We start from the raw sequence: 72,089 nt of genomic DNA, 5'->3' as shown, positions 1-72,089 counted from the left end.
CGCACTGGGGCTGTGAGCCAATCTGTGCCACTTGGTCTCAAACGTGAAACTGTCCTTGGCTTGTTTTACATACTAATATAGGTTTATCCTAAGGATAGCCAGGGACTGGCTTTGCAAATACAGCTTGTTTCCCCAGCTGCATCCTTTGTTCGGACACATCCAGAAGGAGTGATATGCCAGAGGCTCTCCATAGGAGAAACTGGCCTGGAGCAAGTTGTTTCGCTGATGCCTTGTGCTAAAAGTGGCCCACCACGATGGTAGCAGTGTATCTCCAGCTAGTCACCCTGAATGTTAAACTTCACAAATCTAAGCAAGTCTGTCACTGAACAGCCCCTGCCACCTATATGTGGGGTTGCAATTAGGCCTACCAGAGAACAACTTTGCAAGAGACATAGAAATCGCAATATTCAAATCGCAATGATGCTTATCTAGGGACAAGATGACAGTTATTGGTGGGGACTTAATTTATGTGTGGGGATATTCACTGTTGCCTTACCTTTACTTGTGCCTGAAAAGAGAGCTGATCTCCCACTGATGACCCTCAAACTCAGTCTTATTTTTGCTCCAGTAAGGACTACCTGAAAAAGCAGAATGGGTTGCCAAGGAGCATTTACTACATTTTAAGAGAGCATCTATTTACCCTAATAAAATATCTGTTATTAGTAGTCAAATGCACACACAAAAATGCGGATTTTGAAGTTTTCCCTTTCAGCCTCCACTTAAGCTCCAGCATTTCATCGTTATCACTCTCTCTAATGTGTCCTTATTTTATCAAATTGCTCATTGTTTTTATGAATTTTCACAGATGAAATGCAGTTGCCTGCTTCTCATTATTCTCCCTAAAGTCTCAAACACAAAGACAAAAGTCACCAGTTTAATTTGGATGAACATCCTTTTTATAGTTTCAAAGCTCATTTATATTGTTCCCAAAAGCACTAGTATTGTACCTATTGGTATAAGAAACACCAGTAGATGGCTCTGTAATTCCTGAATTATAAGCAAGGAAATAAGGGAGGCTTTGATAGCTTTGACTTTTGTAAGCAGATTTGATTTGGTGACACCAATGACAGGAATGAACTTCATGCCGACTTGCTGAAATGGGACACTTCCATTTGTTATGTCACGCCATTTCAAAATGACCAGTCTGTCCTCGACCCACGTCGACCTTGAGGACTTCCAATGGAGCATCGGGAATGCTGTTGTCCTGTACAGGCAACGGCTCCAAATAAATTGGCAGCAGGATGACACCCAGCTTATGGGAGAGGGCAGAATTACTAAGCATTGTCATGCCCTGCTCGCTGCAGAGCAATAAGAATGAAGATGTGGAGGCTGCTACAGATGCCTGAACCCAGGGGTACCGTACCCTGGGAAATGGGAATAAATCTGAGCGTAGCAGAACTGTGCTGAACATATGCCTTCACTGAAATTAACTACCAAACACTCAGAAAAGGTTGTTTCTCTTTTGCTTAAAAAATAAATCTCTCTGAGAATGGGATAGATAAAAGCAGGAAGGAAATGCACTGTAAGGAAACTGGCTTTTATTAATCAAGGAGTTTAATCATTTGTTACAGGCAATTTAGATGAAGTAGTAGGATTTCCTCTCTGCACAACCCCCATTCCTTAGCACAGGACCAGGGTGTGCTTGCCAAGAGGATTTTAAGCATGCTTGAGTGCTTTGGGTGAGGTCCGCTGGGCCCCCTTCATGTATTTTTCCACAAGCTAAACTCCTTTGAATATGTGTAAACATTACTGTAGAAAAAGGGAATTTTGAAAATTTTTATGTGGGACTCTGCACCCAATATAAATTTTGATAAATATATACATTTTTAAATGAGGCATCTAAGTTAAACTGAGGCATCTAAGTTAAAATCTTAGTAAACTGAGGCATCAAAGTTAAATTAAACTGTAAACGGAGGCTTCTAAGTTAAAAGCATGGGTGTAGTGGGAATCATCCTAGAATCTGAAATAGAGCAGAGGGCAATTCAATATCTAACGAAGCAAATATGTTTCACCTGTACCAGCTGAGATGATTATTTGTATGTTTTAAGTAAATTGAAAACCATATCAAAACAACATAGAAAATGTTAAACTCAACTTTATAACTGCTTTTTTTTCCCCCTGAAGTAGATATTCTACATGACAAATATTTCATTTCATACTTCATAATGAAAAATATTATTAGTACCCCCCCCCGAAAATTGTCCTAACTGTACTCCCAAAGGAAATTTATTTTATAGACATTTTCCAGCTAGTCCTAGTGTGTGTTTCAGTGGCACATAAATACTGTCTCTGCTATTGTTTATCTGCTTTAAAAACAGATACAGGCTGTTTTAAAAAGAAAGCATCATCCAGTTCATACAAATAGCAAATATATATGAGGATGTTGAAATTTAAACATCAACATTTAACTTTAAGTGTTTATGTCAATAACTCACACATAACCAAAATAATGATGTTATGCTTTTTTATAAAAACAAGATATTCTCTAACCCCCTTACTAGCTTCCCTTGCCATTGGCAATGGTTTTCAGAGTAGGGTAACCAAGATCACAATGGAGGAAATTCATATAACATTATTTTTTATTTTGCTGCAGAGAAGCTGCATATGGAGAGATCATTCCATTTATATAATGCAGTAAATTTCTGTGACCTTTCATTTACTTAGAAAAGGCTGAAGTACCTTGCAGCATTCAGTATTCAGCACTGGTATTATCTCAGGAAACAATGCTCTTTAATCTGAGGCACAAATATTATTATGCTTATAAAGTACAAAACCAGTTGTATCTATCTGGCTAAAAGACAAACCTGAGTTTAAGGCAACCTGTACTTTCTCTAAATTTTTATAGCCCAAGATATATTTTAAATTTACCTTGTTAATGACAATTAAATAAGTTTTTTTTCTATCAAGAATAATATTATCAGAGTGAAATACCTTGAATTACATTACATTCACTACCTAAGTTCAGGCAATCCTAATGGAATAGCTGATGTGTGGCAAAATACTCCCCCAATAGCTATTGTCAACTTCTGCCCTATGGCAAGTCTGAGATAATTAGATTGCAGTATTTGAATCCAACATGATTCACAGATTCAAATACCTAAAGATGGGATGGAGAGAAATACCCTCAGGTTCAAGAAAATACAGGCTATGTACCTGCTTAGCTACATACGGTGGTAATAGGCACCTATGACATATCACATTATTTGGCAATACTGGTTTATTAGCAACATTTGACTCTTCATCCTCACTTTGTCACGTGACAGATGGGTATATGAAACCAGGTTAATTCTGAATCTTCTGGCTTTCCCCAGCATCATAGAACTGACAGAGGCTGATGGAGAGATACTTTTTCATTCATTTCTGTATTACAGAACTATCCTTATCCCCATTCCTGTCCTGGATCAGGAGTATGTTTGACCACTACAGTCGTATTATATTTCAAAATTAGAATTCAGAGTTTTATGGTCTGTAAAAACCAGTCCCAGAAAGTTACAGAGAGAGAACAGATTAAATAATTGCCATATATAGTACAGAAAAATCTTTTTAATATTAACACTATATTTACTAGCTCTAGATATTTTTCTGGGTTTCTTAGTCCACCTACTGCAGGGGAGTACCTGTATATACAATTTTTTTTTTATTCTAACCACTAGCACATTACCATTATGTGAATAGTGTAATTCATATTAGCCGAGATAAAGCAGTAATTTTAGTAAAGAGTTAAGAGAAAGGCAACATACTGAATTTCCAGTAATTTTAAGTTAAATGCTAGAAAATAACATCTGTTCTTCTTTGCAATATGCAATATTAAGACCAGATTTTTTCAAGATTCTGAATAATTACATTTGATGCCACTTATCCATATTGGTATAATAACTGCTGGAGAATTCAAAGCACAAATAGTTTCCTTCCCAGTTATGCTATAACTTGTATATCGTACACACTTCATATAAAAACTGTATAGTATGTATGCATTCAAACTCACGCATGATGGAAAAGGGAAAAAAAAGAAAATTAAATTGAAGACAGAAAAAAAGAAATCTTTCAATGGAGACTTTCCAAATGTTTTGGAAGTGTTTATGGATGCAAAAAAGACCATTGGTGAGTATCATTATCATATCAAAACCAAAACCAAACCCATATGCATAGTCACACTCCTGCACACATACACACACTTACAAACTGACTGCTACACCATGATATGATTGTTTGCCTTGACTGTTCTGGGGCTTTGGTGTGAATTGGTTTTTTTGTTTGTTTGTTTTTGTTTTTTGTTGTTGTTTTGGTTTTGGGGTTTTTTTGTTTGTTTGTTTGTTTTGTGGTTTTTTTTGTTTTGTTTTTAAACAGTGTCCTGGTTTGAGATAGAACAGAACAAATTTTCTTGTCAGGAATCTTAATTTTCAGCTAAGTCTGTTCTAACTGAATGCACTCTCTGACATTAATCGCATATTCTTCAGACAGTGTCTGCAGTGACAAGTTTGATGTTTACAGTTAATGCCAAGGGATGGTTTGCAAATAAGCTCTTGCTTATATGTATTGTTTTAACACCCAAAGGTAGCTCACTTTGCTGCATGCCCTGTTGGAGGGTCAGACGCAGAAGAGTATGGAGGGGTCTCACCTGCGTGGAGGAGTGGACAGGAGAGGTGACCCAAAACTGATCAGTGGGGTACTCCATCCCATCTGCATCATGCTCAGTATAGAAGCCAAGGGATCAAAGACGTTAGGCTCTTTCCTCAACAGCCAGTGTTCAAGGAGGACTCTGTCCATTCTTTAGCGTTTGATTCCAATCTGTGTGTTCCTGAATCCAGTTCCTGTCTCTGCTGACTTCAGTTCCTGCTAGTGATGTGATTATCCTGGGACCGCAATATTGGTTTTGTATATATTTGTATCTACTCAATTACTGTCTTTTTAATATTATTATATTTTCTTTTTATTGTTAATATGTAGCTGTTTTATATTTTTTTTTCCAACCTATAAGTCTTGTCTTTCACACCCCCACTTTCCCTTTATCTCTCTCTCTCTCTTCCTCTTCCCCTTCTGGGAAGGGAGAGGGCTTAATAGAGAGCATCTGTCGTTCATTTAGTGGCCAGCCCAGCCTAAACCTTGACAAACAGAAAAGGATTGGGATTTGAAGATTTCTTGCTTCCTAAACTGGCTGTATCCTTATTACTGGCTTATATCCTTATCAAGTAAGATTGGAGAGAACTCAAAGCAGATGGTATAAAGTAACCAGAGTGAGAGATGAAGCAAATACTTCAGAAAGAATTGCAAGAAAACCTTCCTATCGTCTGCATCATGCCAGGACACTTCTCAGCCCACATCCACACTATAATTAGGTATCACATGGGATCCATGGCTAGTATTGCTTTCACACAACAAGCTCAGAATGATTTAGTACAAAATTTAGAAAATGTACAGATGGACATCTTTACTTCTTGGCACATTAGGGTGTCTTTATTTGAAAAATGTTTTGATATATATATTTTAATGCTTTTAAATGTATACACATAAAATAGCATAAAATCATAAATATCTAGTCATTTGCCTTAAAGTGTATCTATTTTTCACTGCCTTGTATATGTGCTCTGCTTTATATAAAAGCAAGTTCATGCATCTTTTAAGGTCATTCTTGACGGCAATATTGGGTGAGAACGCAGCCTTTCCCCGTAAAAGCTCTCTGTAGATGCTCTTTAAGGAACACTCCTATTTGTGTAAATGAAAATTATGTTTCTCTAGGGGACTGATTGTACCATTGACTGAATGAAGAAAACCACAGACTCCACAACCCCTGCTAGGAATGAGTGGCTAATGACAACATATACCGTATAAGGAATTATATATCCTATCCAGACCTCTCCAACAAGGATTATTTTATTGATTTCAGGGAGCTGAGTGAATTGAATGACACAAATAAATACATTATTAACATGCAATGGCCTCAAAAAATATAGGTTTATATCAGGTCTCCAATATTTGCTCATCTGAAGGATGCATTGACACCTTACCAACAGCCCAGAGGTTGCATATAATTTACATAAAGTAGATCAGATTTCCTCCCTTCTCATCTGTTTGAAGGTAGGATGAGATTCACATATTCATTTGGTGGTTAGACAAATATATGCAAGGAAGTCCTTGGGTGATTGATAACGGACTGTTCTTATAGGTCAAAATAATGTGACCTTGAAATACAGGAATTTCCTTTGTTGCAAACCGGTATCTGAACAGTGACAAGGTATATTGTGTTCATTTTGTTTCCTGTTCATTGCTGAAAATATTGTTCTATTTCTTTCTGTATGAAAAAAAAGTTAATTAATCTAGAACTACTGAATTAGGAATACCCCCCCCCACCCCGTACATTAATTAAACACTCCAGTTCTCTAATGACCACCATTACTAGAGACTATCTTCATCTTGTCCACCTGGGCTTTGGTAGAGAGGCGTGATTATGAAGAGTATCAATCCATTTGACAGTAACAAGCATATTGAGACACACCATAAACTGTCACCAGTATGAATTAAGGGAAAATGTAAGAACAGCAAAACCAAATTGCAACCTTCAGGAAAAAAAATTCACAGTATAAGCATAGTTCTTTAAAGGAATAAATAGAGTTTATATATGAGGTTTTAATGAATAAATACTGTTTTGGAAGTCTAAATGATACCAAAATGACTATTCATTATTAAAAAAGATCTGAAGAGAAGTGATATACAGAAAGATGTTCTTTTAAATTCTATAGGTTGATCATTCCTAACTCCTAAATTAAACAACACAGTTAGTTGAAAATACATGATTTCATATTTATTCATAGAGTAAATGCTCAAAATGTAAGAATGATAGATTGCATTTCTTGTACAAAGCTAAATGGTTGAATCATTGTTTTAAGTAAACTGTGGAACACAACCTTAATTATTAATTAGGAATCAGCTGAACCTAAGATTAATTATAGAGCAGCTGCTGCTGCAGACCCACAATCAAGTGCTCTTGAGTGAGCAAGGGTACTTGCTGTGGAAATTTAGGGTGATAAATTCTACCATGCTACTGAGCTGAATTGTTTGCAGATCTGCCCAGAAAATACTTCAGAAAGTGTCAAATGACAGTTCTAGTAAGAAGCTATTGCTGGTAACAAAGATTTAATAAAGAGATTGAGCAGCAGATGAGGAGTTGGTATAACAGTAAAAGCAGGCATCTTCGCGATGATTGAAATAGCCCTTGAGTACTGTAGTGCAATATATCCAGCCACGCTGAAAGAGATAAGAAATGCTTTTTGGTAGCAGACAACAGTTATTTGAAGTAATTGCATGTCCAGAACAACTTCTATCCAAAACCACAGGAGCACTATGGGGTTATTTTCCGTCTTAAGGTTTACCAAAGCGGTGTCCAATAACAGACCACAATTCAGTACAGGAGAATGCCAACAGCTTGCAAAGCTCAACAGGAGAAGCTACTCATGGACTTTGCTATCCTATCTTAAAAGCAGCAGAGACAGCACTTAGAAATAAATGCTGAGTCTGAAGAAACAAAATGATGGAACTCTACTTCTGGTAAACACTGTACCATTATGAGTGCTCAAAATTCCTGTAGCTGGAGATCTTATTAAGATTTTCTTTCCTCAAATCTAATTTGTTTCCCTTCTTGACTATGTTTTTAATGAGGAGATGAAAAGCCCAATGTAGTAAAGCTCATGGTGCATTTCTTAAATGGAAATAATTGGAAAAAGAGGATCACGGCAGTCTCAGAGGATCGTGGTTGTATCTGAAACTCACAAAATACATATCTGCATGTATTTTACCCTCAGGAGAAGGGGGGAAACCTGGAACAGTTGAAAACTGAATGTAATTGAGAATTGTTTTCTTACTGTAGAATTGAAACTTTTTCAATTTTGGCTGTTACAGAATGATTTGGGAGCAAACCAGCAACAAAAATAGATTTGGCCAGTGTATGGGATTTAATTTACCTTTCAAAGAAATAACAGTACAAAAGGCTACTACACAACTGGCAACCGAAATAAAGTAAGACGAGTGCAAAGTGACTGCAAATGCAATGCAGGTGGGATAGTATGTAGTTAAATTGGGTGGGAGAAGGTTAGTCAAAATACCTTCCAAGATGGGCCAAAATGAATTCTAAGCTCCTCCTTATATGTTTACAACATCCCAGGTTTTTTGCTTTCTATTTTTGCAGAAATATATAAAACTTAACATCTTAGTGCTCTTCATATTAAATACTAAGCCTTAAAATTCAAGGCAAGGTTTAATGCACTGACAATCTACGCATAAAACAAGGTCAATTTTGGATTAAGTGATAATAGCCACTACTGTCTGTGTAGTTGCTCCCTGTTACAGTTAGATCTGGTTTTAAGAGCAGATCAAAGCATTTCAACTACATTTAGTGTTTCTCTTGGGAAGGAAGAAGAATTTTGATGGTTGGAGAACTAGTAAAGAAATCAGATATGCAAATTCTACTTGAAACTCTGCACAGGAACACACAGACTGCTAACCCAAAATTGGAAAAGTTCATGAAAAAATATTCTTCTCTGCATAGTAGAATCCCTTTATAGGCTTATTTGTTTCCTTGTCACGGTAGGTACTATACAATACTTCGTAAGATCATGTCTGTTGTGTGATTTCACGTCATGTATGATAGCTTACTTTAATCAGTACTGGGATTAGTCCTGTATATCTAAAGGAGAATTTCTTTTCTGAGCCCTGTGGGCTTAAACATTTCTTCCTCAAAGGCTCTTCTAGTGCCTATCTGAAGAATCACTTGAACAGAACTGAAGTGATGAATAGATGAGCTTTCACAGCTCTGGGACCCAGATCCTCTGCTGCTATGTGGTGTCATAGCTCTATGGGGCGTTTCCCACTTGAATTCAGAGGGGTCAAGGTTTCAGTCATGGACACCTTTGAATTACAGTCCCAATGGAAAATGATGTTGCTTGACACTTTCCAGTGCATTTTAGCATTTTGCTATGATTGTAATCCAGATTGCTAACGTAATTTATAGGTTTAGATTCTTCAGTATAGCAAATATTTTGGTGTTATGCAGTACATTTGTCACTGCATTTATTTCTGTGTGTTTTATTTCCCTCTCATATGTTCAGCGTATTGTGTCAATTATTTGAAAAAGTATAATACATACATATTTGAAGAGAGAGAGAGTGCACATGAAAGTTTGCACTAAAAAGTGTGAATTTATACAAGGTATCTGTGATCATTTTGGACTGTAAAATCAAATATGATTGGATGAAAAAGATGAGATTATTTCAATTTTGAAACTGTCACTGCCTCCAAACACTCAACTGACTTATCTTTCAGTAATTTGCATATCTCTGTCTAACTTTGGCAAAGAAAACACTTCCTTAAGATAAACTTGTTTGAGATATACAAATAGAAAAGCTCCAAGCAGTGACAAAATAAAGTCTAATTTGCTGTGATTTCAAAGTAAGAAGGAATGTGGTAAAAATAATGATAATAATTCATAATATCAATAGTAACAGTAACAGTAATTATAATGCTAATAATAATAAGTATGGTGATCAAAAGTATTTGCATTTCAGGGAAACACATCTTTTCGAATGAGAACTCATGATGTGCTGAATTGGACAGTACTTGAAGACAACATGGAAATATTTGAACACAATAGGACCAGATTCAATTTTCACAAGTATGCAAAGTCAAGATCAACCAAAAGCTAGGCAGTTGAATATAATAGGGCTGAGATGGCATTTAAGGATCAGAGTCTTCTCCCTTACTTTCTACCTATTGCTGGAGGAGTCTAAGTTCCCTATGGCCACTAAGTTTATAACCAGGAAGCCTAAGAGCGACCTACTTTTACTTCCATATTCAGAAGCACACCAATTGTGGCAGCACTGAGTCACACTTTGTAGCTCATACTTTAAAACAGAAAGTAGACAAGCATTTGCCTTCTGAGCAACTTGATGTCATAGATACTTTCTAACCACATTTCTGATGTACATGTCAAAAAATCTCTGAAAGGATTAACCTGAAAATTGAGTTAGCAGCTTTTCTTTTAAAGTGGTGGTGGCTCTGCTTGTCACATCTTTCTAAGAAGTGATTCCAGGAATTTGCATAGGCTCTGGGGTAGTAGAGTTCAGTTATCTCATCAAGATTTAGAAGACTGAAAGCTACATTTCTCCAGCTTCCACAACAGTGTCGTAAAACAACAAAAACAATAACAAACTGATTAGTTATCTTACTTTGGCATTAATATACTAAAAATTGTTCTTTTGAAGCTACTCCAGCATAGCCCTCTTCCCCCAAAAAAACCTGGAACTGGAAATAAAGAGAGAATAAAATGTTACATGTTTTCTTTTTAGCGCACACACCAAGGACATGGATAATCTGGATTCTCTTCTCTGTGCTGAGGATTTTTTATGAATTTTCAAGGAAAACATGTATTTGGCAAAATACATAAGTGTCCTGAGCTGGGAGAAGAACACAGGTCTCTGCTTCCAAGTATCCCCATTAAGGTGGAGCAATATGGTCTCAAGTGATTATTCTGCTTTTTATACTCAGCTCTAAAATCTTGATTTAATTTCCTCACTGTGAAACACCTTTTACCGAAATGGAGGATAACTTGATTGTGGTCACCGACCCAGCGATGAAAGCACACACATGCTATTGCTCTTTATATCCACAGCCTTCCTAAATTGATATAAGCAGCTGAATCTCTGGCTTCCAGATCTCTTGAAAAGGCTTTAAACCTCGAATGACTGTGGTAGGAATTGGGTCCCTGAATTACAGGTCCCTCTAAGAACTAAATATTATTTCTAATTTCTAATTTTTTCTAATTAGAATTTCTAATTCAGGGACGGGCACGCAAAGTTTTAAAACTGCACTATGAAATATGCTTTCTCTCCCTTCGGTGCAGTAATTTAGTAAAAGGAAACAGAGATCATTGTTCTGAATTAATAAAGTGGGCAGATAAAAAATAAGTAGGCATGGGATTTGGATTAAAGTGGAAAATTAAAAATTTATTTCTGAATCAGTAACATTTTGTTTTATTTTTACTTTCAGTTTCGGGTTCATCTGGCTGGAAAAACTGAACATTTTGGATTCCCTCTGTAAGTGAATAGACCACTGCTGAGTTCTTGAGGAGCTGTGGCTTCTGGAAGGGTATAAGTCAGGTAAACCAGCTGCCAGAAAACAGTCTCAATGAAGGTGAGCTGGCAAATAATCAGACAAATTTTGAGAACTTAATCAAAAGTGACTTATCTTTGTGAAGCTCCTTTAATTTGATGAATAAACAACGTCCGGTGACAACAAAACCCAGTCACTTGCTTTGTCAACAGCACTTTGCATGTACAAGTGATTTAGTGACGAGTAGTTGTTGAGAGCACAACATAAAAGAGAAAATCAGACCATTGCATGTGCTTGCCAGGTATGTGAGAAAGCATGTTCTTCGGCTGCATGTGGGATACGGAAAGAGAAATTCTCTCAACCTCCTGGCCAGAATCAGGCTCTAACCACAGCTTTCACAACTAGGACCGCACACTTTCATTGCTTGGTGTGAATGTGTCAAGAAAAAAAGGAACGTTAAGTCTCTCAGACAGCCAGTACATCTGGCTTTTATCCTTCTCACTGCCTCACTCAGGAAGGAATATGGTTATTTTTAAATCTAAGGTCCATGTGTGGAGCCAAATAAACATAATTCTCGAGCTGGTTCAAAAATGATAAGAAAAGATTTTAAATGCTCTCATTTGTATAGGCTTATTTATCATCTGCAAAATCCTCTCCCCAAAAGAATCAAAGATATCATGTGTTCTTTAAGCACTTGTTACAGCTTTGGTCACCCTATCAGAGCCTCAAAAAAAACCCACCCCAAAACATGTAATTTAATGTACCAGAATACAAATAGCAAATTTCAAATATTCTTCACATCCAGCTCATGAACACTTTATGATACTTAATATATTAATTAATTGGGACTTTTCAAGGAGCTGTAACATTCAAACAGTTGACTAGAATTCCCACCATGATGGTGTAGCTAAATTATGGCCAGTAAGGGGGAACTAAAACTGCTGTTGACTAGTTGTTCAGCTCTTCCCATGACCATAGTTTCTTTTGCTATTCGTCTCTTCAACTCCAATATTTGGGCTGTGTTGGTGTTTGTTTTTTTTAACTATGGTTACTACTGAAAATAATCTCTTAAACACTGTTTGGGAAAAACATGTTTTCCACGTGGCCATGGTGTAACCTCAATTACCAGGACTTTTTGAAGGTGTTAGCAATCAAATCACTCATATCCTCTGGTCCTACAACTCCTACAGAATTACAGGTTGTGTGATTCACTTGGATATATGTTTACATACTATTTAGTGAATGACACTAAACAAAAAAATATTTTTTGTTGTATATGTATAATATGTATAGTCTTGTTTAAGTCAAAATATATAGTCTTGTTTAAACAGATAAAAGTTTCCATTTTCTATAAGTATTTTGTACATTTGCAAAATAAGGCTTGGTCTATACTTTGAATGACTGAAACATCTAAAGTTTTGCCTGATTAGTTTAAATATGGACACTTTAGAGGATATTAGTACTTAAGTATAGAAAGCTGTAGTGGTTAAATTATTCCTTCTTATTTCTTGACCATTTTGGTTACTGTTCTGTTTTTCATCTAGTCTCCACGATGTTATTAACTTTAGCAGGTATAACAGAGAGACCTTGTAGCATACTAAGTAAAGATCTTCTTTAAACATCATTTTAGCAAAGTAAACCCAGACAATTATGTTCATATTATTTAAACGGTTGTAACATTTAATATGTTTAACAATTCTTTCTGGATCTGCCCAAATGGGATTTTCAAATAAAAAACAGATGAAAATAAAACGCAACATAAGAATTGAAAGCTCATGGTAAAAATAAGAGTCCAAAGTTCAGAGCTATATTTTTACCTTTTCTTGTAGGCAAAGTATGTTTCTAATAACTTTGCCACTGTTTGAGAATTCCAAATCAGGGATGGTTTCCTTCTTTTTGTTTCTTTTTTCTTTTTTTTTTCCAGTGAAATTGTAATCAGAATCAGAGGCATGTAAATGCTTTATCTTCTGTTAATCTGGATGAGATCTGTGGCAGTTTGCCTGTTCAATGGTATACAGATTTACAGTATATATTGTAAATCCCATTAACTTGTCATTAAATAATTAGCTACATCTGCATCAGACATATCTGATGGTGGTTATCAAAATTTTTTCCTTGTATTCAGCCTTTCCAAAATATTTCTATTCCCCTCTTTACTTTATGCTCTTCATTGACTTATTGATCATGTCGTTGTTAGATTATTCTTTTCATGTAAATTAAAAGACTAGGACTTTTATTTTCATGCTGCATATTATTCTTCTGGTTTTCATCAGTGGTCCCAGTCATTTAAGTGAAAACAGGTGAGATCTTTCTGGGAAAGGAGAGAAAAAACAGTGAGGCTTTGTGACTGCGAGCAAACACCTAAGGATTTTTTTCTTTGTTTGAATATGCTATTCATTTTTGAGATCCTAACAGTCTAATCCTCAGCCCAAGTTAAACCCCTTTCTGCTGCTCTAGTTGTGCGCAGGGTACATGAAGGAGCAAGTGGAGGTTTTTTTTTTCTTCTCAAACAAATCCCTTTCCCATCTGGTATTCATCCAGAACTCCCACCCTCCATCATACTGTGGGAGAGTTTTGGCCCCAGGCCAGGATGAATGAACACCTTTTTGTCCCTTTCCCTGCTGTCACCCCTTACTCCCTCCCCCGTTGTGAGTACAAGCCTGGACTCTCACAGCTTGGTAATGGAAGGGAAATCCTTGTCCTACTGAGAACAAACTGTTTTATCTGTGCACAGGTTTCTCATGTAAAATCATACATGAGATTTCTTCACACACAGAGTTGTGATCACCTACCTTGTTCTCACGCCGTCACAAGAGAAAGACTTTCACAGAGGACATCTAGGTGAGCACCAAAAATAAATTTGAAAAAGCCCCAAAACCAGCAATGTGCAAAAGGATGATCTCCTTGAGTTGCTTCTGAGCCTGTGAATGCTGCAGGGCAAATCCACAAGGGGTTCATATACGGAAGTTTTCGGAGTTTGTCAGGCCTGATTTTAAGTGGGAAATAAGATAGATATTATATGGAGATTGTAGTCTCCATAGATGAGCCACCTGCTTTAGTTAATGTGATTATTCTTATGCATCAACAAAACAGTAACCAGTATATTAAAAAGCTTTGTAAAAGTCCTGATATAGTCTAAGTGAAAGAGACTACTTTTTAAAAGAATACTAATTTAGTGTTATCAAACACTGTTAATCCTATGGATCACTGAAAACTCTCATTGCAAGGAAATCCCAAACTCTAGCCCAGAGATAACCAGATTCTTCTCCAGATTTCTGTCAGGAAAGAGAAATATTTCTATGGCAAGTCGATTTTTCAGTGAAAATCTGCTTGATGTTGCTCAGAGATTTGGAATGTGCAAGAAAGTGTTGGAGGGAGAGGTTTTTTATCAGAATCTGCATGAACTGCTCAGAAAGTTGTAGTGCAATTCATCGCGTGGATCATTTTGACACGTATATGGTCTGTATTTATACATGAGCATCTATCATACCAGACCTTTTCCAAAGCTCTGCACTCTGTTGTGGATACAGATTTTACACAGATACTTCTTGCGTTCATTGCCCTCTCATGGAGCACAAATACCTAGCTTTTTAAAATATACATATCTCTTTTACAATTGGAATCAATACTGCCGTGTAAATGCCTGGGCTATGTCAAACAAAAAGCTATATTCTGTAATTAAATTAGTATCACTTTCTCCTACTGCCTTCCTCAAACACACATTGTTGTATGGTCAGCAGTAACCCATAAAACATCTTCAGTCTTTCCTTGCTTGTATAGCACGTTTTATATGACATAACAAAAACGAATGCTTAGAGCAGTATTTTCCTGTTACTGCTGAGGCGTGGAATCCCACTCCCAATTCACTGGCAAGGTTCCCATTTGCTTTATGATAGGTCCAGGTTTAACTGAAGAAGGCTGCAATCCTGGAGACTTTGAAAGTAAAATCTGAGCCTCATTCCTCTGCCACCTGGGCAGGCTTTTCCACGCAGCAGCCTACACGGTGATGAAGAGAGTCTTTGTCAAGCCAGCTGGCTCTGCCTGCAAGCCTGCTTGTGCTGCTCAGGGAGAGCTTGTCTGTGTCTCAGAGGGATACCAGTCTTTTCACTTTTAAACTTTTTTTTTTTTTTTCTTCACAGATTTAAGTGTGTTTACATTTCCTTGTCCAACTGCTGATTCTGTATCGTCGCTGGTTTTCTCATCTCTGGCTCGTAGATGCTGTTCGTATTTACAGCTTGTGGACAACAACATCATCAAGCCTCATACTCTGGACATTATTTGGCAGAGCTTTTCTGACAGGTGACTTTTCCATTAAGGGATTTTTTTCAGTTTGGCCCCACTCCTAAGCTCTCCACACAGTCTGTCTGGATGCTGGGAGCGTGCTTCAGACAGACTCCAACAAAATCTCAGGATTTGTGCTCACTTCTTCCCAGTGATATATTCATAATGTTTTCTAATGTAAACTCACAGTAAAGTTCACACATTTCTTTATTGAGACTGAAGGGAAGTGTTAAGTGAAATTTAATGTGGATGTGTATGGGAGATTAGAGAGGAACAAAATCTTGCTGTGAAATTGTGTTTTATATTACAGGAGACTCGAAAAACGGATTCACTTCAGTTCCACAATTTGCCCTTGCTTTGTTTTAAAAAAACACCGACGTGGCAAAATGAAAGATTTGGAGTTCTGGTACCTGTCTGAATTCAAGAATGATCTAAAAGTCATAGAGTCATAGAATCGTCTAGGTTTGAAGAGACCCTTGGGATAATCGAGTCCAACCGTCTACCCTACTCTTTTTGATAGTCTTTTTGATATTTTTTACTGCCTTAGACCATAAGGTTTTGGAGTCTCTTTTACCTAATCAAATGCGCTGTTGAAATCAGTTTTGTCGTAGGATAAGAAACTAATCCTCGGCTAGAGGATTTGCCTCACAAAATACAACTTTAGAAAGTTTTTAGTGTTCTACAGAAATAAACTGAGCTGTAAACAGAATTATTATGCTACTTGGGTACAAAAATGGCATTTTTTGGTTCATTTTGTCCTGGAGGAAGACCAGAAAACTGCTCTAGAGCAATAGTTAGGGCACTTGGTTCGGGGAAACAAATAATTTCTTCTCCCATGTCTTGGGCATCTAGTTCTCATGTTTAGTTTCCACATCCTAACCCTTGGGATAGGCACTACTAAGATGCCAGTCCAAGGATAAAAAGTGATGTCTTTCTACTTTCCTTCTGAAATTGTTTTCTAAACCAATGTTTTTTTTGAAGCTGATGTATTTGAGAAGAGATGAGAATGAGTCTTTGATGCATCACCCGTTTCTGAGAGGAAAAAAGTGAAGGTTTTTTGCAAAATTCCTGACTACTCAATCCTTCAAAAGTCAATAGTAATTACAAAATACTGAAAGAATGTGGTGCTCATAGACTAAGTCGTAAGACAGACAAAAAGGGTGGAATATACTATGAGAACAACTGCATGTTCACTATATGACCTTATATGAAAACAATTCAGTTTCATTAATCTTTCTCAGAATAAATATGTCTGTTCCATGGTAATTTATGAACACAATACATAACCCAGTTATTGAGATATTTGTCATATAAATATATTGGTTAAATTTAATAGGGGGTAAGCAGAATGTGAAGACAAGCCATTACTTTGCAAATGTTTTTGGACTGGAATGAGATGTTGGCTGAGTTATTACTATGAAGGCTTTGCTGCTTGCCTTCAGCCACCTAAAAAGCTTCATTCCCCATTCAGAATCAAGCAGCAGGGAACCAGCAGAGCTGAAGAGCTATAGCATTTACAAAAGAGGATACTTCACAGATATCTAATCAGATGGGTAAAGACCATTTTTGGCATATCAGAAACTGCCAGACCTGCCTGGTGTATGTCTAAGGGATGGTAGATTATAGCTGTTACAGACATGTGTGGAGTATTTGGGTTTTTAAATGACATTAACTAAATCCTGCATTCTTTCATTTAGAGGGAAACTATTTCGTTTTTAAAAAGTTGTCTTGGCAATTAATTCACCTCTGGTTGAAGAATCCTTGAGGGAAGAACTGCCAAATAAAATTGTTTTTGTTGGTGAGCAATAATTATATACAGAGTACTGTGGCTAATAGCCTGTTCTAAAAGTGGGAAAATCGTGTCATTGCTCCCCAGGCAGGACAGGTTAAAGCATTTTTGGATAAGGACCAGAGGAAGGAGAATGATACAATTATCCTTATAATTCTGAGAGAAATGTTACCTCATATTTGGAAAAAAAAAGTACTGCCAGACAGAGCAATTTAAATCAAATAACCCCTGGTCTGCTGAAAATCTGAAGCAAACCTCAATTAAAGTGTCAAAATACTCCAGATATCCTGTTTTCAGAATCTCCAGTCTGACTCAGCTAGAAGTGGGGAAAAAGGTTAATGATTTTTTCCAATCCAGCTCTGTAGAGTCAAAAAGCTTTATTTGCCTCCTTATTCTTAATCAAATGGAAGCCATATTACAACCAATGAAAAGCTCGTTCAAACAGCTGAAACCATTTTAGGCTTCTTCTACTTGTTAACTCAAGTGAAACATGCTGTGCGTCCTACTTTGGAAGAGAAAATTGCACCTTAGCACTTCTCATAGCTACTGCTAATTGTCGCAGGGTTGTTATCTGCTATATAATGCTTTAGGTAGAATTTTCTACTTATACTTCACTTGTAAGCAGTGACTTATACTGTACTGCTGCTTCATAAAAAGCACAGCTATTATTTTCAAAATCATTGTATAGATTCTGCTTCTAATTCATCCAAGTGCAACTGAAGTCACAATTTAGTTATGCTTACATTTGAAGTGGAATTTGACATGGCAGACTAAAGTCCCCCTTCTAAATATTATTTATTTTTAGTAAACTGCTACTCTAGCTCATAAGCTAATTGTTACTGTAATGGTAGGAGTACTGCAGGAATTCTCTGCCAAAGTTCATTTAATTTTCGTTTTCCTATACTAAATCTTCGTTCCGTTAATAGTGCTGATACAGGAGTTTGACAGACAAAAATGTGGGTGTTTTTGTGGATACACTCTGAAATCCACTGTGGCATATAAAAGCAAATGAGAATCCTCTCTTTGGCACCATTATCCAAATGCCTCTCCACTTCTTTTCTGTCTGAGGTGAAGGCTGTGCAGATGGTTTGGCGTAATTCACTCAACAAAATGATTCAGAGGCAGGAAGATAAAACCCATGTTACTTGAAACTTCAACCCTTTCTTTCTGCAGTGTGCTGCAGGAATTTACTGCCTGGAATACTTTATTTCTTAGAATTTTAACAACTTAGTCTAATAATATGCCATATTTTTCCAGCAAGCATATAACTTTGCTTCTTCAAAAGGCCTCTCAGAGAACACTCTGTAACACAGTTATCGCATCTGCATTTTGAAAGAGGGAGCTGCAATACAGGTCTTAAAATGCCATTGGCAGTGTCACATTTGTAAACGCTTGTGTGTGACGGCTTTGTATCAAAGGCATCTAATGAAAGCACAAATGAAAGTAAAGAATTACCAGGAGAAGGCAATAGCTACCTGCATTAGGAGACATGTTTGAACCCTTTGTGAGAGATATAATTTCTAAAGAGCCATAATTGGAGATGAAAATCAATTTGTCACAAAGTCTCTTTTTTCACTCTTTAAGTGCTATCCTTTTATCTGTCTTGACAGAATTTACCCAGCTGTTTTCTTGTGTATCTTAGATAAAATGACCGTATTTTCAAACTGCAGCCACACAGAGCAAATTTCTGATGGCGTTTTTATAGGGTTACAAAGGAGCCTCACAAAACGTATGATGCTGTGCTTTTAAAGTTTACCTCAACCTCCGTATTATCAGCTTATGGTTCAGCAGTGACACATGCGTATCTCTCATGGGAACTGAGGAACTGAGCAGTAGGGGATTATTTTTTTCAGGAACCTGGGATTTTGAATAGGATTCTCATATTTTACAGAAAACTTTGAGATCCACCCTAAGCAAAAGAACAACTTTCATAATGAATCTCTTTTTTTACCAGCCAGGGTTCTGGCACATGTACTGCTTTGAAGTGTCTTACTCTGCAAGTAGTGCCATTAAAAGCAATGAGAGAGACAATCCGAACCTTGAAAAGAGAAGGGAAACTTACTGTAGTCTTTAGGAAATGAAGCTGAGAGTTCAGACAAACAAAGCAGCTGGTTCAGAATCTGCCATCAAACCTCTATGTAATGTATTATTCAGCTCAGCACTTAAAATTTTGTTTAGATTGCACACTTTCCCTCGTTGGTTTTTTTTTTTATTTCCTCACCTCACCTCACCACAGTCTCTGTTTGCTTGTTGATTTTTAGTGTTTCTGTTGCTTCACAAGCAATTGTTTTAAATCAGGCTTACAGATGGAGATCTGAGGCACAGAGAAAGTGTCACGACCTAGAAGAACTATAACTAGTACTGCCATGGGCTGTAAGTAATCTTGCCTAACGTTAGGTGGGTTGATTTTATTATTTTGTTTCCCTCACATGGGCATCCATTGACATTTGAGATGACCTTAGGTATTCCATTTAACCTCCATTTGCCACCTTAAAGGGGTGTAGCTCTCACGTAGGTCCTGTAACTGCCTTATCCAGAAATCCCAAGAATATGTCATAGATACTTCAGATGATCTCAAGTGGCACTGGACACCAAGCTGACACAACTGAATCAAGCCCTAGGTGTCTAACTCTGCTCATGGTATCAAAAATCTCATGATCAATGAATAACTAAATCAGTATCACCAGTGGGGTTTGGGGTTGCAATTCATCTTCCCAGATGTGCAGGTCTACAAATCTACTGTAGGATGAGGTAAATGACAGTGTGTAAACCCTATTGAAATCACTGGCTTGGTCTTCACTGACTGAAATGGAAGGTTGGGCCATGATGGAGGAACAGATGAGATGAGTATTGACTTGAAGTCCCTGACTGCTGATATTTGTTGACTGGTTTGCACTTAGTCGTTTATTTCCTTTATTGTTTTCAGTACTCTTCATAAAAAATATATATAGTCTGCTGAAATCAGTGGAATTCGGTGTTGTTTCCTTTGGTATTTTTAACTCAAAAGCTCTTGGTTTACTCAACTACTTTTCAATGAGACAAAAAGACCAAGGCTGACCATTTCAGGCAGATAGGCTATGACTGAATCGAGCACTGCATGTGATGGTTAATAAGGGCAAGCTGCCCCTCCATTATCTCAGAGAAGAGTCTTTTTTTCAGTTTATATTATCACTGATACATATGTGGCCATGTTTTAGTCAAGAGAGAATATGGACCAGTAGGTAGCTGCATTCTCACCTCTCTCAGCCAAACTGGGAAAGGGAAAAATCAGTATTAGCGAGTTGGTACCATAAGGATAAAAACTGAGAAAGAGAAGGTGTTTAAAAGGGTACATGTGTCTCTAGTGAGTGACCAAGGAAAAGCAGTAGATGATTCTGTTAATCAGAAAAAGAATGAGGAGCCTGAAGGACCAAGTCACTAAGCTGTGCAAGACACGTCTCCTGGTTCCCAAATTCTCTTACCTGACTTGTGTGAGCTTCCCCCAAATGACTGTCTGAATCAATTAGCATCGGTACTTAATGATTAGTGCCTCAAAACTGTGCTATTTATTTCAGGTGAATGTTTGTGCCAGTATCTTCATACATATGACCATGCAAATCTTCATATTCTTGCAAAAAATTGCCTTATGAATAGTCCTGGTAGGGGAGGCAGCAGACATTTTAAGTGAAACTTATCATGACAAGTATGCAAATAATGTAATCAGGCTCAGCCAATACACTGTCAGGTAACAAACCTGATCCAGCTTCTTTGTTGTCACGTGTGATTCAATGCTGCTGGACTTCGTCAGCAAAAAATAAATCTCGGGCCTGAAAAACTTGATGCTATTTCACAGACATGGCAAGGATATATGCACAAAAGAGGCTTCAGATCTGATTTATTAAGACCCCTTTTTGTCTCCAGAGGATAACTGAAACACATGCATTTTTATTTTTTTTTCCACCAAAATGCTCATTTATGGAAGAACATGTTTCAGCCCCTAAATGATTATTCTATGCTTGTCAGTTTTAGATTGCAGCACCAGCTACGTTAATGATTTCTGAGGTGATGCTGATGCCTCTGAGGCTGCCTGGCAGAATTGCTAGCATAAAACTAATGAGTATCCCAGCACGACCCTGCACTGTTAGGAGATGAAGGGGAGGGGGAAATAAATTAGAGACCTGGGTCTGTGGAAAGAATATCTGTGAAGGCTCTTAATGGAGTCTAGAATAGAAAATTAATCACCCATAATGGTTAGGGTTTGTGAGAATATTTGATTTAATTCCATTTATAAATATTTCCCACCCAATGATAAATGAACTCTGGGATAGCTTGTATGCAAAATCTGAATCTGATATAAGCTTTAGAAACGCATAGCTCACAGAGGTATTAGACCACAGTAGCTTTCATCTGCTGTTTTCGTTCTACATCTAACAGGCTTCACATAATCTTTGGGTACAAAATGATGTGGCAACACTGTAAAGTGACTGTTGGAACATACATAACCTGAAAGTGCTTGATATAATCAAAGTGAAAAATGGTAAATTAAACAGCATTAGTCTGAAGCAGCCTATTATTAAACTATTAGGAAGCTAAAGCCATTACATTTTATTGTTTATAATTCCCCAGACTCTAAAGTCTTATTTAGCATTTCACATTTTCCAGGTCAGTAATATGTTGATTTTTTTTCTTCTTAATATGGTCATTAACCCCTAGCTCTTCTTGTGAGGAGAATTTACCATATTTTAAAGCTATGGTAATGTTTGTCTTAAAATTAACTATCAAGCAAACAAAAGGGAGACACTAAAGCTCTAGTTCACTTTGGCTTTTGAGTGCACATGTTAATGAGAAATCATTTTTATAATTTGTTTCACAAAATTCTGAAATTCAGTGTAGTATGTTATGAAACGGGTGAAACTGCATGGTCATACTCATTCTTTCTGGCATTTAAGTCTGTGCATGTGTGAAATGGCTTTAGAAGAAAGATGGTAGCATTGTTCCAAATATGGAAATAAATTCATAATAATACAAATAACATAAATTCAGATGTCCTGGGTAGTACCTCTGAGTTTGACACTTCTCTCTGAGATCAGCAGCTACTGATCTTGTGTAATTTTTCCTCTGAGCTGCAAATCCATACTAAATGAAGTAGAGATTACACATTATTTTATGCTTGTATTTGAGGGCTACAAAGGAAAAAAAGAGAAAATGATAAAATGTGTGGTAAAGTGATATATTATAAAAATATAGAATAGATATTAATCAAATATTTTTTTAAAAAATCAGCAGTTTAAAGCGTACACAATACTGGAGACTTAGTCTCCAGTAACTGAGTAAATGAGGAAGACAAAACATAGAAATAATAGGAGATTCATTTTCCTGGAGGTGGGAGATGGTGGAACAGTAGATTATTTTATTTTCAATTTGGAGTGAAAACAGAAAAAAACCCCAACGTTTTCTACGAAAGACTATAGCAAAAATTATAAGGGTTTTTTTTTGGTTTTGACTTTTAAAATTTATCTTTTTTCTTGCACTTTCATAGGTTTCTTCTAAAAAAAAAAAAAAAAAAAAAAGGATATATCCCTTTCTTTCAATTTGACAGGAAAGTTAATTCCAACCAAACTGATTACATCAAAAGTTCTGCAATTTCATAAATATTAGAAGTTACAGAGTGGAAATAGCCTGAGAAATTTTAAAAATCTATCCCTCATTTAATCAGATAGCTATTTGGTTTGCATAGTCAGATATTTTATATTAAAATTATATTTTCATGGTGTTAAAATACTTATGAAGGTAAGAATAATTTTTTTTAAATCTATGTGTTTTTTTTTTTTTTTTTGCTAGCATTCAATTACTTCAATTTAAACTAAAATGCTTATAGGGTTCTCCTGCTAACATTCACTCCTGTGGCTTTTGGGAATCCTGCATTTGGGTTGAGAGAAAATTACCTAAAGACTGACATCTTTTAAGGTGAGTCTGTATTGAACATTTTAAGAAATATTATTTTTCATTGCACTATTCCTTTCTTGTGTACACCTCAGTGCTTCTTTATTCAAGCACTTAAGTAGAGGTAAATGTAAGTTCATGTGAAATCTTGCTTTTGTGAAAGACAAATGCAATGGGTACATATCTGGGTAGCACTTCATGAGTCAGCAGAGCCTGCCAAATGTTACGTGGAAGAGGGTAGATATTTAAACAACAGAGGGGCAAGGCAAGCACTAGGAAAGGAAAGTGAATGGTTTTTCGTGGGATGGGATCTGAATAAGTAGAAAATTCAAAGGTACTCAGGTGAAATTTGGAGGCAGTTAAAAAAGAAGATCCTGATTCACAGCTTGTAGGCTTTACCTTTGACTTCAGTACGTGCAAGCTTTTGAAAGGCTATTTAATAATCTAAGACATCTGGAAGAGAAGACTTGTAGAAAAGTGACTGGAATCACAGGGAAGGCACGGGGAAAGTCAATTCTGGATCAAAAGACATAAAGGAAGAATCACTAGATCTAAATTTATCCTACTTATGTTTAGCCGGATGGAAGTTCAACATCTGGTACCAAGTAGTTGGACATTTGGCTTTCAACATAATCAACAGAGGTAACATAGTTCATCATAAGTATCTGAATATGTGAGATAATTCTCTCTGAAAGTGCTTTTTAGAAGTTCTCCGCAGACGGAGTTTAAATGACCTGCTGACGATAAAAAACTGGGAGGAGTGACTGAAAAATGCGTGGTGTGCTACTGTCCAAAGGGACCTCAATGAGCTGGAGAAACCCACTGATGTGCATCTCATGAAGCTCAGGAAAGGGAAATGCCAAGTTCTACACCTCCAGAGGAACAACCCATGCACTGGTACATGCTGGTGGCTGACCGGCTAGAAAGCAGCTTGGCAAAAAAGGACCTGCAGGCTCCTGGGGGACACCAAGTTGAACATGAGACAGTATTAGGAAGAATATTTTTAAGAGTGAAAGTTTTTTCAAAATTTTGCCAGTTTTATCTCCAGTACCAAAAGTTCCTGTTATATTAAGTCCCCCTGTTTCCATCAGCTACTGAAGAATTAATTACCAATACACATACATTTAGATATGTGACGATTTACCTGTGATTTTTCACACTCTGCCAACTGATAACTTTACCTTGCAGTCCTTATCCAGTCCTGTCACAGCTGAATGCAGCCATCTATAAGATTATGTGGAGGAAATAGAGTCTTAGCAAAATAAAGAAAGAGAGCTCAAAGATAGTCCTACCTAAAAAGCGATTGGAAAGGTAAAGTTGGTAATGCTCTGAAGGAATAAAGAGAGCTTACCTTGAATTTCAGTTGCTTCAACTCTTCCTTATATAAAGATAAAACACTGTTTATGCTTTGGGTTGGCACCTGAGTGAGAGTGTGTCAGATAGGGCAAACATGTAAAAGTTTTGTGCAACAGAAAAAGTTTGCTGTCTTGCAAGTAGCAGGTTCCTTGGAAATACAATCCTGACAGGAATGTATGTAAGAAATCCTGTACAATGCATATTGTATCTTTGAGTATTCCCTACATGAAAGTTCTATTAAATAAACCCAGTAAGATTCTATAAGCATTTTTTAACACCATGTAAACCAGAAGCTTAAACTTTTTTTAGCCATATTGTTAAATTCAAATAGTGGGGATAGAATTTTTCATTGATTGCCAAATGGTGCTTACAAACTCCTCTAGAAAATAATCAAAATAATAGAACTGCACTGTGAGAGGTGCCTTTGTAGTACCTAGTCTTGTTTTATTGTTTTTCAAGTGTATTTATTTGTTTATTAAGATTCACTAGGATTAATATATTTTTCTTTAAAAAAGTAAAGTAAAAATGTATACATGTATACATAGAACCATTATGGAGTTAGAAAGCATCATTGACATAAATAGCATTTGAGAGCATCGGAGAGGTTAGATGTTAAATAATGTCAAGAACCAAGGATCTGTGTCAGAGAAATTACATTAAAATTATTAACAAATATAACAAAAGAATTCCTGAGAACACTTTACATTGTATAAGTCATTCTGAATCAATAGATGTGTATTAGATATTATGTGGTGAATTAGTTGCATACACTGAATAAATGTAATTATGCTTGGATGTTACAGTTCTTTGTCATGTTCACCTCTCCTCAGTGGTTACTGTGAAATTTCAGTTGTCCTTACAGAGGCTTTTCGTATGTATGTAGACATCTCAGATGATAACTCCAGAAAAGGATTTAATTACATAATGTTTTATGTTATTTGCTTCAGGAGACTGTTCTGGTTTATTTAAAGCACATGCAAAAAATTCTCTGGCTGCTTTATGTGTATGTGTGTATATATGTGTGTGTATATATATATATATACACACACACATACACACACACTCGGGAGAAAACATTTCTGCTGTTTGATGATCCCAGTTTGAGTTGTTGATGTATTTGCACCTGTATGTAAGTAATTGCACTGAATATAGCAGAATACCCACAGGAGCAAAAATTTGCAGAATCTAACTCTAATAAAGGGATATATATTTTTTGATCTCCAGCCTAATTAGGCCCAAATAATTCTGTAGTAGGAATCAAGTCCCAGTCTGGCAAAGAATGTAAATATATCAATAGTTTTAACCATATGGAAATCTCATCAGTTCCATGAGGATATATGTACACTTTAGATTTCTTCTTTCACTTGCATCCTTTCTGGACTACAGTTTATTCAAGTGCGAATCTTGTTATCCTTAATTAAAGATAAATTCATATGCTCTGATTAACACTACTTTGACATCTGTACATCTAAAGCAAGCTTAGATCTATGTTGGCATGGAAACATTCTCATGGGAAACATGGGTTCCACCCTATTCCAACTGAGTCATGTCCTAATTCCCCGGTCATTCCTGTAAGCCAGTGGGAAATCCCAAGTAAGTTGTATCTTCAAAGGTTGGCACCAGCTTGTGAGAAAACGACCCTTTGAACTTTTGCTTAATAGAGGAAGGGGATGCAAAACTGTTTAGAACATTTTTAAAGCTACTGAAAAAGATACATTACTATAAAACTGAAACTTTATGGTAGCTGGATATTACATGGGGTGGACGTGAGAGAAAGTGTATTACTAGTAAATGTGGAATTGGATGGTAATGTTTGAACTGGCTCATGTATTTCTTTTAATTAACAGAGAGTGCAATGGAAGTCATTCTAAACTAATTTTATGCAAAGATATTTATTCAGTTCTTTTAAATGTTTCCTAGCAAGGAGGTGGGCATAGGAATTCCTCTATATTCATACTGCCCTGCAGGCTTGCTAACAAGACTCCTGGTATCTTTGAATTCACCCTGTGGTTTGTGAGCTACCAAATTATTTTCATAATTGTTACCTTGCTGCTACGTATGTTGAGGGATTACCTATACAATAAGATTTTGGAATTCAGATCTGAAGTATACAGTAACTTGAATTTCTGAGATACCCCCTTTTCACACACACTGTTATCTGAATTCTCTGAGAATTAAGTCCTGTGGTTGCAAACGGCAATAACTGTGTGATAACTGAATGGTGGGAGATGAGAGTGGACATGATGAATACTTATACAACTGTTTTCTCTCAATGCAAGAACCAGCAAAATGCAATTCAGTTGAAAGCTTACAAGAAGTATAAACACACGATTGATTGCAAAGATGAACAGTGAAATTTACTTTCGAAATATAATGAAGCCAAGAAGTCACTAAAACTTTAAGAAATAGGACACATTTAAATGACATATAATACCCAGCACTTTATAGGCTAAAAAATAAGGCTGCAAGTTCTTCTTTAACTGTCAGCAAAAGATTCCTTAAGAATCCTCTAAAGCATCTTTACTCAGCTGTGGCCAGAAAATACTAGAGTAAATGGGCCATGTTGCCTATTCTAAGTGCTTCAGTGAAATTATAGTTTGTTATTTGGGATTTCTGGTTTTGGAAATTAGCTAGCACAGCATATTTCTTCTGCAGTTTTCTTCTTTGAAAACTCCATGTAAAAAGGCTATCAACTGTGCTTACAAAACTTAAAATAATGACAGTCAACTTACATTAGGAGTTACAGAAAAAACTATAACAATAATAAAAAAAATACAGTGTCCCATCTCAGATGATTTCAGTATATTTTGCTTAAACAGCAGTCTGATATGCACACAGGTAACCTTTCTGACCTCAGTGAAATATGTTTCCAGACTGGTACCTTTTGGCAAACAACAGACAGAGCCATACATCAGCACTTAAACTTCAGTCTAAAACCTAATAGAATAACTGGAAATATACCTAACGCACCATAAGGATTCAGATCAGCCCCCACATCTCAATTTCCTCCTAATTGAAGCGATGAAATATTTTTCATTAATTCTGCAACATCTCTGAAAATACCTACTAGTAAGAAATAATCTTATGCATTCAGTAACCCAAAGTGTTAGCAGCTTTAGACCTTAATTAGAAAATCAGTATATGTTTTTTAAAAAAGCCTGTTTTAATTAGATAGGTCATGAGTATTCAGATTGAGTAGTGTATTCTTCTACAGTCCTTGTCTGGGTCGAGTCAGAGGTTTGTGCTATGTATATAAAATAATGTTTCATAAAGCTATAGAAGACAAAGAAATTAGTTGCTGGATCACCAGCTCAGCTACCTGCCCTGAAAAATCTCTGATTACCCACTCTGCCTTGTCTCATTTGCATTATCAGGGCCCCAGACAGCATTATCCCTTAGAATTTCTTTAAGGTAGAATGGAATTGTCCACAGAAGAGTCCCTGAGGTGTGCTCAGCTGTGAACAAACAGGAGTGGGGAAAGGCTCACCCTTACAATTATGCATTGCTCCTCTTAAATTTGAACCTGCAATGACTGACTTTTCATTTATCTGTACAGAATAGCTGATGTTTTAGAGCATGCACCTAGAAATGCCTAGAGCACTCTCTCTGATCTCATAGTTATAAGCAAATCTATAGAGGAATATAGCATGGATGAAAGAATTGCTTCTTCCATAGCCAGTTGCAAACCTTTCAGTGACTTTCAGACTCACAATTTCATTCATGATGGTCAGTTCATGCAAACACGTGTGGACACATATTAATGTGCACACACAAAACTCTATACCTTTCATTCTGACTAACTCTTAACATGTAACTTGCTGTACACTGTGTTAAGGAGTTGAAGAAAGAGGAGAGGAGGGTGAGTCTCACTCAAGTGGTAGCTGCTGCCCATGAGAACTCTCTGTATAACACTGTCGGGGTTTGTAAATGTAAGGCAACAATATGAGAAAAACAGCACGAGAACAGCAAAGAAAAATTACAGCCACAGAGTCTCTGGAAAAACACTGCCTCAGTGGCCCAAGTGAAAGGGTTACAGCGCTGTTAAATAGCAAGTCCTTAGCATTGCTAAAGCTGAGGCACTGAAGCACCGAGGGCAACGTGAAACAACTTCCATGTATAAAGTAAAAACAAGCACTCTGCTCCACCGTTATTGGAACCTCATAGCAATCGCATTATCAGGGATAGTAAGGAATTAAATTGTTCAATCTTATTGGCTCCATTTCAGACAAACCTCCCAGACCCCAGAGACCTACAGAAGGTCTGCAGCTTTTCCACTCACATCAAAAGATTCATGGAACGTCAAAAAATGGCCCGCAAGCCGACAAAGAACATGTGTTTCTCTCTACCGAGGGAGCTTGTTTTCTCACTGAAATTCCGGATAATCAATTCTTGTATGTCCCAGAGGAGAGAAAGCTCTTATTGCTAGAATCACAACAAATTAAACATGGAGCAAATGTATTTTATTGTGAAGGAATGTCCTTGTGCTCACTGACCAGCACTGGAAAACAAAGAACAGGGAGTGTGACTTAGTGATGTCAAATAGGAGATAATACATCTGCCTAAAAACTGTTCTTGGGAAGAGTCTCATTTTACTTACGCTACGTGCAAGACTTCAAGATTCACTTCCATTGCCAAGAACAGCACCTTCTTCTGAGTCCCAGTACACTGAGCCTAGTCAACACTGCCTGAACCTAGGCAGTTCCCTGACTGCCTTCCAACCCATTTGAGCGTCAGGAGAAGGAACTCAGATGTGATGAGACATTGTAGATGTCGACTTTCTTCTCTCCCATACACCCATTCTTTCCCATACAGACATATCTTCATGTGTGTACCCTACAGGGGTGTTGCACTGCAAGATAACGCTTAGCTTAGGCATTGCTGAAAACATACAGAAGAATGAAGAAGGCGGAATATTTTTCCCTAGCCCACCACACTGGAAATGCCTTTTTATTCTTAGATTAGTACAGAAAGCAATCCTCCTCCATTCACAGCATAGAAATAATGAATGTTTTTTGCTCTAGTCCTTTAGATTGTCCAATATGTATGCTGTTCCGTTTCATCCTTTGTTTTTGATCAAGGGTATATACAATTTTGTATCTGCATGTTATATATCATAATGACATCAACAAGTCCACTGGTGAGGGAGAGGGCTTGGAGTCAAACCATTTGCCTGTCTCAGAAGCCAGCAATTTTCAGCATTTAGTGCTTTCCAAGATAGTAAAGATTACATTGTAAAAGTGCTACTTTTTTTCTGATGATGGAAAATTAATGAAAATTCTTACACTCTTTTTCTGAAATTACTTTCATATTGTTGTGTTTTTAGAAGACAGAGTACATCCACGTGTGCCTATTTAATAGGTCTTGGCATGACTGTATGTGAGTTTGTATATGACACATTGATACGTACACATGACATCTCATGTGCAAATGGTCTGAGGGTTTCAAAAGCAGCTTTCATTACAATGAAGGCATTCTTGCCAAGGGCTATTATGGTGTAAATCCCCCTGTTTCTCTATGAAAAATATTATTTTATTTTTATATATACACACTCATAAAGGCCCAGATTCATCCTGTCAAACTTTATTCATTTTGGGAGATCAGTAACCTGGGATATCTCCGTTCTTAAGCAGAACTGGTTCTTAGAAAGGTTGCTTTTTCTATAGAAGCTATCAGTCATATACACAATTTGATGAAGTTTTCATTTGTGTAACTCTACATTGTGACAAGTAGAACTAAAGTCAGGTAAGCTGGTGCAGAGAAGGCTAAAGAGACCATCTCTGGCCCTCATGAAACCAAAGTTTACGTATTCTCCTGCAATCCAATGATCTGACATACGGTTCTGAAATGTCTTGTCCTGTGCTCTAATAACTAGCAGAGGCAAATGGTCAGACTTCTTTTTCAGGGGGCAGCATTTGTAACACTTATTCAACCCAATGTGACAGGGACACAAGGAAAACATAGTACTACTGACACTGACTCAGGTACTCTGTGAACAATTAATCCGAAAGTGATTGTCACAAAACTCTGTACTCTCATTCATCATCTATTCATCAGGGGCTAGCATGGGAGTCTCAGTGAAAGAAATAATCAACAAGGATGATTAAAGGATGCAATTTTCTTTCTCAGCTCAGGCTTTGGCACAGCAACAAGCTAATGGGTAGACGATATATTTTGAGAGACCACGTGTCTTAAACTATTTTTCTGAGTGGCCAGAACCAAAGATGTCTTGAGATATTACTCCTAGATTACTTTTTTTTAAAGGGATTGTCTTCACCCTAACTCAAAATCAAACTTCTAACTAGAAAGTGCATAAAAAATCTCAAATGCAATCATCCCTTTTACTGTTGCTGAAGTGAAATACATATATATTTTATAAATAATGGGAGAACAAAAAGTGTCAGACAAAGATATTTGTCACTAAGTATCTCTGATTATTACTGGGTATTTCAGGTCAGTTTTCAGTTCAATTTAAGGTATCTCTTATGTCTAGAACTTACAGGGAATATAGAATATCATTGCCTCATTAATAGGTAATACGGGAAAAAATCTTTAAAACTGGAGATACTGCTGTCATATTAAGCACTTCCTTTAAAATCTTTCCATCCTGATTTTCTCAGTGCCCCAGAACACCCCCAAAATGAAATCAATTTGAGAACACCTTTTTTCCTTGACAGCCAAAGCAAAGCAAATCACAACAATCAGAAAGGTCCTTTTTCATATGTTAAGCATGGAAAAGGAAAGAGAAATATTAAAAAACAGAAAATATGTACATTCATGCTTGCTTTCACAAAAGACAAGTTTCCCTCATGAATTGCTTTCCTTTTGGAGGACTCTGTTATCCTTACAGTCTGTCAACTAATGTCACTGTGCACCAAGTTAATCTATCTTTATATAATGCCAAACAATCAGCAACAGGAAAAAGATATCATGTAGCAAATGGCAAAACAACAAATCAGACAGCTACTGATGATTAATTTTTCCCTAGAGTTTCCCAAAGGTGGTCTGTGAGAAAAGAGGAAAAAGGTTTCAGCTCTATCATTCTTATAGGAAAAAAATATTAATAAATGAGTAAATAAAAATCAATAAATTTAATTATTTCCTGTATTGGTTTGTAAAATGCACTATAGTTTTCACTACTCAATTCTTATTGATCTGTTAAGGAATAGGGAAAGGGAAAGAAGTAATCAACCAAGATGTTTCCAGGCACAGCTCCTTTTCTTCTCTATCGGGCATTGGAGCTTCTGTCTGTCAAAGGATCAGGCTGAAGAGCTATGCATTAGCAAACTTGTCTTGAAAATCTTAATGTAAGTATTATAGAAAAGAGTATTTTGTGCTCAAACAGTGTTTGTTCTCTTTCAAGGCATGCCTAGGGTTATTAGCAGCCTGTGGCATTAAGCTCATAGATCACATCTAAAACCTTAATGTTATTTTCAGAGGAATTGCTTTCTGAATGCTATTTGGAACAAACTTCAACTCCTAATTGTCTAGTAGGAGCTCTCAATCCAAGTATCCATTCATTCAGATGTCCCAAATGATGAATATGATAATGAAGAACAAATAGGGAATGACTCTTGAAGGGAAAATAACTTGTCTTTACAGAGATTTCACATCACCACCACAAGTCTGTGCAGGGGTAGAATAATGCTGACATTCAAAACTAGCTTTGTTTATTACAGACTTTTTGCTTCCCTTTAACTACTATTTTAGCACTTTTTGGAATCTTTGCATGAAGCAGGCTGCCTTGCCTCATGAATTTACCCAGAACAGTTTATAATTTATTAGTCAGTGGTACCCTTTGAGAGGGGGAAAGTACAAATTTGTATTGCTTCGGAAACGTGAGAATTAAACCTTTCTTTAAATTTCCGGGCAAGTGTTCCACCACTACTGCTGCCTGGGAATGGTGACTACTGCTTGTTTTGGAGTGCCTGAGCTGTTAGCGTGTGTTCAGTACAGTTAAAGGGGGACAAGGATGCTAATTCCTCGAAATAATTAGTTGGCTGTGTTCCAACTCTACTGAATGTAACGCTAAGCCAAGTCTGCTGATGATTGTTTGGGTGAGTTGTGCTGTGAGGAAAGGTGCAATGTCATATGGCCAAAGATGGCAGATCAAGGTAAACAGTTACAAATCCCTCTACCGCAAAACAAAATATATGTTTGAATTCACAGCATTTTGGTGGAGTTTGTCATGCAATCTGACTAAACCGCCAGGAACGGGACTGCCTAGACACTCAGCAAATGTCCACAGGGAACCAGAGTAGGTTTCCACACAAATTCTGATCTATTACCAAACTGATGTATCGAACCAGCTTAGCACCTGTCTCAGATTGAGGCCCTGTTGGAGACCTCAGCCTACTTGCCACTTTGCAGGTCTTCCCTAAGACAAGAAATTTAGTTCGGTAAGTCAAAGAAAATTGACCACTCAGCATGAATTGTACTCCAAATAGGTGTAGATACTTAGTTTACTTTCAGATAGTCCTTTGAACTCTCTCCTGTGTACTCATGCTACATAAATGAGACGACTTACCAGTTTTCAACTAAAATCACCGAAATGAAGCAGTTGTACATGAAGTATGCCTAGAAACTGCAGAAATCAAGAATCAAAAAAGAACACTAAGTCCTGGAGGAAGATGTGCTAACGGGAAGCTTCAAAGGAAAATCGAGGATTTATGTGTAGCCTTATGTTTGTGCTTCACAGAAGTTCAAGAAGAAAAACAGTATGCAGTGGCAGGGAAATCTTCACCTTAATTTAAAGTCTCAGTACAGTGTGCCAAAACATGTTTGATCTTGACAATAGGAGTAAAAAGATTCTTGAAGTATAAGAGGTAGTTTTATCTTGAACCCATCAAATTAAGTGTAATAGATATTAAGTGAAATGAGTTATCATTTCACTCAAAATTGCTCAGAAAAAAAAATCTGAACAATTCTGCTGTATTCCTTCATTTTAGTCAAAAATGGAATTGAGACTTTTGCGAAATATACATACTTTAGTAAGTAAATAGCATAAATTAATGAGGAGCTCAAATACTGTTAAAAAAGCAAGGGGGTTATGTAACAGTAATTGAGTTGAGTTTGTAAATTTAGCAAACCATTAAAAGTCTTATCAAGTAATCATGTCTTCTTAATTAATTCCATAAATTCCTGTCACAAAACCATGTTTTTCCCCAAATGATCTTGCCTGTACAGAGTAAAATTTACTAATAGTGCTAAAATGATGAATGTTTGAATACTGATCAATGTTTAACACTGAACTGCTTTTGTCATGATTATAATTTAACAAGTCACGAAATCTTGTAAAGGTCTCAGTGGTCTGCAAAGGCAGAAGACTTAGAAGGTCACTGGAAACACTTTTATTATAGATGGTCCTCTTCATTCCAGTTAGACTTGAAGATAATAGCTTTGGTGACTAAATAAACCTTAGGATCATATTGAGTTTAATATCAAAACCTCATTGCTTTAAAAGCCCTGTTCTTCTCATACTAATCAAACAATACACCTTGATGTAACTTTTCAGCTTTTTCTTTTGAATTATTGTCATAAAATTAAAATATGTATAATATTTTTTTTGTCAATTTCTACCAGAAGTGCAAAAAAACAATAATTAAAAATCCTCTCACTTTTGTACAGTGGACGTATTCAAAAGTCACAGAATCACAGACTGGATGAGATTGGAAGGGACCTCTGGAGGTCATCTTTTCTAATCCTCCTGCAAAGCAAGGCACCTAGAACAGGCTGCCCAGGAGCAGGTCCAGATGTTTTTTTAATATCTCCAAGGAGGAAGATGTAATGATCTCTCTGGGAAACCTGTTCCAGTGTTTGACCACCCTCACAGTAAAAAACTGTTTTCTGATGTTCAGATGGAACTCCCTGTGTTTCAGTTTGTGCCCACTGCCTCCTGTCCTGTCACTGGGCACCACTGAGAAGAGCCTGGCACCTTCCTTCAGGAATTTCTATAGATTGATGAGATCCCCCTGAGCCTTCTCTTCTCCAGAGAGAAGTCTCGGCTGTCTCAGCCTTTCCTCCTATGCTCCATGTCCTTAATCATCTTCATGGGCCTTCACTGGACTCTCTCCAATATGTCCGTGTCTCTACTGGGGAGCCCAAAACTGGACCCAGTTTTCCTGGTGCGGCCTCACCAGCAAGGAGTAAGGAGAAGGATCATCTACCTCAGCCTGGTGGCAACACTCCTCCCTATGCAACTCATGAGACGTTTAGTCTTCCCTGACACAGGGGCACATTACTGGCTCATTTTCAACTTGATGTCCGCCAGGACCCCCAGGTCCTTTTCTGTCAAGCTGGTTTCTAGCCATTCAGCATGGAAGCTGACAGGGAAATGTTTACAACTTCTATGTTATCTTTGAGCATCTGCCTAAAATCTTGTTAAAACAGCATTACATATAAAAATGTGAAGCTATTAATAAAACTATTTTGACATGGTGTCCAAGTTGAATAAACAATGAAATTTTGCTCATTTGACCATTAGAATGAATATTTTAAAGCAGAGATAAAATCTGAAAATAAGTTATCATGAAGTGGTATCTCTGCTGCTGCATTTCATAAAATTTTTCTTTCAGGCTATTTGTGTGAGAAAAGCTTGAATATACATCTTGATGTTATTCTTTTACCCTTTACATTACAGCAGTGACATTCTTTTGGTTTCAACAGTGGCTTTCTGACAATTTAGCAATTCCTTTAAATGAATTGTGAAAAAAATTGACCTGGAAGCAAACAACTCTCTAATTTGTTATTCTACTTAACGATTTCTAATCACTTCAGTAGAAACTTCCTGCTTGAATCTAAGCAATGCTTTTTATTTCTTTCTTCTTTTTACTGATTGTACAGATCTATTAATTGTCACTGTCTGTCTCTCTAAAATTGTTTCAACTGAGTTGTTGTATTTAAGTAAAAAAAGATTTCCCATATAGAGTATTTTTTAAGTATTACTCTTTGTACAGAGAAAAGGAAACAAATCAAGATAAATTCTCTTGATCGTGAAAAAGTTTGCTAATTACTGCTCACCAAAAATTTTTTTCTCCTCATAACTCCTTTTTGTGTGGACAAGCCTGAGCTACTCAGAACTAGAAATAACGATCAAAAAGAATGGGAGAACTGGAGAACACTGAAATAAAAAAATAATAATAATATGTAAAAAAATCAAATTTTCCAATATTTCATTGAATATTTTAGCTTTGATCACTAAGAATGTGGGAGTTCACTTATAGAATCATTCGGGGGTAAATGCCAAGTGAAAAAGCAATGTTGCCAAAACTGTTATTTCTTTCTTTCCTTCCTTAAAATCTATTTGGGTAGTAAAAAGGTCTTTTTTAATGTCACTGATAAAATTATGTTGTCTGCAATATAAATATGGCCGTCATTTATTTTCATCCTTTTAACATATGTATCGTTGCCTTTGATATCAGGTAACAAAGAGCTAAAACTTGTTGACCATGCCTGTGTTAAGCTTTTGTTTTTAAAAGGACTTTTGCTGTAGCATTTTGGTGTCAAAGACAATTCAATTGGTACATTGAGGATCGCACAATAGGATCTTTCTATTCCCATAACAAACTTTGGAAAAGTGTAAAGCCATTGCTACCTAATAGTCAATGCTTTGAATGAAGAAGTCTGAAATTGAGTGTAATGTTTGTCAATAACTTGTTTGGAAACTGCAGGCAGTCACCAGTGCCTGGTTTATCTGCCTGTTCCCTTACTTTGGGAAATGCAGGAAGGCCCTGCGCCAGAGCAGGGCAGTTACACTGGGAACTACCAAACCAGGCCAGAAACCAAAGTCAACTGTCACTAGATGTTTTTATTCCTGGAACTCACTGTCAGATACCCAATTCCTTAGCTTTACCAGGGTTACAGCCTCACATCTCCTCTGTCCTTCAGGAGTCTGCCCCACCCAGAATGCCAGCTGATGGGAGCTGATGACATTCTCCTTCTGGTTAAAACCCTCGCAGTAGTGTGTTAGGCAGAAAATATTCTCCCATGGAAACTTTTCATCCCATAAGAGAGCATCAATGCTATTTACTTTAAATCCTGTTGTTCCCCTATCATGATTTTCCTATCCTGGTTGTGGGCAGCTCCTCCTTCTGTTGTATCTAGTAAAGCTTATTTACCAAGGACCTATTGCAGATCCTACCCTTTACAAGAGATTTAAGCTTGTGCTGCATTTGCCATAAAAAGAGCTATGTTGAAGCAGAAAGTGTCATCTTTGAAGAACGATGAGAGATTTCTGCAGTTAGTGAGGGACGTTAGAGGATTTCTTTGTAGGAATCTTGACATAAATTTCCTCTTTACTTCCAGACATCACCACCCAAAGAGATGCTCATTTCCAGTGAGTTGGCATTTCATTGTTGTGCAGTTGTTTAATGTTGTTTTCTTTTGACAAATGGTACCTTTTCAACTAAATAAAACAAGTTAAAACTGAACTGTGTGAGAAACTGGTTAGCTAATATCCATGTGAAAGCTTCAAAACTGTGTGTAGAAATAAAGCTAAAGCAATGGAAACCAACTCAGGCAAGTTAAGTAAGTGAAGCTGGAATTCACAACTGGAGTTGTTTTGAAGATGCCTGTATATCATTACAGATATACTATATGTTTACAAGTGTATTTATTCAAACTGCTTCTGCTCTGGTATTCATTTGCCACGAGAGCTGAATCGCTGAGAGAACAAAGGTCAAATTCTACCTTCAGATGGGCACGTTCAGTTCCTGCTTGTTTAATAAGAGCTGAACTTTCAGAGCAGTGCTGCTTCCGAAGTGTTGCCAATGCGGCTGAAGTCTTGAAGTAATAGAGTCTCAGGGGAGGCTTTGTTCTTCTGAAAATTTCACATAAACTTCAGCTGGGGTGATTCAGATAAACTAAAATGAATCCTGGCACAAATATCACAAATATCCATCTTTTTGTTTATTTGTTTTGAACTGTAGGCCATAAGGATATAGTCAATATTGCTATGTTGTGTGGCTATATTGATTTTTTTTAACATAAGCAAGAGCTCAGTCCTTAGACTAAAAATAATTCATTATAGGGTATTATGTTTTTCATCATAACACCTCTCTTTGTTTTGAACTGATGAATTTAGGAGTGAAATTGTCTCTGGCAGAACAGGAAGAATTCCATTGGAGGTGGGGGTGGGGAAATATCTTTACTATCTTTGAGACACTCTTGTGTTTATCATGGATAGCAGTGTCCAAAGTGTAGTTTGATAGACATGTCACATTGGTGGATCGGCTCCTGTATAAAATGTACACCTGGAAGAAACCTTTGAATGTGAAGTTATCAAACTCTCAGTAGGAGTATACTGAATTCTTGAAGAGTTATTCTTTGCAGAGACACCCTCACCAAGCACTCTCCAGCCCCGTACAGCTCCTCCTGTGACAATCTGCCAGCAGGACTTTGCATTCTTCATCCGCAGGCTGTGAGCAGAAAGCTTGGTTCTGCCAGAATTGCCTGGAGCAAGAAGAGATTGTTTCCTCTACACTGTGAGTAACCCTACTACTGGCAACAGATGCCTATGGAGATAACTGCCTTATGGCATGAATAGATAGAAAAATGAAGAAGAGGAGGATAAGGGTATGTTGAGATGGACAGAAATAGTATTGGGCATTGTGGTTGGCATGTTGGGAAGCAATGGATATCAAGCAAGGGCTGCAGGGGCGAAGGACTAGAGGAGAACTGGGGAAAACTCTAGAACAAAAGGGACCTCCTTTGTCTTCTCAGAAATAGTTGTGAAACACATAGTCATCAAATTTTCATGGCTATAGTCATGAAAGGAACAGAAGTGGCAGAGTTCTTTCCTGTCTGTGTGATTATGGGACAAACATTCCTTGGAGGGTAGTGGGGGAGGAAGAAATTAATCACAAAGTATTAGGCTGACTGCTGTGCTACAACTATGAACAAGAATGGTCTAGGAAATATTAGATCAAAAGTTTCATAACTTGTTAGCATCTGTATTAACCTAAACCAGATTCTTCAAATAGAGATTTTTATATTTGAGGGCAGCCTTACATGGAGAATGGCTTTTGACACACAAAAAAATTAAAACACCTCTAACAGCATGTACCCCAAGTCAGCAATTCAATAAGACCTTTCAGGAGACGGGGTTACCATCCAGCTTGTCCCCATCATCTGTCGCACCAGTCACTGCATCCATGCAAAACCTTTTTACATCTGAATTCAGATCCAAATTGGTAAATGGCATTGAAAAAAATATTTAGTAGTCTTAGAGCTGTTTTACTCTAGGCCTTCCTAGGTTAATGCATTGTCCTGATGACAGATTGAGACTATAACATTAACAGAGCATTTTTTTTCCTTTTTTTTTTTTTTTTTTTTTTTTTTTTTTTGTCAGGGAAACCATTTCCCTAAGCCATTTATAATTACAAAAGAAAATGCATGCCAAAGGCTGACAATTTCACCATGAGGAGCAGCTGCTTTAAGTCCCCTCACATTCCTCATTGAATGATGCTTCAAAAGCATTTCCCTAATCTTTAAAGGCTCTTTTCAAATCAAAACACCAATTCTTGGGCATTTGAAACTGTGCAGATCCTCATTTCTATTCAAGAGGCAGATCTTCTGCCACATTGTTCACTAGTTCATCTTCACGAGCTTTAGCACTGTTTTTGGTGCATGACAGGCAGACCACCATGATTTTGCTGACTTCAGTGATGTGAACATGGAAAAGTTTATATGTTTGCTCAAATATGAACAAAATCTTTCTAATCCTGAAACTTGAAATGTTGAATAAAGGAAAAAAAAAAGGGGGAGTAGACATTGGTTGGGTCAATTGAAATATTTTGTGTCAGTCTTTTTGAACCATTTTGCTTTCATTTGATCTTTCAGTTTATTTCTCGTATAGTAGGTAAGCTACAACTAGTAACAACTAGAAACAGGATATAATTTTATATTGAACTAGAAGCTTGGATTTTTTAGCAATTTCAAGCCTTCAACCAGCTGTAGCTTGTAATAATAAAAAAGGAATGTAACTTTTTAAAAAGTTACAGCATTGCAAATTTAGCCTCAACTTCAAGCCCACCTCCACTAATAAAAGGGATTATTTGTGGATTGTAAAATTCAAACATATTCCTCCCTCACTTTTGTGCATGTTAACTGATCCTGGTCTGACTAAAGCATTGTAGATAAAGGCAGAATTAAGTTAGAATTTAATGAGTTTTTAAAGTAATGATATAACATGGTAACAATTGAGCTTGATTTATCACAATTCCACTGGGAAACAAAAATTTAAAATATTTTGTATTTCATATATTTAATTTTTTTTTAGGTTCACTATTAGCCCCAGTCTACTCATAAGAAGAATATTGCTTTACCTCAATATGTCTCTGGTGTTCGTTTACAGCAAGGGTGAGAGAGTTCCAAAAAAAACTGGAAGAAGGCAGCACGACTGCAACAAAACGCTAAAAGAAAAAGAGAAATAAAAGAATAAAAAGACATGGTATCATATAAACACTTCTGAATCAGCTGATCACCAACACTGCTTTGCATTTCTTTTAAATTTGATGGCTTGTATTCTGAAGCTTTTTAATCTTCAAACTTCCTTTTCCATTATCCACAAGGAAGAAATATGGTACCAACAAAATGCTTCATCAGTTCAGGTCCTGAAAAGCAGTCAGGCATTTAAATCATTTTTGCTGACATAAAACGTGGCGGTACTACTTCCACCAGGTGTCAATGAGTACCTAAATATTAAGTTAATTAATTCAGGTCACCTCTCCCTCTACATGTATAGATGACACGGCATTCATAGAGGATTGTAAAAGCAGGAAGACAGCTAAAGCCTAAAAGCTAATAAGCAGCCCTTCTGGAGAACTTCGTAAGTTCAGCTGAATGTTCTCAAAGGCTGAATTAAAAAATTACTTTAGTAAAGAGAGATAGGGTCATTTGTTCAAAAATGCATGCCCCTTTGGCTCTCCTTTGACATTTATAACATACAAAGTAATTGAAACCACAGTCGGGACAGTTAAGGTAGCTCTGTGAAAAGCAGTAATTCAGCAGGTGGCAACAATACTAATTTGGAAAGGAACAGAACTGACCTCCTCACTTTTTTTAAAAGTCGAAGATTTTTTTATTGTTTTTGAGAAAGCCTCAAAGAGAATGTAAAAAAGCCTATACGATACTTTGAGAAATATAAAATTAATTGTCTTATCACCCAGATGCAGCCTTGATGCCAAAATAATTAACGCATTAGAAATACCCAGAGATTAGATTTTCTTTATGTTTCTAATCAGAGACACTTAGTTTAGGTAGCTCAGATCCACAGTTTTGGATTTGTGGAAAACAAACAGCTTATGGTTTCAGAAAGACCTTATATAAACACAACCCAAATGAGGTTTTCTTTTGGCTCGGAAATGAAAGAGCACCCAATCTGGTACATTAGATCCCTCAGCAAGCACCACTGGCCTATTTTAAATCATTTTACTGCACATACAGCTGCACTTAGGTGAATGCAGCACTTTTCTAGACATAAAAGAAGTATATCACCAGAAAGTAGGAGTACAGATTTTCTTGCGGGATTTCAATTCTGCAAACATAAAGGCATAGCAGGTGTTTGTGACAAATTTATTTAACACCAAAACATCTAGTATTATTTTGGAAAGTTAAATCTGTCAGTTTGAGTCTGAATCATAGTCTTTGTTTATTTGACATCTTTATAGCACAAATCACTCTGAGTGCCTCTCAATAAATTCAGTGTCATTGTAGCAAGTCATAAGGAATGTGTCATTACCACCATTTTCCAGATTTGAAGACCAAGGACGAGGAAGTCAGGAGAGCTTCTGCTGCACAACAAGGACTAAAAGCATTATAACCAGTTGAAAGACTGCTCAAAAGATTGTACACTCTGCCTGCTTTGCTGCAAACCTGTACTCCAAGATTCACTGTAAATCTACATCCATGAACATCATTCATAGTTTAACATCACTAATGCTACCAATACAGACTGGTACTAGCTAATTTAATAGTTGGAGGTAATGGTCATATCAATAATTTTATACAGATTTTTTTTGTTGTTGAATTTTGGTTTTGTTTTTTTTTTTTTTTTGGTCACTGCCAATAACATTGTTCTGTTCTTTCTGCTTTTTGGGCGTGCTTTCCCTTCTGATATTATCTATATCTATAGGTGATTTTATTTTTCCTCCTTCCGTTGCTTTTTCCCAGAGAAGATCTGTGTTCATCGCTGATAGAAAAAAAATGAATCTAGGTATGGACACATAATTATTTGGTTTTGACTTTTATAATTCTGCATGTTGGGGATCCAATTGTTTTGGATCAAGATATATGTCCTAAATGAACATAAAATGAACAATAATGTGTACTTTCTCCCAGTTTAAATATTTATATTTACATGTTTCACTTGCAGCTGCAGCTGTAAACTTTTGCTATAATGTAATTTTGACATTACAATTATTTCTTCAGAAATCAATGTTGCTGCTGTGATAAATAATAAAATTAGCTCAACAAGGTAAGAAAAGTCCAGGGCATTTCCTCTGGTTACAGGCCACTTGTGAATAAATCCTTTTCCCTGTGTTTGCCTTGACAAATGTCACATGAATGATAGAAAAGGTGAATTTCAATGAGATTTAGCTGTAGAAATGTGTGGGAGGGGAGAATATTACCAAATGTTTTACAACAACATATGTTATTGACTAATGGTGTTACTCAAAATCATAAATAATGAAAGAAATTGATATCACGAGTGCAGTTTGTCTAGCATCGCTCAATTATACAAGCGCTGGATATGTATCAAGTTTATGGCATTGTGTAAATCTTTATTAAACACTATAAAAGGTTTACACTTTTGTAACAATATGCAAATAGACCATTTAATTTGCTTAAAGCCCTATCAAAATAAAATCCCCATAGGGTATGTAGGCAGCAGTAAACAAAAGTCTTTCAGGAGTTTGCTGCTGACTTTTTTATAACTGCTTGGCTTCCAGGTACTGCAGGGAATACAGTAGCTTCTCTACAGAGTAGATAACAACAGATGATGTTTTGGAGGACTGTGTTTTTTCTTATAGTATGTGTTAGTTCATGATGGACATACCATCCACGTGGACGTTAAGTTTTTCTTAACTTCCAAGCGGGATAGGAGTTGTTCTGAAAAAGCATCAGGAACTGAGGGTTGCAGTCCAGATTGCTGTCCAAAGGCTCCTGCTATAGTGCTCAGGTGATGTACGTTCAGTTAAAGCTGAATTTCATAGATGCTTCCCTATTTATTAGGTGAATCAACTCATGGGAGTAAGCCTTTGTCCTCGCTGGCCACTGGGAGCTTTGGGCATCTAAGCACCTACTCTTGGAGATACACTACAGTTGCCTCCTTCTGACAGGCAACTGAAAATGAAACACAAGCTGCACGCAAGAAAAGCTAAGGCCTTTCATATCAGAAGAAGAAACAATGTGTTCTACGAAAAAAATAAAACCATGGCAGCTTCAGAAAGAGTTATGTTAATTATGTGCACTGCTTTTATAGTTTATCCAAAGTTTGTTAATAATTTTCTTTTCCAGTGAATCATCTTAACCCGAAGGACACAGACATTACTGCTGCCTCTGCCTATATTTTAGACTGGTTTAGTTTAATGTTTGCACTGTATTTAAGGGATGCTATTAAGAAGGCAAACTGCAGATATCCCTACTCAAGGCTGCTCTTGGGCTGGTTGTAGAGAAGTCAAGTGCAAGTGGGAAAAGTGCATGGATTTGAATTTAAAATAAGGATGCCGTGGATCCTGAGAGAGTAGTTAATACGAGTCACTCATTTCTGGGCTAAGCATTGTTTCCTCTCGACAAGTTGCTTTGAAATAGAAATTGAAATGCTAAAGGGCAGGATACTGTTGTGAGTCTTGTGAAGAGAGTGACACCTTTTGAGAACCTCTGAGTCAGGTGCCAAAACCCCAAAGAGGGATGGGATTTAAAGCAGTTTCCTGATGTCAGCCTCACTTTCTCTTGGTCTAGTTAGTGTCTTGGGCAGCACTGCATGTTTTTAATTTCTTTCTGGGGCACCTCAGAAGTGCCTGTGTTTCACTTGTGTTACTATCATTATGTTTCTAATCCATTTCCAGTCAAGAATGACTTCACTGAACTAAATCTCCACTGAAATCATCAGAATTGTCATGAAATTAAACAGGACAATAGCACCCATATCAGGTTCTCCCTGATTACTGTTCACCCTGATGACGATTACTGTATCCCTCCTTCAGCTAAACACCTAAATAAATGTGCAATACTATTGGCCTAATGCTTCAAGTCAAATACATGTTTAAGTGCACTGCTGGATTGGTTCCAGAGTCAGTAAATGGAGATTTCAAGATGGAAGTGCTACAGAAGTGCAAAGGATTATAACTACTGCCATTGAACAAGGACATTCTGTTCCATTCATTAATGTATTTATGTTTGTAACTTTTAATGCAGTTTTCCATGCTTATCTTAACCACTTTATAGAAAACGTTTGCTAGACTAAGGGGACAGCAGACTGAAAATCACTTTTTTAAATATTAACTAAAATCCATGCAGTTTGAAGCCACACATTTCAAGAATATCTAATTATAACAAAGCAATTTGCTGATTGGTGAGTTTGCTTTCTCCTCTCAATATGCCCAGCAACTACTATGCCTTTGTTATTTACAATCCATTGGTAATATATCATCCATGCATCAGCATTTATTTCACTACTGCTGATAGTACATTGTTTTTCCTTAGCTGAACACAGACCCAGTTTGCATTTCAGGTTCTATGTCTTAATTTTAAGTCATGCATGGCCTTTTTTGCTATTATATGCGAGTCTATGTTTGTGAATGCATGTGCATACATATGGCAACATGAAGAATTATTTTAGTTCTTATATTTTTTTTTATTAGCTTTAGAAAATACCTTTTGGTCTCTATGCAATATAGACTTTTTTTTTTCTTTATATGCAGTTGAAGCAGACTTGTAAGCAACACTGGAACAAAGATTTACTGTGGAATAAGAATGGTAATAATGTTTTACATTTAGATAAGACTCATCAAAGTGAGTCTTATCTAAAGCTACCTACATGCAAGAGTAGCGATGAATTGCAGCTCCCTCTGAGTTGTGTGTTCAAACAAGATGGTTGGCAAGAAGCAGAGAAAATTGTTGAAATGCTGTATCTTTTTTTTTTTTTTCTTATTCCTTCTACTGTACAGATTCTGGGTGTTGGCTTTTATTTTCAGTAAAATTGAAACAAATTCACAAAAGGAGCCTGGGTAACACCTTTCTTTTTCTACCTTTAAAAAACTTTTAATTCTTCTTCCAACTGCAGTGATTTGAAATCTAAAGGTCTTCCCATTGAGATATTCTTTTCCTTTAAAAAGATTTACAGACTAAGATAGGATTAATACATAATGAGAAAGTAAAAATCATAGAGAAGTGCAGATTGTGTTATAATTTGGAGAATTTGTGGAGAAGGAGTAGCAGTCCAGGGGCACTGGAATTTAACATATATTATATTCCCAAACTTAGACCATATGGTTCCAGTTGTCTCCTTTTATATTTGTTATTGGAGATCATCTTTCAGGAATACTTTGTATAATAACATTATAATGAACTTGAATGTTTGGTATGAAACTTCTTTTATGGTTGAGTCATAAGTTTTGTAGCTTTTAATTTTCCTAAAAAATTTTCCATTTCCTTTTGAGTGAGTTGCTTTGATCAATTAAAAAACCCCAAACAACAGAAGATCCGACTCTGGAAATGCATGCATTGAAATTTGAGGTAAAAACTAACAGATCAAATAAAATCCTGAGCATGTTTGTGTGAGTCTGGATGCATTTGAGAGATCTGTTAGCTAAGCTAAGACCATATGAATTAGATAATTTGAAGAATACATATTTCTTTCAAAGGAGATGTGTAAGGGGAGAAAACATCGTAAGGGGTTTGATGAAGGTGCCCACTCCCTACACCATTAAGCATCTTTCCTTCCAGGACATAGAGCTCACTCTCTAAACTAAGAATGGTAGGATCAACTGGGATGCAGGTGTGATAAAGGAATTGGCCATGTTCAATGAGAAGTAGGTGAAACCTACATTCTAATTAAATATTCCTCAACTTCAGCTTTAACATAGCAGCTCCTAAATTCCACAAGCATCTTGGGGTTCGTCTCACCAAATGTAGGCATTTTTGTCTGCTTTACTTGTCTAGTCTTGCTTTACAGTCAGTTGAAATAAAGAGACACTCTGGGTCACATTTGTCTCATTGCAAGCCTAGTGTTTAAAATAGATCAGATGAATCACACTCCAGAGAGGTCCATTTCTCTTCATTGATTAGAAAAGGAGCCTAAACGTCTAATATTAGGGGAGATGGAGTCTATCCCTCAGGACCTTGCAGCAAAGGGCGGTGCTATGTGGGCACCACTCAACAAGCTCTGGGCTGGCTGCTTTGTCTGCCAGGGCAGTTTCTAACAGTTCTGGAAACTGTGTAATCATATTAGTATAGTCTCCTGACTACACTCTTACTTGGTATTCTCATATTTGGGATTTGCTTGGCCTGAAGCTACAGTGCTGTTATAGAAATAACCTCCATTTTCCACTTGCAGGTTCTCCAGATGTTGGAAGCTATGCTTTTGTTAATGCTGGATTTTTTTAGGCTTCTGGTTTGCAGGTTCAAATCTAGACCATTGATTTGGTAGGCTTTCAGGCTTCTTTCACAGGGACACTTGGGCTCCAAAGCTATTTCCATGTCAGGTAAGCTACCAGGGAGTCAGAAGTCACCTGCGCACCAAACTTAGAGCACAGAGACACAGTGAAGTTGTGGAGTAAATGCCAGAAAGGATCTCCAAAGGTAAGACGGATAGCAACTGCAGGGCATAAATGCCTTTCAGGGCTCTGCAGAGCACATGCCCAAAATTCATTGCAGAATAAGCACAGCAGCCCACCTACCTCAGGACAGCAATCACGTGCACAACGGATGATGATTAATCAACTATAGTGTTAGAATGAAAGAGGTTCAAAAAGGTGATGAGAAAGATAACTGGATAATGTACACACATGGGCATGACAGATTCCCTTTTCCACATGCTAAAGCACTGCTGGCTGTGAAACATGCTTTCAGAGTTCATCACAGTCCAGCACACACAAGAATGTCCTACATCTCTGTCATCTGGTGCTCCTACATCTGGGCGTGAAATTAATCAAATACCTCTGAGTTATGGAACAAAATTCTTGACAAGTAAAGACATCTAGAAGATGCATCCCAGCTGTTATTTCCCTCCAACTCTTACTGAGTCTCTTCAGAACTGAGAAGGACATTGAGCTGTTTTGAAAGTGATGAAAATTCATAAAAGAGAAGTGTTTCAGATAAGAAATTTAGAATTCTACAATTCAGTATATTCCTCCTGAGGGACCTGTGGTGAGGGGCTGATTCTTCAAGCACAGTAAGTCATCCACCTTCATCGTCATGTTTGTGGAAAAAATAAAGTCTGAATTGGATTTTCCATTCTTTGAGTTGCCTTTTATTTTCTTCTCTAAGTTGAGTAATGAAATTCAGACTATAGCAGACTGCCATCTGAACCTGCACCACGAGAAAAATTCATACTAGTGCAAAAAGACAGAACAATACCTATTGTTAAATATATTGCCTTTAAAGCCTTCTTCATAGATACAAGTAAAAGATGCAAGGCAATGTGCTTTGGATATTACCTTGCACTGATTTTTTCTTCTCAGCACAAAACTTCAACAGAGTGGTTAATCTGTTTGTTGAGGTTTTATTTTTCCCGAAGGAAAGTATTTTTACTCTAATTTTTCCAACAGTTTATCCAAAGACTAATATAAAATATGTTTCCATATTAAACATAAAAATCTGGTAGTGGTGGATACCTGAGTAATATAGAAGGATTTAGGTTTCCTTATCCAAAGTTTAAATGATAATTGAGCAACGTGCATTTACATGCGACATGACATTAACAACATGGTCTGATTTGGAAAAAGAGAAAAAAACATTAGTAAGACATATCAGGATAAATCAGAAAAATGTTGCACTGCAAGCAGTAATACTTTGGCTGACCAAGTAAATGAGGAGGTACAGAGCAAGATAAAATACAGAATCTAGAATGATAATAGATGTATTCATATATAAGGAATTAGGGTTAGATCTATTTCCCTTGGAAAAATTCAGGTAAGTATACAGCCATCATTCTTTAATAATTGTAAAATAACAACTGACAAAGCCACAGTAGCTGCTGCAAAGTCTTTTTTGGGGGTTGGTTTTTTTTTTCAGGTTTGGGTTTTATAAGTTAAACTTTGCCTGCTTTTTCCAAATAGACTGATGTTCTAATAAAATATATGACTTCTGCTTTCAAATCTGGCCAGTTTTGATACAAATGCGTACAAACAGCCACTCTTTCTTTTTTGAGTACAAATGGTTAATACTGTCTTTGGTTCTCCTTTGAATTTTTCTGATTTTATTTTATAATTGCTAGTTCATGTTATTTCTTTGCTATCTTGCTGAAGGTACATAGCTGCCATGAAGTTCTCTCATAATTATTTTTGAGAATTTGCACACATTTAGCCTTTCAGTCCACAGAATAATTTTGTGGCTCCTGTACTTCTTCCAGTTTTGAATATCTGTTAAAAAATACTGACAACAAAACTCTTCCAAAGTTGTTAGCCATGATTAATTCACGACATCCTTGCCTTTTTTGTATGGGAATTTCATAAGCTTTTTGGCCATAACACTTTGAGCCATAACACATAACATTTCACTTTGAGCTGATTTTCCAGTACTGCCCACCTAGCCTTTCAGCACCAGAGCTTTTCAAACCTCCTTTAGGTAGCAGTAGAGACGGTGGTGGTGGCATGAATCCCTTATTAGAGATGCACAGCTTTGTTGTTCTAATACGCAGACTACTCAGGGATATGTCTCTCTAGCTTAAGCCCATGACTCGCTGCTATTTACTGTTCTTCTCATCTGTCACCTACTAATCATTTTTTTTTTCAGTGGCAATTTCATATCTATTCCTGCACCCTGGATAAAAAAAATGTTGAACTGTGTCAGATTGAATATTAGCTCCTCTGAAAACATTCTCATTCAGTGATGAGTCCTCATTGACAGTTACTTTTGGAGATCCATCACTTTTTATTCTATTTAACGTGCTTTATTTTGATACAGTATAAATGTAATTTTTAAAAATCTGAATGTCAGACGATTTAAGTCAAAAGTCTTACAAAAATCTAAACATATTCAGTCTGCAATAGTAGCTTTATCAGCTAAACATGTAATCCCATAAAAGAATTAAATCAGGTTTGTCTGACAAGGTTTATTTTCCATAAAACCATTTTGACTGGCATTAATTATATCCCTATCCTCTCATTCTTTATTAACTGGCTACTGTATTACCTCTTCAATTATTTTGTCCAGATGGATGTTAGACTAACCAGGCTGTAAACACCCTGGTTATCCTGCCTGCCCTTTCTGCATTCTGGCACATCTGTAGCAGTGTTTTATTGTTCTGGAATATTCCAAATAGCTGAAGAATATTAAAAAATATCATTACTGGGATTTTTTTTTTTTAAGATGGGTCTGATGTTTATGCGTAGCAACTGTTAAAAACTCTTCCATTTATAATAGGCTGGAATATATTTCATCATCCTCTTAAGGGTAAATGCAACATCAATTTTTTTTTCATGCAGTGCAGACATTTATCAAACACATCTCCATCAATTTTTAACAGACTGTTTTTTTTTTTTTAACACACTCTCCATCAATTTTTAACAATTTCACCATTTCCAATTAGCAAACTCACAACAGTGTAGGATTATTTTTATTCCCATTTTGCTTTAAAAACCAACTTCTCTTTGTGGTTAATAATCAATGACATCTTAATATTTTGGGATTTTTTAATCAGCTTTCTGCACTTCATAACTTTTAATGTGTCTCCTATTTTCCACTTTCTCCTTTGTTATACATTGCATTTTCAATTTCATATGAATGCCTTCACAGCATCATTGAAGAAAATTTAGTTTTTAACAATTTTTTTTTTTTTTATTTTACTCTTCAACAGATCTCATTAGCTGTGGACAAAACACAGAGCCACAGAAAAGTACTTGACTTCTGGAAGTCTTCTGGTGCAACTGGAACTAGGTGCAGTGATGCTATTTTGTCATCTGCAAGTTTCACAGTCGATGTATGGACAGCTGACTCAGAAGTCTCTTCACTTTTAATATGGACATGCTGTAAATGTACAAGAGATTGTCCCTTTTTGTCATTGTGCTTCTGTGTTCCTGGCTGTAATCAGTGTGGCTCCACAGAGACTGCCGCTTGTGAAGTATCATTTAGCAAATGGCAGAGCGCAGGACAAAGAAGTGTCGACACTTACTCCGTGGAAAACATGATGTCACTCAAATTTTTTTAACCCATCGGTTAATTATACAAATAGTTTTTTTCAATTTTGGCTGATCATGTCATAACCCTACTTATTTAAAATACAATGTGCAAAACCAATAAAAAATCCATCTTCCTGGCAGAATACTGCAAGGATTTAATTCAAACTTGGTTTTGCAATATATCTTTTTCTTTGATCTGGGATCTGAGAATCTTTGATAGACCAAATGCTTATGATTAAATCATTACTGTACTGAAGCCTACTGTACTGAAGCCTTTTTTTTCATCAATCATTATGTTTGAATACCTATAGAATCATTACCACAGATCCACACTGTCAATAAACGATGTGTGTGTATTATGGCCAGGAACCTGGGAAAGCTGATACTGAATTGATCTTCCTTATCTGCACTGAACAGTTCAAATTCTGTAAACCCCGGGGTAATTTCAAGAAAGACTCAAAGTCAGTTTCAAATGAAACACCATCTGGATCTTCCATTCAAACTGAAAAATTCAATTGCAGTTTTACAGTGAAACAACTGTAAAAAAGAAAAAGTACAGGCCTTTGAAAGGCCCCCAGTAACTGCATCTTGGATCGGTTTATATTAAAACATTTGTTTTCCTTGCCTGAAATCTCTGATTCCATTTGAAGAGAGGACATGCTCCAATTTAAGCCTTCCTATTTATTTTTTTTTCCTGATTTTTAATATTGAGAAGGCTATAAATTGCTTCTGAACTATGACATTTTCAATTTTATACTCCTGGTGCAGACCATCAATGAGAGTACCTCATGCTTTGAAATATTCATCTGCTTTTTTTTATATTTTAAAGCTTCTCACTTGTGTTTTTTAGTAGTCCATTTAAATATATACATGCATAAATTATGTATATACAGTAAAAGTACTCCAGAGAGACGAAGACAATTCCTTTAGGTCCTGACATATAACCTTCCAGTCCAGGAAGGACTGACCTGTACAGTTCAGATGTACTCTACTTGTCCTTTCTGGCCTTTACTGAACAAAACTGTGTTACAAGATAATTTATTTTCTATAGTAGTTCAGGAAATCATCGAACACAACAAAAAAATCTTCCAGATCTGAAATTCCTATTTTTTTATAATTCCAATAATTTCCATTAACAGAGTGACTTTCATCCAGATAGATTCCAAAGCACTTTGCAAATTATGTCTAACAGGAACACTCAGCCATTAGTAAGTGGAATGGTTCCACTCTTCCTAACTATATAAACTACACAGCGAATTACAATGGTTAAAATAATTCATCAGACTGAAAATGATTTGTGAAAACAGGTGTTTAACTGAACAAGGAGGAGTTTGGTTTAAGCAGCAGTGCTTGTACACTGGCACCTTACTGAGAGTTCTGTAGAAATTTCAAATGCTCAAGAAGTCACCTAGGACAGAAATTTGTGCTGTCAGACTGGATTTCTTCCACCATCAACGTGAACCTTCCCCTGACAATTTCCATCAGCTCTCAAGAATGAACTTGACCTTCTTTAGAGATTCATCATTCATGGTCTAAACAAGTGTAATTTATTTTTTTGTCTCATGACATCCGACAAGGGTATGTGCCCCAAAAGTGCAGAAAAGCACGTTTTGACAAGAGTATAAAGTCTTTTTATAGGTTGCGTGTGTTCCTACTGGGGTCATGTACCGAGGGATAGTCATAAATGCTTATTTTTACTCAGGCCAAGTCCTGCAGGCTCCTGCAGAAGGTAGATTCTGGTCACTTAAATTAAATTTCTGTTACAAAACATTCATTAGGGAACCAGTCCCCAGTATGGGCTCAGAAATGTGTGCCACACTAAAGGCTAATACACAGAAGAAAACACTTTCATGATTAGTAAATTAATACTGAAAAAGCTAACAGCAAAACGCAATACATTCTTTCTGTTCAGTGCTATATCAGTGATAGATGCTAAGAATACCATTAATTTCTTTCATTACAGACAGATTTTGTTCAATATATATTATCAAACAGAAAGCATCACTAGTGTTAGAGAAGTGAGAAATGAGGGTGTATGAAACCACTGCTGCACAGTTACAGAAGGTATTAAACACGAAGAAAGGTTAGCAAAGTCTTTTCATGGAAAATTTACTCGTCAACTTGATGAAGTTATCTCAAAAACAACAAAATTCAGGCTTTCTCAAGTTTAGAAAAGCTGAAATTGAATGACTGTGAGGAAAAATAAAACAAAAGCAATTTTTAAAAGAAATCAATTTGAAACAGGAGACCTGTTATAGAACAATCTTCATGAAGAGCAGGGAAATAATTGCTCAAGGTCTATAAAGCAACTCCTGTCCCTGGCTAGAAGCTGTATAGCTGTCAGTTGCAAACTGCAGGTTTTTTAGTGGATGGGCAACTGCAGCATGTTGCTGCTCTGGATACGGCAAATCTTACCAGGATTTAGCACCCATAGCTATGAACTTTAATGATGGTTTCAAAAGAGACATCCCTTGGAAATGGAGACCGAATGGACTTTAATCTCCTAGTATGGCTTCTTCCAAAACAGCATTTAAACATCATGGAAAAGCATAACATTTGTGTTTTCAGTATATGAAGACTTGGTCTTTATGACCAAGATTCTTGTATTTGTCACACTTCTAAATTTGTTAAACATGGGAGGACAGCCTTTCTGTTTCTCATGAACATAGGTACCCCTATAGAGAGACATGCATGGGTGCACACCAGAAAGAGTAGTGGGAGGTACAGACATCGACAAAGGGAACAGCAAAAATCAGCTTTTATTAAAGGAATGATGGTACAGACTATTTTGCACTGGAAAGACTCTATGGGTCAGATTAAGAAGTCCTGAAACAGCAAGGGTAATTGTATTGATTTGGAAGGAATGTCTGGTTAATTTTTCACAAGGCGTAGATGCCTCAAAAATCAATAACTTTCTGCTGTATCTTTATTCTTCTGAATAAACTGTGTCTGTCTAAGAAACTTGATTCCTAAGCTCAATTAGATTCATAAAACATTCACAGACATACACAGCACAAAAGAAACACAAGCTTTCCCAAGCAGCAGCAAGCATTTAACCCCAAGGTAGGACAAAGTGAATTATTCTCTCTTGATATAGTGTTGTCCTTGCACAAATGTGATTTCTTTTTTTTCTGTAGTGTTATAATTTTCTTTATTTTTGTTGGAAATACAAAGGCATCTACTCAGAAATTCTTTTAAAAGTTTCCCTTCGTCCCATGAATATTACATTTACTGTATCACTTTTTACATTTTTAAAGCATATGAAAGAAAAATGACTACTCTTACAAATGATACAAGCAAGGATGCACGTGGCGTTCCTGCTACAGTAGGCTGGCAAATGCTCTTTGCAGGAGAGATAATACAGCTGGAAGGCCAACAAAAGGAAGAAATTGTGAGATCAAGGTAAAATCAGGGAATTTTACGAAGAGGAGATTGGAGCAAACTTCACCTTGAATAACACTGTGCGAAACCTAGCTGTGCTATGTGACTACTAAGTTAATCTTTCTGCATCTGATTTATTTAGCTCCATTGATTACAGAGCCCATGGAGGAATAAAGCTCTTGAGATAAGCACCTGAATTTATATGTCTGAAACTAAATTGTGTAAATACCTTCCCTCTTTCTTTGGAGAGATGCTGACTATGACTACACGCCCATATTACACAAATGATCTCAGTTACAGTTTTCCAAATGTATTAAATTTGCCTTTCCATCATACAGTTTACTCTGTGTTAAACTGGCCTCCAAGCAGATTTTATGTTGTGCTTGGTGGACAAAAAAAGTAATCACGACTTATATCCTCAGCAGAAGCCTCTTCAGCTCATATGAGAGCCCATAGCCAAGAGTTGCATCCTGAGTAGGAGCCTGCCCTAATCACATGAAAGTCAGTCAAGCAGTAGTCACCGTCTTTCTTCTTCTTAAAAGCAATGAATTAAATGGCTTGTGAACAGCACTCCCCTCTCCTCCTTAATCTGCCTGCCCCTTCCACCTCAGAGTCAGTCTATCACAAGCAATGAGTGAAAATGCTGGCAGACAGGACAATTTCACAGCAACTGAACCCATTTTCTCCAACAATTTTGACATCTTAGCCCCACCATATTTGTGTTTTGTATGTTTTGCAGATATTCATAAAAAATTGGTTCCTTTTGTTTTAAAAAGACTATCTAGATGGTCTGTAACCAATTTGCTGTGGCAATAGGGAGGGAAGGACAAGTAGTTAATTAGTCCCAGAATAACACCCTCTCCTCCAGACACTGAACAATGAAGTGCAGGACTGGGATGCAAACCTGCAGTAGTGGATGTCACCTTGAGTACTGTTAATTAATTGTCATGTCTGCACAGGCACAAACACATCCTCAACTGTAGACGCAAGGCACGTTAAAACATACTTTGAAGCTTGAGAGTGGATTCAACAGCCCATGTAGCTACAGCAAGCTTGGAGAATGCTAAAACAATTGTAAGCTAAAGAAGGTGGAGGTTTTTTCCACAGAATCAATGGCAGAGAAGGTATAAAAGCTGGGATACATCATCAAACTGTCTTATTCTAAAATTATTTCTGATGAAACATTGCAACAGTGAAGACAGGTAACCTCAGCAGCAGAGATGACTGTGGTCACAGAAATTTCTCTTGTTTTAGGTAATTGGCCACACTGATAGTCAGAATGTACAAAATATATCTCTAAATCTTAAGCTATATAGTTCTATTTTCTCTCATAATTCAGTGTAGTGCCATCTGAGGTTTGGGTTTGGTTTTTTTTGGCAGAAAACAGCAATGTGCAGGAAAAGAAGAAAAAAACCCCAATATTTTCACTTTCAGTTATTTTTTTTCTACTGGATTCTGATCTTGAAAAAATGTACTTGAAAAATTTGAGTGTGCCTTAAAAAAATTATCTGTGGGCGTCAAACTGAAAAATATAACGCTAATACTTATTACCTCCAGCTCCTATTGTTACCCTGCTTAGGTGGTATCTGAAGGATAAACTATAACAGGCACAGGAGCGAGCGTAAGCACTGAATTATGTCCGTATCCGACCGGAGTACATCTGTAACTAAGTAGATTCTATAAGACTGCAAAGGTTGTTTGAACTCCTACAATAATAGGTTTTCTTTTGAGCTATCTGTAATTGCCTAAACCTGATCTCACTCATTGGGAAACAGCCTTTCTTGCAGTTAGGTGACACTGTTCCAGCTCGCATTCATGCACAGGACAGTAAACTGACTTTGCATCCTACTGCCATCGTGAGAGAAAAGCCCTCCCACAGACAAGCCATTCTGATATATTTTTATTTCATTAAGATTGCACTGATTGTGGGAAAAAAACCCTTTGCATTTTTCTTTCTTTATGGGAGAATGATAGAAATAACTTGATATTCAAAGGTACCAAATTCCCTGTGGAATAACTTGAGGTCCTAGTTACCTAATTCATCCCAGATAAAAGATCTCTGGCCTCCATAGATCTGCACTAAGGATGAGCTTGGCTTTAGGAGTAAAATTGCCACAAGTCTTACTTTAAGTTTCAAGGGGGAATGAAGCCAAGGCAGGTCAAAACCCACAAAGTTTCCTTTGTTTTAACGTCAAATCCATAAACCTCCTGTGGTTTTCATGGGAGCACATCCATCAGCCTGGGATTAGCAAAAAGAGCATCCACATTTTTGCCCTTCTGTACCTTCTGCTGCATTTTATGCTTAGAGCAAAATTCGTGTTACCCTAAGGTTACATTATGAACACTTTGCAGCAATCTACTGAAAATAACCAGAGTATATGTATAAAAAATCATACTATGGATTTTTATTATGTATTTTTCTATACTTTGCCCAAGTACCATTTGAAATCTCTCATTGTATGAAAGATTGTGTCTTTGAATTTCAAATAAGAGAGGAAAATGCATTTTTGAACTCTAATTTGTTCATAACCATTGTCATTGAACAAAGACAAAGCTTTTGCTAGTTTTTAAACCATGTTCTATAATAACAATAGGAACAAGAATAACATATGCTGAACGCATAAGCAAAATGCCAACGACTGGAAGATTAAGGCTTTCTCTTGACTTCACGCAAAACATTTCACTGCGGGTATTTCAGCATAAGCATGCTCAGTGCAAAAACCTTGTTGCCAAGGAAAATGTTTCATTTTAACAGCTTTTTTCTTTATCGGGTGTTTGTTTCAGAGAAAAGAAGGGTTTGAGAGAATATTTTGGTTTTAAGAGTATAAAAAAGAGACTGATTCCTTTTACAGACTTACTCAGTTAATTTTTTTCTTCCCTCAAGTAAGTTGCTTTTCTTTTCTAAAAGAAAGAGCACATTGGGTGTAGAAGTCAAAGGACATGGAAAAGGTCAACTTTTGTTATTGATGGCCAAATCCATTGAATATCAGCATATGCAGGACTCGGAGATCAATAGTCCCCCTTCCTCCTGTTCCATCCTTCCTCCTGTCTCCTCCCCTGCTCCTCTCTGTTACAAATCCACTACATTGCTGTCGCTCGGGTTTTATATCCTGTTCGCTTATCACAAGAAAACAAGATTCATTCTTTGAATCTTTTCCAAGTTGAAACTAGTGATGCTTCAGAGTGGAAGGTAAGGTGGGATAAGCTTCCTCCCAAATGAATCTTTAGCCAATGCTCCAGCTTAGTGGTTATGGTAACAAGAGCCCCAGCTTTCAGAGCACCAGCTGTTGGCTCTACGGACGCCTATGTTGGAACTTGATTACTTTCTATAGGGTTAGTATTTCACTCTTGATTTTATGGCCAACTAGTAAATAGACCAAAACTCTCTCAAGACTTCTGAAGCTTTTTGATTGATAGAAAAAACAAAGTACTGTTTTTCTATAGAATGCATTGTACAGGGTATGTTATTTCTTGCAAAAAAAATGTGAAAAATTAAGGCTTCTGCCAGTATTTGCAGGCTTTTTCAACCTAGTTAAGTATTCTGCAAGCTAACTGGCATAGAAACTACAGGCGGGACATAGCAGTAGCGGGAACTTGCTACAGGTCTCTCTGTTTCCCTTTGTACTCTACCAAGAATAATTTTCTAGCTGATGCAAGACACAGTGATGGACTTGAAAGAGGGACATTCAGTGCTTCACTGCTGCAGTGTTGACCAGCAAAGATTTTCTGCAGCGCCCAAGAAATCCTTTAGGCATGGAAGGGCCTGGAAAAGACAGTGAGGAGCTGATACACCACAGGCAATATTACAAAGTCGCTCTTGTTGCCAGTGTGAGGTTTTAACTTTTTTTTATTGCTTCTAGCTGCACACAATGTCAGAGGGTCTCTTGGACAACATGGTACCAGTTACATCTCAGGGACCAGCTTGGTGGCAGCTGCTTCAAAAAAATCAGCCTCTAGGAATTGCTATAGTTACATTCATAAATAGATCAGCTCTATCATTTAGAAGATCCCAGATGCAGTGAGAGTGAAAGTAATTGTAAAGGACAGCTACACGAATTAATATCTGAAGAGCAATAGAAACAGCCCATGGGAGTGAAAGAGCTGGTACAAGAAGATTAAACTTGAACTAAATGCCAAAACAGAACAAAGGAGAAATATGCTCCAAAAACACTTTGTGATGTATAAAACAATGATCAAGAATACACCCCTAAAACCAGTTTGGATTATTACCTGTGATAAATCAAGCTAGTCCTCATGTTTATGAGCCTCAGCTTTGTACAGATTCCACAACAAATTCTGAATAAACCCCACAACTGTATTAGTTTACTATTATTATTGCAGTATTTCTAAAGTGTAGCCTACTCTCATTTTTATTACACTTCTAGATCAGGGTAAGTGAAAAGTGCAGTCTTTTTATGATTTGCAACACCCAGCCTTGTAGGAGATAAGCTACCATAGGCTACTGATCTTCAGATATACATTAATTTATTATAGTTAACAACTACACTGATGAAAATGGTTTTCATGATGCTAAGGTCTGAATATTAGCACTATTGTGCAAACAGAGGTCATACAGAGTTCTCAATAGTCTATTCCAGAGCGCCTTAATCCATACTTAATCCCCTGGCTATTACAGGCCTACAGTCTTCACACATTGCTCTGCCAGCATATATCAATCCTGGTCTGTGAAGTGTCCTCTGTTATTCCTGTTCTACACCTTTCTTTAGAAGAAAAATGGATGTCATTCTTAATGGTGTAGTGAAATCGGTAATGTAGATAAACTGCACCCGGAGGATCAGATTGAAGCCATTAAAATTATTTTCACTATGGGTCCTAATGCAGAATTGGAGCACTAATCTCCAGAGATAAAGGGCACATAGCCGATTTACCATGTTAGCTCCCACTTTTAGCTTTGATTTTATTATTTGTTTGCTCTGTAACTTTCATCTATTTTCTAGACCCTTGAGCATTCTGAAACTCTTGGCAACGTAACTCCATTCAAACATACTGTGTCTGGCTGATAGCTCTGAAGTGTTCGGAATATACCTTCATTATCCAGAGTGGAATTAATTGACTCTTTGTAGCACAGATTATATTGATATGAAATAGGCTATTATACAGTAGGAATACAGCATTTTAAAACCTTGTGGAATGGACACAATGCTCACTAGCTTCGTATTGATTTTTCCAAGCAGGAATTATGATCAAAAGCTAATTTCAAGCTGAGTTAAGTTTCACTAGAATTGAATAAAGCTTTCTATAGCATACAAAGAATGGCACCTTGTTTGGAGTGATTTCCAGATCACTGAGATTTTCTGAAAAACAGATGGTAAGTTTTACCAATATGCATTCAAGAAATCTAAAAGATTGGTGCACTGCTTTAAAATTATTCCTTTGCTACTTAAAGCTGGGAACTTAGATTTTCAATACCTCTTGTTAGTGGAATAGGTGGATGAGTATAGATATTATGTGATTCTTTTTACACGTCTGCATTCTTTCTTCTTCATATGAAATAAGAGATTTTAAATATTTGGAATATCTGAATTAGAGAGGCAATTAATAGAGAAAACCTGTCATTTGTTTTCTTAGAGTTGAAGTCTGGCAATGAATTCAATGACTTCACTGTATCCTTAAGGGATACTGAGTGTGAAGAGCAAACACCTCGGGAGACAGGTTTTGAAACATTGCATAAATCATGGTCTCCTGAAACAGTGGACGTAAACTGTTTTGATGGTTCACTGAAAAATGTTTCAGTGGCCATTTGGTATAAGAAATGCTATTTTCCTCCCTTTCTATTTGTCTTGGGTGGAACATGTAAGGACTGAGAAACTGATTAGTGGTTTGGGAGAACTTGCAAGAAGAAAGCAAAAAGGAGAAAAAGGTACAGCAAAGGAACAGCAGTTTCTCTCAGTCACCGCAGCAGCCATACTATGATCCATTTGGCTTTGACATTTTTCCATCAAATATTTCCAGATATCTGCGACAGCATGGTCTCATTGTCAACAAATATCAGTATATAAAGTACAGGCTATGGTTACGGGAACAAAACCCTGTAATGGCTAGGTAGAGTTGATCTTCGTACAGAAATGTTTGGGGGAAAGCCTGCAATTATGTGATTGTTATTTTATCACAAAATATGTACTGAATGAAAGATATCTCCTCAAATTTCTCCTTTGGACCAAATTCATTTCTTCTTCTGAGCAAAAGGTTGCATACACAGAATTTTGATTCTTACTGTAAATAAGGCTACTGCTAATCAGAACATTCCAATCTTTCATCATGGCAATCTTCCAAATTACTTTCACAGGCCACAACAAACCACAACTCTCTCCCAGTCTTTAGATGAATTACAGAGGTAAAGTTAAATCTACAGAACGATAAGTAAATTATATGCATCTAAATCCTTAATGTCAAAAACTTTACGCTCTTAACTATGGATCTGTCAGCGATGTTCCTAATATATCCAAATTTCTTTAAGTATTAAAAATATGTTTCTATGTATGTTATTGTTTATGTGTATTATTGACTGAAGCCCTCTAGTTTACTTAACTGCAAAAAGTTAAAGGCTCAAGGAGGAGCAAGGCAAGCTTCTTTATATTGCCTCTTAGACAACTCACTCTTCCCTAGGAACATAAGATGTCTCTTTAGTTGGAGAATGGCCTTTTTTCATAGAAATTTAGTGAATGAAAGCTGACCAGGAGAAATAAAGAGTCTTGAAAAATAAAAATAAAACAAACAAACAAAAACACCAAACCCCAGGAAACAGAAAAAAAGAGTTCATAAAATCCTTAGTGAGATGGGGGAAACGTATTGAGCAAGTTAACTATGAAGTTGTTATCACAGCTCTCTGTGCTATTTCAAGTCTACTTTCTGTACAATCACTACTATTGAGCTGATCAATGGGAAAAGTGAAAACAGGCCAGAAGGGACCACTGCAGAAGCCAATCTGATTGTCCCTGCACTCAGGATACAATTTTACAGTGATATTCCTTGACACAGACTCTTATGTACTGTTTATTGAACTGAGTGGAAAGTACAGTAGCTCTGAGGACCTGGAAATTTTAGGAGGGAAATTAATAAATTTAGGATAGTAATTAGAAGGTGTTTCTAGCCACAAATAAAGGTCTGAACCACCTTCCAATAGGAATGAATGGTGAGAACAAACCCCTCTCCCAAGCCATCTGTAGGCAGTGTAATGTGACATTATGAATTACATGTATAAGGCACTATGAAATAATTGCCTGCTTTTATGGGAATTGGATTCACTGACCTTGGAGGTTCTTGCTAGTCTTATATTCCGTGTCTGCCTTTTTGATCACAACAGTGGGAAGGGTGCTCATGCCCTCAGCCCTTGTCCTCTGAGACTGGAACTCAATTTATCTTCATTACATAGTCATCTAACCCTATCATTTGATTTTTTTTCACTTCTCTGTGGACAGATTTTTTTTATGTATTCGTGTTCATCTCCTTTTTTTTAAAAAAAAAATTTTTTTGCTTTTGCAAAGATTTTCTTATCAATTCCATGTTTTTCAAACAAGGTTGTAAGGTTTTTCAACCCAAAGCAGCATACAAACTTAATAGTATTTGAATCAAGCTTCTAAACTCACACAGACCAAGTAGATTCAGAACCAGACATATCAAACATATCACCCCTATTTTAACAAAAGGTATTAGGATACCAGGTGGACTCTTGGCAAATCTAGAAACTTTACTGTACAACTATGTGCATTTTAACTATGTCTGAATCACACAACTAATACAATATGATGGATGGGTTTCACATAGTAACTTTGCTATGTCATGTTGGTAGCACAGTAGCAGCTAAGTAAATATGGATGCTTAATGGAGTATGCTGCTAAAGCATTGTATATCAAATTAATGGCCCTATTTATAACTTGCATTAAATTTTCCATCGTCTTGTTTTAAGACCAGAGGCTATTTTTTTCCTGTTGATATGGAGTGTTCCTTTTTTTCACCTTCCTCTCTCAGTCCTGAGATTAAGCACTGCATTTTGAGATGGCATAAATTGTTATCACCCTTCTGAAGGCAATGAAGCAATTCCAATTTACACGAACTGAAGATCTGTCCAAACAGAATGAAGAACCTGATCCCTAAAGGGAAGTAGGTACACAGCTTCTCTGACTACAGTGATATCTGCGATAGTTATTTGTACAACTGACTTCTGAAATTAGTGGTGAAATCTTAGTTCTTTATGTTAAGAAAAGCTATCCTTGTAGGAGCATACACAAGTTGCCAGGCTATAAAAGATAGGATGCCAGCAATTATAAACTAGTCACTTTCTAATATTGACATTCAAAAGAAAAAAAAAAAACAGTCCTGAGTTTTGAACTCAGGAAAAGTGTCTGTTCATGTGCAGTATTCATATTCTGTATGAACTTAAATAACCATGCCTAGCAGCAGTACAATTTAATAATTCATTCTATCATACCATTATAGTACTATTTTCTCCCATCTGCAGAGGTTCAGGTATCAGCACTGGAAATACCATGTGATATAAATGACCAAGAATATTTCATAAGTAATAAAAAAGTACACAAAGAAAACAGTTCTGGACACTTACTTGACTTTATTTAGTTTCTCCCTTCACAGAACAAATTTACTGAATAATCAAGACGTGTTTATAGGCCCTTAATTATAGCATGAAATCTCAGGGTCATTTATCCACAATAAAACAATGTGACCTTTACATAAACTTGAAATCCTGACAGTCACAATGACTGCAGATCAGCTTACGGCATCACTGTACCATAGTAGCAGATGTTTGCAATTGTACTTGTTCCACCACCTCTCTAATGATGTGCAATTGTCTTGAGGGAGAAGCAAAAAAGCCAACTTAATTTAAGGATCGAAAAAGTGTTTGTTTGAACAAATTAAGAGAAGATAGACAAAGCAGACAGTATGAGATCTCTAAATAAGGCAAACCTCTAGGGATAAATTAGTTTGACTATATCTTTCGTTAAGCTTACAAAAAAAAATAGAGCTGCCAAAAGTACATAATAATATGAATTAGTGTATCTATTCATGTTTTGGCTGTTTCATCTCAATCAATATTAACTTAATATTAAGTCAACATAAATCTAGCTGCTATTCTCGAATGTATTTCATAGCCACTTACCTGCAATGAAGGATGCTTCCATTTTATGCTTCACATAGCACAAAAGGATGCATTTGCATCATACCTTCCTCATTTCACCTCACCTCCCAACGTTGTTATCATTTTGATGACTTTTTATCCTGTTTCCAGTGACACACATCCCATAACTGTGCTCACAGACCAGAGGTGAAGGAAAATATATCAAGTTAACAGCAATTTTTTAACCAATTTTTAAGAAAGGAAAAGAATGGGGGCAAAAGTAAAAAGAAAACCTTCTTTAAACAATTAATTCCATTGGCTTTTTTTTTTTTTAATTGTAAGACTATAGAAAGGTTATTTCATCAAAAAATGTTTTCTGCATATTGTAGTAAAATAGCTCTTTGTAGAGTTACATTCTGATAGAATTTAAATGCAGTGCTTTTAGATATGTATTTCATTTTCTCCCTTTGCTGGTAACTTTCCTCCAATGCTCTCTGTTAGCATATCAAGGCTGGTTTAGAACCAGGTAAATAATTCTGTTTCCTCTTATTTTGATTTCTTATCAAGCTGTAACCCAATGCTTCTTAGTGTTGATGTTTTGTTTTTTTTTTTTAAAAAAAAAAAGAAGATATTTATTATTCTGAAAATCTTAGAACCACAGCAGAAACAAAGTCAACTAACATAACAGAACTTTGAAAACAGGCAATCTATTTTTCCAAGCCTCCCAAATCAATAGCCCTCTCTACTTCTTGTTCACTTTACAGCATAGTGTTGCAAGCCAGCAGATGCTTTAAATTCCACACAGCAGCATCTTACCTAAGCAGGTCTCTGAGGACTGGAAATTCCATGTGAAGCTTCCCTGTACTCAGAAATATTTCCTCCTGCAATTTCTTGCTAAGAATTTGCTGGCAACTTTTTCTTTTGGAATACCAAAAATCAAACAAACTTTTGAGAAAGAACAAATGTTGATAAGCTTTGTAAATCCAAAAACTGTTGACAAACTTTCTGAGCTTGTTCTCCAAATATGGAAAGACCTTCTACCAAACGGGTCTCCTTCCCATCCCTTACTCCTACAAATATATATTTAAAGTCTTCACACACACATATATGTGCGTCCGCACACGCACGCACTTACACACATTTAAGTCAAGTATGTTTCATTTTCTCCAACTTTTTTTATATTTTATGTTCTGATATTAAGGTTAAAAAAGCTATGAAACAGAAGTCTAGCTAGGCTGTTCTAGACATTGAATTAGCATCAGGAACCGTAGGCCACCACGGGAAATCTGAAAGGCTCCCTAAGTGCATCTCCTCTGTCTCACCTCCACTTCTTCCCAATGACTACTTCAAATACTCTTTTATACTCAGTATCTTTAATACATGAGAGAAACAAATTAGAATAATATGCCCCAGAAAATAATGCTGCCAATGGTATAGCCTTCTGGAACTGCAAAGACACCGACTTAAATTGCCACAGTTATTCTAGGAAGTAGACTGCACTGCCTTCTACAGAGAAAGGCAAAAACTCTCTCATGTCATTTCCACTCTAACCAGGGAGAGCGAAAAGGGTAAGACAGGACTCTTTCCTGATGGCAAATCTGGAAATGGATCTACCTCTGACATAACATAAGTTTATAAAAGTGAGTTTTACCATAATATAATTCTAACTTAGTAAGCAAAGCATACCGGTCACTCCAGTTGAAATTTCTCAGTACTAATAGATACACAGAAATATCTTACCTATGGACTGACTGAAATTCTCGAAACACCTACAGTTTTCGTCACTCAAAATATTTCTTGCCCTTCTTCAGCTCATTCACAAAAAACATCCTTCTCCAAGAATAAGAAGTCATCAAGGACATCAGTTCCTTCTTTCAGTGGCAAAACAGACTCCTTCTTCCAGTAACACATAATTCAATGCACTGATAAAGCCGACCCAATGCATTTGATTTTATACCTGTGCCAGGCTTGGACAGATCATTTATAAAGCAAGCTTGTGGTTGTAAAAAACGACATTGCATTCTCATTTGTCTTTAAACTGTTTGAACGTTTCAGTGTTGTACTGAGTTCATGAACAGTCCAGCATTTCCACACAATGTGCATTATGTGCATTAAAGTACCAACCCGGCACAATGCATAAATATGACTTTGAACACATGAATTGACTCTTTGAAGACATATTCTGCAGAACTGATCAGAGAATAAGGTTTTTCCCGAAGTTTACACCTCTAAATTCCATTGAACTACCTGAGACAGCTATGAGCAAATTACAACAATAACCAGAGAAGGTCCCACAGCTGCATAGAATGCTGCTGTTCTTGAGGGGTATTTTAACTTTCTTCAAATTTAAGGGTAGAAAATCACTCAAAGTTCATATTCTCATCAGCCTGATCTAATCTCAGCACTTTAGACTTGTGGATGCTGATATGTCAAAAAAAAATTTCGTCTTTTGGCTCAAGGTGCTCATCAGCCATCTGGAACTGCTTCCCTAGTCTCATCCATTATGTAAATGAGATATAGTATTCGTTATGTTTCATCTACTGATACTAATACATTAATGTGGATGTTACAGCTTGAGCCCCTGAGAAGGAATTGGCTTCACATCACTCACTGGCTTGAGATCACATCCCATTACTTTTAATGGCCCTGTGGCATTTAAGGTCACTTGATTCTTAATACAGCAGATTTCTGTGATGTCAGTAAAATGGTGGCTACCCCTCCGTATTTCCTTATCCTTCTTTTTTCTCTCCCCAGGAAATTACGGTATTTCAGACCATTGCATACCTCATTTGTTCTATGAGATTCTAATTTCTTCATTTGCCTTCATGCATTTTTACCATTTGAGAATAAAGCAGCTGAAAAGTTCTTTCTCTATCCCAAAATAAAGCAGGGGTAAAGCAAGATTTAAAATATCAGGGAATTTGTTAACAGAATTAGAAAGGAGATTTACACAGGAGCTGAAAAACAATTCTGTTCAATATTTCACGTGTCTTTGATTTTTGATACGTTAAATGAGACAAATTCAGTCTGGTAATATCATACCTGTGTAAACAGTCCTTAGTCACTCAAGTAACTTGAAATCAATGTATAAATAAGCATTATGGCTCTGTCCTCAAAAAGCATAGTTTGAAAGTGCTACAAACTCAGTCAGTCATGTTTATGCCTATGAAGTACAATGCAGGATTGAGCCCTGTCAGAATAGGACAGCAGAATTTGATGGAAAGAGTAGGCATATTCCAATCCAGTACCATTTAACTTTTAAATGAAGACTGGCTACATGTCAGGGATTTAACACGCTTGCTCAATATTCCAAATCACCTGTAGTGTAAAAGAGGAAAGAAAAGTATAAAGTGCAATTAAAATCTGTCATTTAGCATGGATAATTTAAATATGATTTTCCTGTATTAAAAAACTGCTTGCCAAATTCAGAGTGGAAATGAACTTTAAATGCAATCTAAGTTTTCATGAGTTTTATGCAGAGAACTATCTGACTAGAAAATATAACCAAATTGGTTTTTTCAGTTATGGAAGTGCATTGCAATCAGTCAAGAAAAGTAAAACATGCATCTGTATTGAATGAGGTAAACATCCATGTTATTAATAAATAATCTCAAAATTGCATTTTTTTTTCTTATTCAAGTAACCTTTGGCTACTTGAGCTACCCCAGAGTCTTGAGCAGGACTACTTAAATGAGAGGAGACAGCAAGATAGGATTACAGCAACTATTCCTTTGAAGATGATAGGATTGGTAGAACACCTCAGTTCATAATTTTTAGCATTATAGGAGGCTACAGTACGACACATTTAATAAACATACACGTGATAATTTTCAAAGTGAAAGAACTAGCTAGATCTAAATTTGTCCATGCTGAGGTTGGATCATCAGATCATAAATGATCAGATGTAATAACGTTACTTGGGATTAGGAGAGGTATAAACACACTATTTTCATCTTTTGGACTATTCTTCCATTTTCTTTTTATATACCTGTATTTATCATCTTGAAACAAACCATAATGTTTTGCCTCAAAGTGAAATGGAGACAAAAATACATTTTTGCATTCTCCATTTTATCATAAACAATATTAACAGACATTCATTTGCATTTTCAATTTAAACTCAAAATGAGCATAATAGATAGAAAAAATTTCTGCAAGAAATTATCTCCTTTCACTTCCTGGAAGAACAAATTCTCCTCACTGATATCAGCAACTGTAAACAAGCTACACAATGAGATTATTCTGTAGAACTAGCTCTCATATGCCTATAGCTGATTCAAGGATGGAGTAGATGCTGGCATTTTTTGCATATTCATCACACCTGTGTGTTTTCACACCAATCTTCAGTTTAGCAGGGAGAGAGAGATGTTAGCAAACAGTATTTACTCTTGTTTGGTAAAGAGAGGTTTTCTTGAATTTCAGCTCTGCTACTCTTTATCGGCTTTTTCACATTATTGCTGCACATTGTTATTTTCACGCTTTCTGAATTTAGTCACAGGGGTGGCATCTAACTTCATGGCTAAACTATCAAATTCAGTATTGTTCTTTACTCAGCATATCCTATTTAGAATTTGTTTGTGTGGCAGTATATGATATGCACTTGCTACCTGCAGCAATATCTAATTACAAACACAGTTCTCCTCCCACAGAGTGCTGGGGACTTTTGAACAAATTATACTTTAGCACTGACATCAAATGAGCTTTCAAAATTTAAAGCAGAATTGGTTTCAGAGTTTTGCAAGGGAAAATAATGCCATTTTTATTGCTGCTGTTTTCTATGTTGTTATTCACTGATGCTAGATGTCAGGTATGAAAAGTCACTGGTACTAATTAACAGTTTAATTAAAATTGCAAAGATATCTTGTAATTGTGCTCTTATTTCAGTCAGCTGTTAAAGTCTACTACACATCCAAATGAAAAAAGAAATAAAGTAAAAGCAAACTATTTTAAATACATTCTTCAAAGCTGTCATATTGAAGTGAAAATATACTGGATAATTCTTGACTGGGACATTTTATAGAATAACACATGCATAGAAACAGGTTACCAAATATCATGGCACAGCTGGAAAGGAACAGGTTAGTAACACATTGGTTTCAAAACAGGCTAATTTGATCAGAACTGAACTAATAGCTTTGAATTTCTGCAGCAAGTGTAGTTTGCAAAGTCAGATTAATCTTACTGAATTCAAGCTTGTATTGTACTTATTCACAAACAGAAACATTCATTAATTCAGGTTCAGCTTGTAAGTTACATATAAAATCCAAATATTTGAGAGCTGGGACATCGTTTCAGTTTTGCAAAAGGTATTATCTTTCCATTCTGCAATATCCTGTGAAATAGATTGCACCGGTGCCAATAACTAGAGTGAATACAGGAAGTAAATGCATCATTTTGTATATTTTATTTGTGTGCCCCCCAGTTTTCCAGCTGCTCACAGCGCAGGGTGGGCTGTTTTGGCCTGTATTAGAAGTAGAGAACAAAGTATCAGCAGCCTCTGAATCTCAAGTATTCCTCGTGCCAAAATGTGCCTTTGCCTCCAAGTAGTGTGGATACTCAGTAAGTCCAGACTTGACAATGGGCTGAGATGTGCTTGAAAGCTGTGGAGACAGAATTAGGCTGCTTTGATTCCTCAGGTGAACTAGTATTATTTTTATTATTTTTTTTTCCTGTCAGGTTATAAACTATATCCTGCAATGAGCCGTAGTGGGAGGCATTACACTATCTGTACTTCCAACATCGTGGTATGATTTTAATTATCTGTGTTGACAGATCTGAGTAAAGATGCACTGATGTGAAAATTCAGCAGTTTTTCAATTCCAGTTACAGATAAAATTTTTTTGTCTATTTAGGAAGGATTAATGAAAGATAATTTTATAGCAGAAAAATGAAAAATCCTAGCAATTTTAAAACAGGCTTGAAATTTTACAAAAATCCAGCTTTTCTTTCTATATGTACGATGATGGTATGCCAGTTCTGTTTAAAAACAACAACAAAAAAAAGGCGCATGTCTGGGTATGAAGAACTCTAAAGAACTTATTAGAATTGCCTATATTGCCTAAAGACAGATGAGATAGGGAAAATGGTTCATGAAAGAAGCAAATCCTAAAGCAGGTCCTAGCCTCTGCTCGCAAGCCGAGAAGATCAGTTTCCAGTGAAACATGTCTGCCTGACTACAGAACAACTTAGGGGCAGATTTTGAAAAACTGACAGAGAAACTGCACTGGACTGAAGAACTCTCCTTGAAATCATACTAAAACCTTTCTGGATGAATGAGACAAGTCAGATTTCTGGGTCCTGACAAGTCAGATTTCGGGTCCTGAGAGAACTGGCGGACGAAGTTGCTAAGCCCCTCTCCATCATATTTGAGAAATCGTGGCAGTCTGGTGAAGTTCCCACTGACTGGAAAAAAGGGAACATAACTCCAATATTCAAAAAAGGAAACAAAGAAGACCTGGGAAACTACAGGCCGGTCAGTCTCACCTCTGTGCCTGGCAAGATCATGGAGCAGATCCTCCTGAAATCCTTGCTAAGGCACATGGAGAATAAAGAAGTGATTGGAAACAGCCAACATGGCTTCACCAAGGGCAAATCGTGCCTGACAAATTTGGTGGCCTTTTACAATACTGCCACATACTTGGTAGACAAGGGCAGAGCGACTGACGTCATTTACCTGGACTTATGCAAAGCATTTGACACTGTCCCGCACGACATCCTGGTCTCAAAATTGGAAACTCATGGATTCGATGGATGGACCACTCGGTAGATAAGGAACTGGCTGGATGGCTGCATCCAAAGGGTTACAATCAATGGCTCAATGTCCAGGTGGCGGCCAGTAACGAGTGGTGTTCCGCAGGGGTCGGTACTGGGACCAGTACTATTTAACATCTTTGTCGGTGACATGGACAGTGGGATAGAGTGCACCCTCAGCAAGTTTGCTGATGACACCAAGCTCGGTGGCGCAGTTGACACGCTGGAGGGAAGGGATGCCATCCAGAAGGACCTAGACAGGCTGGAGAGGTGGGCTCGTGCAAATTGCATGAAGTTCAACCAAGCCAAGTGCAGGGTCCTGCACCTGGGACGTGGCAACCCCAGGCACAAATACAAGTTGGGTGGAGAATGGCTGGAGAGCAGCCCCGAGGAGAAGGAATCAGAATCAGAATCAGAAACAGAATCGTAGTGGTTGGAAGGGACCTCAGAGATCATCGAGTCCAACCAACAGTAAAAAAAAAAAAAAAACCAAACAAAACAAACAAACAAAAAAAACAAAACAAAACAAAACACCACAAACAAAACCACCACCCACCACCTGAACACACAACAACAACAACCAAACCAAAAACCATCACCCACCCACACAGCACCCCACCGCAAACCAGTAATCTTGGACACTAGAGCATGCCCTGAAGAACCATGTCTACACGTTTCTTAAATACCTCCAGGGATGGTGACTCCACCACCTCCCTGGGCAGCCCATTCCAATGCCTGATAACCCTTTCAGTAAAGAAATGTTTCCTAATATCCAACCTGAACTTCCCCTGGCGCAACTTGAAGCCATTACCCCTTGTCCTATCATCTGTGACTTGGGAGAAGAGACCGACCCCCATCTCTCTACAGCCTCCTTTCAGGTACTTGTACAGAACAATAAGGTCTCCCCTCAGTCTCCTCTTCCCCAGACTGAACAACCCCAGCTCCCTCAGCCTCTCCTCGTAAGACTTGGGAGTGCTTATGGATGAGAAGCTCAACATGAGCAGGCAGTGTGCACTGGCAGCCCAGAGAGCCAACCGTGTCCTGGGCTGCATCAGGAGAAGTGTGGCCAGCAGGTCTCGCGAGGTGATTCTGCCCCTCTACTCTGCGCTCGTGAGACCCCTCCTGGAGTACTGTGTCCAGCTTTGGAGTCCTCAACACAGAAAGGACATGGACCTGTTGGAACGGGTCCAGCGGAGGGCCACGAGGATGATCAGAGGGATGGAGCACCTCTCCTATGAAGACAGACTGAGAGAGCTGGGGTTGTTCAGCCTGGAGAAGAGAAGGCTCCGGGGAGACCTTATAACAGCCTATCAATACCTGAAGGGAGCCTACAGAAGAGCTGAAGAGGGACTCTTTGTCAGGAAGAGTGGTGACAGGACAAGGGGCAATGGTTTTAAATTGGAAGAGAAGAGATTTAGATTAGATATAAGGAAGAAATTCTTTACAGTGAGGGTGGTGAGGCACTGGAACAGGTTGCCCAGGGAAGTTGTGGATGCCCCATCCCTGGAAGTGTTCAAGGCCAGGCTGGATGGGGCTTTGAGCAACCTGCTCTAGTGAGAGGTGTCCCTGCCCATGGCAGGGGGGTTGGAACTAGATGATCTTTAAGGTCCTTTCCAACTCTAGCCATTCTATGATTCTATGATTCTATTTAACATTTTCACACCTGTAGTCTGCTCAGAAGAGTGCTACGCCCAAACCATGCTAAACACATTGCTATTACGTTAAAAGTTTCTACTCTCCAAGAAAACAGGTCTGTAACTTGTGTTTGGCCCTCATCTTGCTTTTCTAACTTAAGTACAATTTCCTAATGAGGTTGACATATGTTGTAATTGGTGCACTTGCTACTAATAACACTCCCTAAATCCATCTGGTCTTCTTCCAACAACCAAATTTTAAAGAAACTACTGGTGGAAGAGCTCATGGTTCATGGAGCAGAACTTCTGTGGAGGGAAGGGACAGGGCTGGCTTCTCTTTCCAGTGAAAACGGCATTTCAAAGTAATTTGTCCAAGAAATATCTGGGAGTTGTTAGTCTCTTATTACAAAAACACAGATGTTGGGACTGGAAATTAATTTTGTGGCTTTGTTTGTCACCTTCTGGAATGGAATTAAACCAGTGCCTTGAAAATTTCTCTCTGTAAAAACTATTCTGCTTTCTTGTTTGCTGTTTCGTTCTTCCCTCGTCAACATCCACGCAGTGTGAAAATGAAACACGACCTCCCTGCTTCGGTAATGCTGAAATCCACTGGTGCTCCTGCTTTTACAGAGTGGGAGGATGTAAAGATCTGGGTGCATCAGAATCTCCGGCAGGTGTACCAGTTCCTTGGTTCTTCTTGCTACCTTTTGTTCCGACAAAGCCATGTATACAACACAAAGACAAGTTCAAATGTCTGCATTCCGTTAATCAACATCAGTACATGTCGCAGCAGCTTAAGCAAATGTTTTTTTTCAGTACGTGACTCATTGCTGCAGGTGAGCAGCAGGTGAGAATATACTGTCAGAACTGCCCCTAGACAGAGAGCTGCAGAGAACACCCCTACTTTGAAAACACCTCATTCTCATTCTCTCTCTTTGCAAACAGTACTAAATTGAAGATTATTAGCTGCATAAAATCCAGACAGGGAATTTCAAGCTGCTGACACTGTGGCATTGAATACACAGACCTCAGCAGCAAGACGCCAGCAGCAATCTGAAACAACCTTCACTAGACCCCCCATCTAACAACTACGGATTCAGAGCATCATTGGATGTGCAACCTCCCAAGGTTATTGAATAGCAATCCTATTTCTGCTAATAGTAGATGCTCCTAGTTCTCTGATAATTAGTCACCATGGAGTTTTTATGAAGGTTATTGGGTTGAAAGTTATTACTGTGATTTGTTTTAAGGAGGAAGGAAAACACACACACACACACACTTAGAGCAGAGGAAATTATCCTTCTACCATTCATCAGCAATAGTCACAGTTACCTCTAGGGTTTTGTGTGCATATTGAGGGCCTTTTATGCTCTGCATCCTCTGAGTGATTATTGTGATGGGATAGGCTGGGACCTGAACATCTGTAACTCCCCTAAAGCTAGTTAAGT

This window comes from Numenius arquata, chromosome 6 (assembly GCF_964106895.1).
Source record: "Numenius arquata chromosome 6, bNumArq3.hap1.1, whole genome shotgun sequence".
NCBI lineage: Eukaryota > Metazoa > Chordata > Aves > Charadriiformes > Scolopacidae > Numenius > Numenius arquata.
Note: the sequence above shows the minus strand (reverse complement) of the source record.